This window comes from Alligator mississippiensis, chromosome 1 (genome assembly GCF_030867095.1).
Source record: "Alligator mississippiensis isolate rAllMis1 chromosome 1, rAllMis1, whole genome shotgun sequence".
Taxonomy (NCBI): Eukaryota; Metazoa; Chordata; order Crocodylia; family Alligatoridae; genus Alligator; species Alligator mississippiensis.
This window is the reverse complement of record NC_081824.1, coordinates 56558342-56630430: the sequence shown is the minus strand read 5'-3', so window position 1 is coordinate 56630430 and position 72089 is coordinate 56558342. Positions and strand designations below refer to the sequence as shown.

Here is a 72089-nt window from a genome sequence, read left to right as displayed (position 1 = left end):
ATTTTATGCAGAGGAGGAGGAAATAAATCTAGGCTTCAGTGAAGTAATTCCTGGATGGCAGAAGATAGGTGTTAAAAAGAGACTATTTAGATGTTTTAATCTGGGGAGATTATCATCAGGGATACTGGTTTTATGTTAAAAAACATTTCTGATTAAAAATCCACATTTTTTCTGTGATTACAATGAAATGCCACTATATATATATATAGATATATATATATATATCTATATATATATGTAGGTATCAGTTGAAAACAATGTTTTATTGATATTTTTACAATTTTACAATTTTAAAGCAATTTGGAAGCCTACCAGTGCGTCAAGCATTATAATAAAATGCATTCTAAATATCTATATATTTTGGCATTTCATATTGGGATTTTCATCATGGAAAATCAGAGCTCCTTCTGCTCCTTTCAATCACCAGGATGAGAGTCCTGCTGTGGCTGACTCCCCAGTGCTTTGTGGCACTCATTATTTCTATTAATCTATACAGTACTGAAGCAGTGGGAAAAGACTGTTCATATTATTTCCCTGATGTCTTTGTCTCTTGCATCATTTCTTTTTTTATTAGTTTTTGAAAGATATTCTTTTATGGTAGCTCAATCTGTAAGAGACACCTTATCTTGTATTATTTAGGCATTTTCTTACATATTCTGAACATCCCAAAGAAAACCAAAATTCTGTCAAAAAAAGAAATCTGATTTCATCTATCCCTGTTGTGAATATAGACTTTGTTTAGGGTCTTTTTACTTTCATTTACCTGTAAACTAGCACAGTGTTAAATGGCCTTGTGGAAATCACCATAATTTAATGTTTACAGCTGGCCCTTTAAGTAAAGCAAAACAACAACGATAATAATAAAAAAAAAACCTTTTAGTTCAAATCTCACTAAAATATATTGGAAAAAATTGTGCTGATTTTATTGGAAATTTCTTTGAGTGTAGAGAGTCCACATAAGATATTTGATGATCTTAAATGCCTTTAAAATTCTTTTCATATTTCTGCAAAAAATTGACTAGCCTTAATGGCAGCCACACATCTTTCAACAAGTGCCCTTTTCAAATGGATTGCTATTGTTTGTAGTTTTATGAGAAAGCTATTCTTTGTTGTCTATGTGGTTGCTATTCATGTTAAAAATTATTGTAGGCCTAGCTCTATTAAAGAAAATCAATCATATAATAAATTTTAGTTCTCTCTATTACTGATACATGGCTGGTTTATGTCAGTGCCACAGTCAGTAAGAGAATTACTAGCTGAAATGTGGAGCTTTTTTTTAGCATGCATAACTTAATTAAACTGGGTAAAATATATATAGTCCCATTGTATCATTTGGTTTACTGTGCAGTAGTTTTCAGTCATGGGGGGTAGTGGCGGGAGGGGTGGGGGGCATGGAAAAAAAACATTTTTGTAGAGTCCCTCTGGCAGATAACTTAGTTTGAAACATGACAGATTTAAAGCTTCTGACACTCAATTGTCTTGATACTTGCCCATACCTTTCATGAATGTGATTCACCAAAGGGAAATATGCCAACGAATGCATAAACCACATAAATTATGCAAGTTGCTTAGTTCCCAACCCCAAACTAATTATCTTTTAGTTGAAGGAACATTAGTTTTATAGAAGCAAAATCATTCCTCATGTTTTCCAGCATCCATAGAGGATTATGATGAGTGGCTCTTCTTTCACTGACTTACATTTACTAGGCAACTGTAAGCAGTACTTGAAAACTTGAGATATTGATTGCCTATTGATAAAAGCAATGGTCTCTCAAATTATAATGGGAAGTTTGTTAAAAAAAATCTAAACATTTTTAGCTAGACTATGGCAGAGTTCCTGATAAGGGTATGGGAGCAGTGTTGGATTTAGGCTTAAGCTACTTAAACTGAAGCTACAGCTTAGGGTCTCACAATATAAGGGGCCTCTAAATAAGAAAAAAAAACAAATTGGACATTTTCATTCTCATATGAACAAATATACATATATATGTCTCCACAATTATTATTTATATTGAGTTCATAAATTAGTGCAGAAATAACAATAATTCATCTTAAAATTTCATGAAAATCCATTTTCATGGATTTCATGGGTTATTTTTATTGTACGGCTCCTGTTAAACTGGACATAGTTTAGGGCCTCAGCATGTCATAATCCGGCACTGGATGGGAGTAGCAGCAGAGCATGTAAAGTACCTCCAGAGGTGTGAGTTTGAGCTTTATTCTGAATTGTACCAAAGTCTACCTCATTCAACCCAACTATAAATGCATACCTGGCCATTTGGACTGGAGAGGCAAAATAGACTGGACACAATACTAGCAATATATGCCTTCTGTGCTGTTGGCTACAGAAACTGCCATGCCTCATTATCTTAGCTCAGTCAGCCACTGGTTGGTTGGTCCTTTTTCTTAACTTAGTAAAGGCTCTCTGTAGCTTGCACTACACTGGCATTAGCTGTTGATAATACTGTAAACCTGTGCCATTTCTTTGATGTGTAGCTCTTGCCCTAGAGGGAGACAGGGACAGGGACAGATTCCCTAGGCATATAGAGTGGTAGCAGACGAGCTTATCAGGACTCAAAACTTCACCCTTTTATTCAGTCAATTTACCTGACAGGCACTTTGAGAAAGGTGTCAGAACCTCGGGTCTATACATTTGTTTATCTGAGGAATATCCGGTGCAGTCTCTGCACTCCCCTATTTATGCAATTTATGAGCTGTATTGCAGGCAGTTCTTTTTAATCCTGTACAGGTCCACAAAGCTGTGTGACAAGAGGGCGCAATCTAACCATGTCATAATCTTGACTTTGGAGTATGGAACTTTTTACAATGGGATGGTTGAAAGGATGGGGACTAATGAAGGAGGGATGAGAAGAAGAAAGGAAAAATCCCAGTAGATCTTGATAGCTTCCATGTTTAAATATGTTTAAATATACATAAATATTTGAATGTATGTCCCCATACATGCAATGCAAAGCTCTTTCTTTTGAGAAACATCCTGATTATAGCTTATACAGGAGCTGTGTGGTGCATGGTTGTCTGTACCTGTTCTTTTATCAATGTATACTCCTCAGAACTACTTTGGAATATCCATTTTTAAGCTTTCTTACTTTTAAAAATATTTCTTGAGCTGTCCAATATTTCTTAAGCTAAAAATAGCTCACTGTTGTTTCATGATAATAGTATTCAGACTTTGAATCACAACTCTCATACATCCCAATGTGATTTTTTTAAGGGGCTGGCAAATAAGGTTCATGACCTAAGGCATCTGTATAATAGTGTCAGGCATTTATGTCTACTTTACTGACAGAGATATTACATGAATTATTGGTGACAGTCTTAGGGTCTTGCAACATGTTCAATTTGTGCCATTCTGATGCTTTTGCAACATCCCAGAGTGTTAGCAGACACACTTTCAAGCTGTTTCTGATGTTACAAGGGCAAGAATTTAAAATGATGCCCTTTCATTCAAGGTTCATTGTGAGAGTGATATCTGTGATCGGAACATTGAATGTGTGCCTTCTCCACAGACATATCACTACCTCCAGTATCCCAGAAGCACTGCTCTCGGCCCCCATTCACTTCTTTAGAGGCAAAAACTAACCCTAAATTGTCCTAATAAGCCATGAACTGGCCCTTTGAACCTTCTCACAATGCATGCAAGGGCTAAGATGCTACCAGTATACCCAGGAAAAGAGCACTGTGGGGCCCTACTACCAGAATTTGGCCCTGTGAGACTGAGTTTTCCCCTCCAACCTATCCGTGCCTCAGTTTCCCTATTAGCCTCCCAGCGCCACTGCCTTAGTTTTCCCCATAAGCCCATCAGCCCCATAACCTCATTTTCCCCCATGAGCCGGGGTGAGGACAGGGGCAGTGTCATCAAATAGGCAATCAGTACTTTCCTGTGCACTGTTCACACAAATCAAATGAAGTTAGGAAGGCACGATGGAATATCTGTGCAGCATCCCTGCAATGGTAGAAATAAGCATGCTTGGACTTGTGGGAACATAAACATTTACCTGCTCTGGTTATATCTGAACTTTGCTACAGCACAAAATTCCACAAATTTAGAACAACACAAATTGAGCATAGGTCAGGGCCCATAGTCTATAATATGTACTAAGATGGTAATGGTCCAAGAAGAGATAATGTTCTTCAAAGGAAAAAAAAGGTAAAAAAAACCTGGTGAAATCCATTCCCAGTGATTATGAAATGATTATAATAACTCTGTACCAACATAAATACATTGCCATAGGTCAAACAGTCAATAAATACCTCTTGGATCTGCATGTCAGCTGGGAGTGAGTGGGTGGAGTCAAGAAGAAAGGATGTTCCCTAAACATAATTCTTCCTTTCCATCTTTCCAGCCCTGTGGGTATCTGTCATAAAACATTACCAATGGCCAAGTTGCTGAATTCAGCTTGCATCCCACCTATTCCAGGGTGTTTCACTGCAGAGAGTTGCTCTGGGTGAAGAAGTCCACAGTCAGTGTCCTTAACTGAGTTAAGTAGAAAGGGTGAGATGCAAAGACTACATATGAGTAAGATACAAAACTAGATGTCCCTAGTCCTCTGGCAGATCCTTTGAGATTTGCATGAATTTGGGGTGATTTATGAGCTTTCAGAGCCAGATAACTGTCCATCCCAAGGAAATATTCTTTGCTTCCTAAGGGTGGGTACAAGCATTCACAAAGTGTGGAGAAGAACCCGTTTTAAGTTACGTGGTTTAGTTTGAGCAATTTAAGTTTTGACTGAGAGCACCATGCAGATGTTTTCCCCATGAGGGGAGGAGGTGTGCAGGCAGCCTGTGCTAGTGAAAGCATGCAGACAGGGTGCCCTTGTGCATGTATCCCAGCATAGCCTGAGGACTCCCTGGGCTTCCAAATATTGCCAAGCACAGCTAAGCACCTAGGCCTCTCCTGATTGACTGGTCTCCAATCTTCACCCTGGGGAGTTTCCCTCATAGTGGCCCCTGACCAGAGGTTTCCTGAACAGGCCTGTAGCAAGTGTCTTCTCATGTTCATTCCACATGCAGAAATGTCTTTGTCCACAACTTGCTATGGCATCCTACCATGAATATCCACGTCCACAGGCTCAGGAGCTGCAGATAAAAGAAAACATCCCTGAAGCAAAGGTAGTTGGTCAAACCCAGAAGTATAACATTATATGACACATCCCATAGATACAAACAACTTACATGGAGATCAAATTTCCTTTTAACTTCTTCATGGATGTACCAAACACTCTAAATGGCATATCATACTTTTTAAATACTATTCCAAAATAGTAATCTTATCATAGCAATAGCAATCTTGTATCTTCCTTTTCATAAACTTGGCATGCTCTATCTTGAAGGAATTCAAGTTCCTTGATCCCATCACTTTGTTATGATTGTTAGAAACCTTTCTCTAATTTCCAATCTATATTTTTCATCATGAGTTTGTACCCATTTGATATTGTACCAGTATTTAACTTAAGTAACTCTTCTTTGCTATTAATCCCTTGAAATTATTTATAAAAATAAATCAGTTTTGCTAAACCAAATAAACCAATCTCATCTATCCTCCACTCATAAGACAGTTTCCCAATTTCCCTAAGCATCCCTAGTAGCTCTTCACTGCAGCATTTTAAAATATAAATTTCCAGAACTGTATTCAATATGCTAAATTAATTCTAACCAATGTCTGTCTCCCTACCTTAGAATTGCATCAGTCTTAAACTGTATCAGACTGACAGTTTATTATACTCTGGGTGTGTCTACACAAAATGCTATGTTGCCATAACAATGAGCTACAGTGACATAGCTTGTCACTATGGCTATGTAGTGTCAACGGGCATGAACCAAGATATTAACACTACTGCACAGTAACTGGTTGCTGCTGTGCAGTAGGGTCAGAAATGACTTGTGCACCACCAGGAGTGTGCAGTAATAGCAGTTACTGCACAGTCAGGCACACATGTAGAGACACCCTCTGATCAGTTAAAACACTGGGTCCCTCCATTCCTCCATTAGCTCCAAACATGAGCCCCAAGTGTAATACAATTTTTTTATTAGTCACTCAGGGTGAGTCTACACATACATTTGATGCAGGAACAGTTTAATAGTAAATAAACTTACCTGTATGTAAATGCTGTCAGGCAGGTGTCTACATGTGTAGGGAAGTGGGAGCAGACTTGCTGCTAACAGCAGCAAATTGTACCTGCTTCCTGGGGCTCTGCTTCCTTGGGGCTCTAGGCTCCCCCTGGGTGCTAGCCCAGGGACTAGCAGAGAGCACCAGGACAGGAGACTGTCTGGGGCTGGGACATTGCACCCTGCCACCAGGTGATGCCTGATGCTGGGGGAGGGACAATGTCCCTCTGCCTCTGCAGCAGGGAGCTCCTGACCCCGGCTCCCCAACTGGGGGGCAGAAGACTTGGAAAGAGTTGCAACGGAGGGGACTGGTGAATTGGGACAGGGGGCTGAGACCTATCCCACCTCTGTGGCTCTTTCCAAGCCCGATGCCTCAATCACCCCATCATGGAGCAGGGCAGGAACCAGACTTCCCAGCCCTTACCAAGCAGGGAGCTCTCAGCACCAGCTCTGCAGTCACACAGACAGTTCTGGGAGATTCTCATCTCCCAGCACAAGCTCCATGTCTGTGAGGCTGGTGCTGGCAAATCCTTATCTCCCAGCCCAAGGTCTGTGGTTGCTGCTCTGATAAGGATCTCAGAGCTGGGGCTTTGGAACTCCCTGTTGTCAGGGCAGGAAGACTAAATCCCCACCCAGGCTCTGGCAGCAGGCAGCTCCCAGGAGGAGGTAGTAACCTCCTGCCCCCTGGTGGCCAGCTGACCAGGAGCAGATTTGCTCCTGGTCAGGTGAGCACATGAGTAATCCCTCCTAAGGGCAAGTAAATTTGCTACTTACATTTGCAGGTTTATCTAATTCCTCTAGTATAATAAACTGATTCTCTTTCATATTGTCAATATGGTCTAACTTTTTCATTAACGAATTTCATTAATTTTTTTCTAATTCAAACTAATTAAACTATTAAGAAATTTGGATCCTATGAGAGGTTCATGAGGAACAATAGATGTATCTTTCCTCATATAAGATAAAGCATCTTTCAGTGTAACCATTTTTATCTTTTTAGCTTGCTCATTATCTCTCTTGAAATTACAGTATTATTTTTAATTTTCAACATTTAGCTAATTATTTCCTATGAGGCACAGTATCCTAGATTTATTTAAATCCAAGCAGATTAGGTCCACTGCATTGTTCTTACCAATAAAAGCAATTAGTTTGTCAGAGAAGAATAATAGATCATAGATTTATATGATCTTTCTTTCATTAAACTATATTGCATTTTTTCAGTTTCTGTTTACCTCTGTATCCTTGACTATTATTTCCTTCCTATGTGTTTCTACATAGTTTCATAGTTTCAGGAGTCAGAAGGGTCCTGAACAGATCATCAAGTCTGACCCCCTGCCCTGGGCAGGAATGAGTGCTGAGATCATAATACCCCATCCAGATATCTATCCAAACTCCTCTTGAAGACCCCCAATGTAGGGGAGAGCACCATCTCCTCTGAGAGCCCATTCCAGAGCTTGGCAGCCCTAACCGTAAAGTAATGCTTCCTGATATCAAGCCTGAACCTATTCTCAATCAATTTGTGGCCATTACACCTTGTTATCCGACATGGTGTCCAGGGGAACAGAGCCTCACCTATTTTCTGCTGGTCCCTCCTGGGGAGTTTATAGATGGCCAACAGATCCCCTCTCAGTCTTCTCTTGTGAAGGCAGAATAGATTCAGGCCCTTTAGTCTATCTTCATAGGGCCTGGCCTGTTGCCCCCTGACCAAGCGAGTGGTCCTCCTCTGGATCCACTCAAGTTTAGCCACATCCCTCTTGAAGTGTGGCACCCAGAACTGGATGCAGTACTGCAACTGCAGCCTGACCAGCACCACATAGAGGGAAGGATCACCTCCCTGGACCTGCTAGTGATGTATCTGTAGATGCACAACAAGGTGCATTTGGCCTTACTGACCACTTCCTCACATTGGTGGCTCATGTCCATCCTGGGGTCAGCAATGACCCCAAGATCCCTTTCTGCCACTGTGTTGTTGAGAAGGGTATTCCCTAGCCTAGAGGTATGTTGCAGATTCCTTCTCCCTAGATGTAGTACCTTGCACTTGTTGCTTTGAACTCCATTCTATTCCCATCTGGCCATCTCTGTAACCTGTCTAGATCTAGTTGGATTCTGTCCCTCCCCTCCAGTGTACCCACTTCTCCCCACATCTTTGTGTCATCAGCAAATTTGGACAGCGTGCTTTCCACACCCACCTCCAAGTCACTGATAAAGACGTTGAATAGCACAGGACTGAAGACCGAGCCCTGGGGAACTCCACTGCCCATATCCATCCAAGTCAAAAATGACCCATCCACCACCACTCTCTTGGTGTGACCATTGAGACAATTTGCCACCCATCTGACTGTGTAGGTATCAATGCTGCAGTCGCCTAGTTTTTTTTTTGTTTTTTTTTTTTTTATGAGAATGGGGTAAGAAACAGTGTCAAAGGCCTTCTTGAATTCCAGGTATATAACATCCACCTCAACACCCGCATGTAAGGACTTTGTGACCTAGTCATAAAAGGAAACGAGGTTAGTCAGGCAGAATCTGCCCACAATGAACCCATGTTGGTTGCCCCTGAGCATTACCTCCCATGCTGGGCCCCCACAGATGTGCTCCTTGATTATTTTCTCAAAGGTCTTCCCAAGGACCAAGGTGAGACTAACTGGTCTCTAGTTACCCGGGTCCTCCTTTCTCCCCTTCTTGTAAATAGGGACCACATTGGACCTTTTCCAGTCCTCTGAGACATGGCCAGAGCACCATGAGTGCTCATACAGCCATGCCAGGGCCCTTGCTATGACCTTTTATATTCTGATTCCAAAATTAATCAAAATCAAAGTTAAAAGGAATTGTATTTTTCATGTACCAGTTATGTCAGTGTTTCTCGATGAAGGTTCTCTATGATCCTCTGTTTTTTCACAGCAAGAAATCTAAGTTTTATTTTCAACTCTTGTATTAATTTTCATTAAATTTTTCTTCTTATTCTTATTCCTATTATTTTCCTCAATATTCCTAATACTTTCCTCATATACATCTTTAATCTTAATGAAGTGTTCATTTTGTATTGGCTACACCTAGATTTTCTTTAGTTTCTACATCAATATATAGTGTGCTTCTTTCTGTCCAGTTATCTTTTTATTTGTGTAACTGAATATTTTTGCTTTCTTCTGTTTACTATGGTTTTCTTGGCTAATGCAGCTCAACCTAACTTGTGACCAATTTCAGATTATTTCTGCACTTGAACTCTAAAAGGTTATACTCCTTCCTGATCGTTCATTGCTTTACTCATTTTTTCTAGATGTTCTGCTTACTCAGAATATTCTGTTTAAGGATGCTGTTTCTTCCAAGTATGTCCATAGTCCTTCTCTACTATTTTCCCCTTGTTTTGGATTCTAGCTATGAAATACTCCAGATAGTACCTGTATGTTAGACATAAAGTAATACGATACTCCTTCTGCATGTAAATATTTTTACCCATTTATCTAGGGGCTTTGTTACACATTCATTTTTGGTGGCTCAGGGAGCTCCTAACCCCTGGATTATCCACACATTAAAACTCGTAAACTAGTTTAAAGCACCCATTAAGTCATCTTAAAGTTATGCCACTCCTTTACCTCAGATCCATGTTACCCAATGCATGTTCCATAAATGTGTGGTCTCTCCCCAGAGATACACCACCCAGGTTTTAGTCCTCTGGTGTCCTAGTCTGCATTGTCCCGTCCCCTCATTTTCCTGTTCTGTGCGGACAACTCACACCCATAGCTCCTAGTCAGGCCCCTGCTTACCACCCCTCTAGTGGCAAGTCACAGATGTGCAGGTCTGCACAACCAAAAAAAAATGTTTTTTAGCCTGAATGTGTAATGACTCTAAGTTCAAACTAACACTGACGAACATTTGAGAAGCTTAAAGTAAAATATGAACAAGGCCCTATGTGACTTTCCTAAATGATTTATTTAATTTTTCAAAGTTTTCTGTGGGGAAGTCTGACACTGTAGAGGTATAAACCTCTTCTTCATCTATCATACAAGTTATACTATACAATAGATGAGGGAATGTATATTGCAATTTATATTGAACATAATTAGCTCATGATTTCTTGATCCAACATTTTTCTCTACAATGTGTTCTTCTATAATATCCTACTTAGGACTTAATAAAATCAGTTCTAAAATAGTATTTCCTCTCATTAGTTCCATGATTATTTGGTAGATAAATCCTTCAGTAATTCAGAAATCTCATCCAAGAATATCTGTGCCCTCCCATTACTGGTATCACTTATTATCTAGTCAAAATCTCCACAATTAACACCTCCCATAATCATACAACTTCAACTATTACTAACCCTCCCAGAACATTATAAAGAGGTTTTTTGTTTTTTTTTTGGGGGGGGGGGGAGGGGAGGGGTTATACCTGAGTTTGATCCTCAACAAACTTCAGCATAATCTCTGTGGAACCCTTTTTAATTTTCCTCCCCCCTGATGTTTCAGTCAAAGGGATTAGGTTTGTTTATTCCATTGATTTTTGATTCCTTACAATTTAGCACCTTGTTGAATATGATGCTACCATGACCCATGTATCTTTATTTCTGTCTTTATTAAACAATTTATACCTTTTAGTACCTGTGGTCTGGTGCTTAGAACGCTGGACTCTGCACAACCCCTGGGGTGGGATAAGAGCTGTATTTCCAGGGTATAACAGAATCCAAAAATATTAGAATTGGAAAGGACCTCAGGAGGTCATCTAATCTGACCCCCTGCTCAAAGGTGGGGGTAAAACCTCCAAGGATCCCACAACCTTTCTGAGTAATCTGTTCCAGTGTTTTACTATCCTCCTAGTGAGAAAGTGTTTCCTTATATCTAACCTAAATTTCCTTTGCTACCACTTAAGACCATTGCTCCTTGTTCTGCCACCACTGAGAATAGTCTAGCACTGTGGAATCACCCTTCAGGTAGGTGAAAGCTGCTATTAAATCCTCTCTCAGGTTCCTCTTCTCTAGACTGAATAAGACCAGTTCCCTCAGCCTGGCTTCATAAGTTATTTGCCTCAGCCCCCTCACCCTTTTTGTTGCCCGATGCTGGACTCTCTCTAACTTGTCCACATCCTTTGTGTAGTGGGGGGCCCAAAACTGGACACAGTACTCCAGATGTAGCTTCACTAGTGATGAATAGAGGGGAATAATCACTTCCCTGCTAGCAACACTCCTACCAATGCAGCCCAGGATGCCATTAGCCTTCTTAGTAACAAGAGCACACTGTTGGTTTATATTCAATTTATGGTCTTGTGACAGCTGTAGGTGTTGTAGAGCTTGCTACCACTGCCCTGAGTTCATTTTTCTACAGGTGGTGACAGGATGGACCTCGGCTTTAGATCACCTGGTCTTCCAGGAAATTGATCTTGTGTTTCTCTCCTGCCATGACTTTGATGAAATGATATTCCTAGGAGACAATGCCCAAGGTGATCCTACCCAGTCTCAATCCCTGTTTTTTCTTCTGTGAGGCTACAAAACCTCCCCTCTACCCCACCCTAGCCTCTCCAGATGGTACTTGAAGTCCTCTGCAGCCAGGTCTTAATACTGCCTGTTAGTCTATCATTCTGCCCTCTGCTACCAGAATGACCATTGGCTTTGGTTGGGTGCATCCTTCCAGGGCTGGTCTTGACCTGCTCTCAAATATCCAAAAAAAGAAGAAGGAAAAAAAAACCCAAAACCTGACTGCTCTCAGTCTCCTTGCCAGGCTCAGTCCATGTCCCCTTCACCTGGGATCAGGCTCTCATGTTCCAATCACACCAGAAAGAAATCAATTAGTCCAATCACTATTGTGGATAGGCTTGCCTGGCTTACTTGTGAACATTTACAGTACCAATGGGATTTCTCCCATGTGCAGCTAGACTCTAACCTGAGACAGCAATTCTTCTGTTCTCTTCCCCAGATCCTCAGCTGTCACTCCCCTCTGGAGATTATCAAAAGCTGCGTGTGTTCAGGCCTCTGCCTGCCTCCTTCTCAGGGTCACACCCATAGCGTTCCTCTGGCAAGTTTTGCAACTCTTGCCTGTTAGGATGCTTAGCTGCTCCTTTCTCTGCAGCTTGCAGGACATTGACCCCTCTCTGCCCCTCTCCGGGGCTGGAAATACCTCTGGGCAGCCTCCCTCCTTCAATCCAGAGTGAGATGCTGCTCTGGAAGTGCGGTGACTGTTTCTCTTCCCTTCTGGTTTCCAGCTGCAGCCCTGTTGGCCCTGAATGCTGTAAGTGTTTTTTTGTTTTCACTTTTCCTGTCTGTTGCTGCCAGCTGCTCTTCTTCTTCTGCCCTCCCTTGCTCAGCATGTAAGGCACCTCAGGGTGTTTGTTTGCTTTCTCTCACCCTTTCTCAAGTCCACTTTAACCCCCAGATCCTGCTGCTTAGGTAGCTGGTGTCCAGCCGGTACCAGTGCATGAGATTATTCCATCCTAAGTGCAGGACTTTGCACTTGTCCTATTGAATCTCATGAAAAGGTTTTTAGTCCAACCCTCCAATTAGTTGAGTTTTCTCTGAATCTTAGCCCTACCTCCAGTGTATCTACTACTCCCCACCAGCTTGGTATATTCTGGAAACTTGGTGAGGGTACCCTCTATCCCATAGTCTACGTCACTGATGAAAATATTAAACAAAACCAGCCACAGGACCAACTCCAGGAGCACTCTAATTGATACTGGCTGCCAACCAAACATCATGCCATTTACTTTGATCCTGATGCTCCAGTCAGTTTTCTATCCACCCATTTATCTAACCTGTACTTGTTTACCATGTGTGTCAGAATGTTGTGGGAAACCATATCAAAAACCTTGCTAAAGTCAAGGTATATCATATCCAGTGGTCTCCCCACATCCACAGAGCTAGTCATCATAGAAGGCAATCATGTTGGTCAGTCATGATTTGCCCCTGCTGACTGTTCTTAATAACTTTCTTCTCCAAGTGCTTAGAAATGGGTTTCTTGAGGACTTTCTCCATGATTTTTCCAGGGGTTGAGGTGAGGCTGACTACCCTTTCCAATCATCTGGGGCCTCTCCTGATTGCCATGAGTTTTCAAAGGTGATGACCAGAAGCTCTACAATCACATCAGCCAACTCCCTCAGCACCATCAAGTGCATCCCATCCAGCCCCATAGACTTTTACATGTTCAACTTTTCTAAATAGTGCCTAACCTGTTCTTTTGCCACTGTTGGCTGTTCACTTCCTCCCCAAACTGTGCTGCCAGGTACAGTAGTCTGGGAGTTGACCTTGTCTATGAAGGTGAAAAAGGCATTGAGTACTTCAGCCTTTTCTGCATGCTCTTTCACAAGATTGCCTCTCCCATTTAGTAAAGGACCCACACTTCCCCTGATCTTGCTCTTGTTGCTGACATACTTTTAGAAATCCTTCTTGTTATCCTTCACTTCCCTTGGTAACTGAGACTGCAGTTGCACTTTGGCCTTCCTGATTTCATTCCTGCATGTGCAAGCAATACTGTTGTACTCCTCCCTAGTTGTTTGTAGAAGTTTTCACTTTCTATAAGCTTTCTTTTTTGTGTGTTAATGCACTGAAGAATTCCTTGCTACACCAAATTGGTCTTCTTTCATACTTGCTAGTCTTCCTGCACATCGGGATGATTGGTTCCTGCACCTTCAGTAAGTTTTCTTTGAAATCAGCTTTCCTGAACCCCTGTCCCCCTTGGACTGGCCTACCATGGGATCCTGCTCATGAGTTCCCTGAGTGACTAAAAGTCTGCTTTTCTGAAGTCCAAGCTCCTTACTCTGGTGTTCTCCTTCCTTCCTTCCTTTCCTCAGGATCCTGAACTCAATCATGTCATTTTCACTGATGCCTAAGTTGCCATCCTCTACTACAGTCTCCACCAATTCTTCCCTTCATGTTCTTAATATAGCCCAGTTGCTTATATCTCCTGTTCCAAGAGTCCTGCTCTATCCCAGTACTGTGGGTTTATGGTTTATATTCCCAGGGGAAAAACAACCTGAGTCACACATTCCACTTAACACATACTAAGTGAAGTTAAAATAGAAGCAGATGCATGTTTAAACAGTTTAGCATGTAAGTGCCCTCATGATATTACTAAAGTTATTGTTCCACATTACAATTATGACCTGCTCAAGCTAAGTTTTATTAAAGTCAGAACATTGTTTGACTATTTGCACATTAAGGGTTTATGATCTGCAAGGCTTTGACTTGCTGCTAGAGGGCTGGCTAGTAGGACCATAGCTAGGAGATACCAAGCTCTCTAGCACCTCCCTACCCCATCTCCTCTAATCCCTTGAAGCTCCCTCCTGTTCCCTCAATATCTCTCTAGGTCCCTGGGGTTAATACTGTACCCCACCCCAGGGCTCCCCAGGGCTCTTCCCTGGCTTCCAACTCCCAGCTCATCTGCTGCTGCCAACACTGCCCTGGAGGTAAGGCCAGGAGTTGTACATGGGCTGGGATCAACCTGAAGAGTGGCAGCAGGAATGGTGGTGGTCAGAGGGCCAGTCCCTCTCCCTGCCTCCTTCACTTATGTGCTTGCCACTAACCAGGGGATAGACAGGGAGGGGGAACCTGCCTATCACTGCCACTCTATTAGGCTAAGTCAAGTCACTGGGTGTTTCCCACCAGACCAGGAGCAAGATGGGAATGATCAATCCCATCCACTCACCTTCCTGCCCCCAGGACCCAGGGAAGAACCCTGTAGGAGCAGGTTGAGAGAGGGGTGAGACCCAGGGAAGACAGTGGTGATCTCCAGAGGCAGGGATTAGCCCAGAATGGTAAAAGAAAGGAAGAGCAGGGGAGGGGATATTCCTCTTAATGTGGGTGGGGGAGGAGGAATGGATTCTTACCTTCTTTGGGACTCCCCCAGCTGCTAGCTTCCCCCAGCTGTCATTCTATGGCAGTAATTTTCCAGAGAATAGATTATCCACATGGAGTGGGCTGGGAGAAGTGCATCCTGGGATTCTGGAAGATTGTTTCCATCTCATTTTCACCCCATGAAGTATTGTAATGTTACAACAACACAAGCTGCCTAAAATGAGATAGGGAGAATCCTCACCTGAAAAAGATTATCTCTGAGATGCTCAAAGCTCACTTAGCTTGTCTTTTCCTACCTTAAAATGAGGACACTCCCATCTTAAGAGCCGGTAACATATGGGAAAGGTAGCATGTAACACGCTAAGTTGTTCCTTTTCAGGGAAGGGTTATTTCTTAACATGTGCTAACTTTAGTATAAGACAACATTCCAATGATTTGCAGCTATTGCAAATGAATTTGTGACAAAGCCCAGAGATTTATTTCAGCAGGATTCAGGATCAGCAGTTTTGGTAGCAACCTCACACTTTCACATTCTCCGGACACGAGTGATGCAATCAAAATACATTTTTGGACTCTTTTTTTCTTTCATATTCTTTCCCTGCTTTTTTGATTGACTGTTGGCTCTGCTTTTTTTTTTACCACTCTGAGCCCAAGATGCTTGAAAAAATAATCCTTTTAATTCAATGATCAATTCCATCTGCTAGATAATAGAACATTTTGTTTTGCAGCCCCTTTGCCACCAGATCCCCTCTCAGCCTTCTTTTGTGGAGGCTGAATAGGTTCAGGCCCTTTAGCCTCTCTTCATAGAGCCTGACCTGCTGCCCCTTGACCATGCCAGTAGCCCGCCTCTGGCCCCTCTCAGTGCTAACCACATCCCTCTTGAAGTGAGGCATCCAAAACTGGATGCAGTACTCCAGCTGTGGCCTGACCAATGCTGAATAGAGAGGAAGGATCACCTCCCTGGACCTGCCTGTGATGCATCTGTAGATGCACCACAAGGTACGGTTAGCCTTACTGTTTCCTCGCATTGGCATCTCATCTTCATCCTGGAGTCAACAAGGACTCCAGGATCCCTTTCTGCCACTCTGTTGACTAGAAGGGTATTCCTCAGCCTATAGGTGTGTTGTTGGTTCCTTCTTCCTAGATACAGTACCTTGCACTTGTCTGCATTGAATTCCACCCTATTCACATCTGCCCACCTCTGTAACCTGTCTAAATCTAGCTGGATTCTGTCCCTCTCCTCCAGCATGCCCACCTTGCCCCATATCTTAGTGTCATAAGCAAATTTGGACAGCATGCTTTCCACACCCACATCCAGATCACTGATAAACTATGTTGAACAGTACAGGCCCCAGGGCTGAGCCCTGGGGAACTCTACTACCCACATCCCTACAGGTTGAACATCCCTCTGAGTCTGGACAATGCTTTTGATACTACTGTAGGAATAAATGATTTATACCCATGGGTTCTTAAATAATTGTAATTATACTCCTATAATGTGAATATGCTTATATCAATAAAGGATATAGTGTTGATCATTAAAGGAGCAGAAAAATCATTTTAATTTTGGAAAATACTTTATGAATTAAACAATACCATTAAGTGCTGTAAAATCTTTGAGTCCTGCTGATAGAAATGTCAACATAGATTAGTTTTCATATATGAGACAATGGGTTTTGTTGTATTTTCAAAATAGATATTTGCCATCTTTTTGTAGAGAAACTCTTCTTAAATTCAACATTTGTTCATATGTATGCTGTCTCTTCTGTCAAATTCCAACTACTTAGAAGCATTTATGTCAAGTGGAAACAGTTCCTACTTTCTGTAACTTGTACTATCACTTTGAGTGTCTGTTCTTTCAGATATTAGGAAATAAGTAATCAAATCAGGTATGTCATATGTTGTTCTCTCTAGACTTAGAACTTTGTCAGAACTTCATGTTCAGAAATTGAACCATCCAGAGCTAGAGGTGACAGAAATTGCATTGTAGGATACAATTTTCTCTGAAACATATCAATGCAACTTTCAATACGGAACTCTCTATCAGTACTCAAAAATGGTAGGGAACAAAAAGTCATACACTGAACACACAGACACATCAAATCAAAATCCCAAAAGGACACTACTTATCCAATAATCTTACTGACATCAGTGGTATAAAAATACCATTATGTATATTAAACTAAGATTATCTGTATTTATAGACTTTTCATGGTAGAAAATACTAACCTTCATTATATATCCATTAGAGCCCTGCTTCAATCAGCATTTCCATGTGAAAGAACATCCAGATTGCACAAAAATGCGATATACTCTAAACATTTATTCCAAGTAGCCAATCTTCCAACTGAATAAATAGGAAGATTTACTAAATTACTAAATGCAATTCACAAGGAAATAGTTCAGTACATCTTATTTCCATTGTTGATTTTACAGTCAATTTGTAATGTCTAAATTATTTCTATATAGAAATGGAAAATCATAACAGACAATGGTGTCTATGTTTACAAATTCCAGAAACATCTACCATCCAATTATCACACTTAATTAGTTCAACTCTCTTTAATGATGACTGCAAATCTGTACAATAAACTAGTGGAATACTAAAACAGAATGGGCAGTTTGTACTTCCTTTAAATATATTTACCAAAGACCTAAGAAAGCTTGATGTGCAAGTCACAGACTTTATATCTTACATTGTGATAAATAATAAACATAATTTCACTTCAAACATGCCTATTTTTCCCAAAGGAAACTGGATTTAGCAGTTAGAAAAGTTACAATCAACTATTACCACTATCCTTGATTTTCAATCCATATTATATAATTATAGTTAATACCCATATTAAAGTAGATGTGTGACCCTTTGAAAGTGCATTAACATTTTCAAGGGAATTGTGTTTATTACCTACAACATTGTAAGATGATATGATAAGTGGGGTGTGAATAAAAAAATATTGCCTCTTTCTAGTAGTAAAGCTTCATTTCTCACTTCTTTTGTTGTGCCTTGCTTCCTTTTACTGTCATGTTTTCTAAATATCATAAGTGCTCTACATTATCCTTTCAGCTAATTGCCAAATTAATAATCTCAGTAACAAAATTCAAGTGGATATACCACTTTTCTTTGGTGTATTTTTTTCTTCTCATTTTGTCCATTTCCCCTAGTTATGAATTCTACATTAATGTCTCAAAAAGGGGCAAAGTTGGAACCATTAAACTAGCCCAACAGAGCCAAAGATCCATTTTTACTGGGAAAAATCCATGGGTAGCTGTTTTAGTTTTCTTCAAGTCTGTTTTGAGCAACTGGGCAGTGTTGACAGGGTTGCCTCCCCTATAGGTCAGCTGGGGGAATAGTAAGCAGTTGCTTAAATTTAATTATATAAAATGTCTCACTAATTTGAATGGTATTAAATTATTCTTAACACTAACCTTATGCCTATGAACTTTGTTATTGTTAATGAACTGGTATATCTGATTCCATTATACCAATTAGCAATGACATTCAGAAAATAATGAATCTATGTCATATTTTTGAACCTGTGCAAAATGAGGTAACCGTGAGTTTTCAGTTTGTCAAGTTTTATTCAGCAAATTTCAGATTATTTGATCAATTCTGATAGTTTTCTCTGCCATTCCATCCTAGTTCTTCATGAAACAAATGATATAGTCAAATACATTCTGAGAAAAGTAAAGAACAACTATACGAGACTGGTTAAGACTTTTAAAGATCTCTAGATCTAGTTTAATTTTTGTCCTAAGAGAAGAATCACAGGGACAAGATTGAAAATATTAATGGAAGGCTTAGAGACAAGTGCTGTCTTAAAGGTTTTGAGATGTTAACCATTATGGAAAAAGGGCTTTTCTTCAGGGCTCCATTTGAATGAAAATCACATTAAGAACTGATACTAAAAATGAATTGAAAGAGTTTGTATTTAAAGAAAATAATGAAAAATAATATGGGATCAAACAATCATAGCTTGATTTCATTTAATTTAAAAAGGAGGCTGGACAAAAATAGAACATTAACAAGGATCATTGATTTCAAAAGAGCTATGTATGAGAAAAACAGGCAATTATTTAAGGAGGTTCCCTAGACTAAAGAACTATATTCTTTAGATATAGCAGCATCAAGGAACTATTTTAAGGTAAAAGTACAAATAGTATCAGGACTTGTCATCTCTAGTGATGGGGGAAAAAAAGATAAAGAAAAACTATAGCGCTGCAAATCTGAACAAGCACCTCAAACTCGCCATTGAGAATAGAGAATCTACAAACAATGGAAAAGGGGACTTATTGGTAAAAAGAGACATCTCTCTGTAGTGAAAGAAATTAGGAGAAAGTGAGAAGGGCCAATGGACAAGATTATTCTAAAACTCTATAAAGTAAAGCTAGTGAGTCTGTAAGGCTACCTATAGCCATTTGATGAAGGTAAGGGGAGGTTATATTGGATTAAAGATGGCCACTCAGTCTAAATGACTTCATCCAGCTGTTGACCTTAAACTAGTACAGAAGTTCAGGACAGTTAGATCAGTCTGAAAATGGCTGACCTGCTCTAATTTAACTCTACCTCTGAGGTACACCTAACTTAGATGAGGTTTTTAGACCAATCTAACTATACTGAACTTCTGTACAGTTCCCAATGCAGTCCCATGGCTGGGAAACACCAGATGCTGGTCTCAGCCCCAGGGCTGTGCTTTCCATACCCCATCCCTGGGACCAGGCTATTTTTAACCCCTGCCCCCCCAACCTCCAGAGAGACACTCCTCACACCAGCCTGCCAACCCACCATCCTGGTTTTATTTGCATTTGCCAATACTGGAAACTGAATAAGATGAGGGGGAGGGGCAGGGGAGACATGGGCATTGTTCACCTGGGAATTGGGGGACTAGAAGTAGCCCCTGCTCCTGCAGGTGGGGAAGAGAGACTTCCCATCCCCCCAGGTCCACTGCAGACCCCATGAGCCCCCTTAATCCTGTCAGACCCTCCTGGACCCCACTGAGTTCCTAGAAGACCCCACTTGGCCTCCCAACACCTTTTGCAGACCGCACTTGCCTTCCCAATCCCCCCCAAGCTAGAGCCTGCCCCTCCAATCCCCCTGATCCCTTCTGTGGACCTTGCCTAATCCCTTGATCTTTGTGCAGACCTCCCCTATCTCCATTGAGCCTACTTGCCACACCATCTCTCCCAAAATCCCCCCACTAATCCCTCCATGCCAACTTACCTTAGAGCAGGTGGCCATTTTTAACTCCATTTGACATCCACTTAACCTCCCCAAATGTCTGTATGCAGCTTAAGTGTCCTGGTCATTGAGGGCACCTAAACATATGCTCTGGGGTGGAGGGGTGTTTTAATTAGAGTGCCTCCTGAAAGCCACTTTAATTAAAATGACACAGTGTTTTCTGTATTCAGCATCCCACATTACAAAATGGCTATGGGGGTGTTTTAAGTAAAGCTTGTTTGATGAGCTTGAAAGTGCCCCCACCACCATTTTGAAATGTGGGACACTAACACATGAGATGCTGAAAGAGTCCAAAAGACTCAATTAATTCATAAATCAAATCTGCTCCAAGTTCTCTAAACAGAATGTGTCAGAGCATTTGTATAGGCATCCTGAGTTACATGAGTTTAGACCGTGCAAAGAATAGGAAACTGGAAAAGCTTCTTTCATCCTAGAAATCAAAAGAACGAGGAGGAAAGATGTAGGACCACTACTGGATCAATACAGTGAGTAGCAAGGGCAGTCCATGCATGGTCCAATAATTGAAATAATACTTTGCCTTAGACATCAGTAAGGATGAAGGTTTGGTTTCTGAGCCAGCCCAGAGACATGGGCGGCTAGCATGGGGGCAGGGCTAAAGTTATTCCAGCCTGGCTTGCTGGGGTGGGGGGGAGGGATGATAAACTCCCACTATGAGGCATTTTCCCTTCCCTTGCACTGTGTAGATGGGGCCAGGGGAGTCTGGGGATCTATTCCCCTGCTTCCCCATCCCATTGAGCCAACAAGCACAGGCAGGAAGCAAGCTAGGGAGCAGAGGCTTTACTGCCTCCACTTTGTGACAAATGGGGGCAGGGCTGGCCCTACTCCACCAGATCAGACAACATAGCCCAGTGCTGCAAATAATCCTGGGATGCTGGGTGACAGTGAGGTAACCTGAGTCAGGAGATCTAGGACAGAACTTCATAAACCAGTTTAATCTAAATCAGGTAAGTCTGATATTACATCCATCCAGGTTTATCTTAAACTGGGCTTGGCCATTCTAAATCTGGTTTGTGTGTTAAACTTCTCTTCTGTTACAGGTTTAAACTAGTTTACGATCACTTAAACTGGTTTATGTGTAACTTCTGTGTCTAGCAACAGAGAGTAACCCTTACAGTGTTGTAGGTTTTAGGCAGTCTCATGCTTTAGGGCCTTGAGGGTTGCCTTTGAGGTCCAAGACAGATAATTTTCCCACTTGATAACTGCTACTGGGCACATCTACAAGTGCATTAATGTGCCATAATCACAGCGTATTAAGATTAGTTCCTGTAAAAACAGGTACTAACTTAATGCACTGTAATTAGCACTATTGCACAGAATAAAAGGTGCGTGTCTTTTATGTGACACTAACGCTCAGTAGAGAAATTCTACTGTGTATTAGCATGTCTTTCATAGTGGTGCACTAATGCACAGTAAAGTTAGTGCTTTTAGCATCTCATATAGGTTCACCAACTGACTTCTAATTTTTTTTTGCATTTCCTTTCTGCTGAAGCATTTGGCATAGGAGCTTTTGTCTGGAGTCTGCTTAGAGATTCTTTGCTAGAGGGTCTAACTCTTCTATTCATGGTATTACTAGTTTAGGAGAAAGGGGAAAAAAATCCTTTAAGCCATAATAACAAGGACTATGGGTTGTTTACCTTCCTCTGTAAGATGTGGTGTGGTCTTTTTCCTAGGAATTCCTGGGCGTGTGTATACATGCATTTACTGCACATTAAAGTTACTGTGCAGTAACTTACTCTGCAGTAAGTGAGAATGGGACTGGCATCTACATGTGCAACTGACCTGGGACTAGATTTAGTCCAAAGTCAGAGGAGCATGCCATGTGCTCCTGTGGCCACACGGAGCTGCTCCTGCCTCTAGTCACGTGGCTGCCAGCACTTGGTGGCCATCTTAAAAGCACACCCTTGCCCTCTGATCCCTGCCCAGTCCCTCCTCAGCCTGTGAGCTACATGCCCAGCAGCACACAGCAGCTCCACCCTCCCTTCCCACACCACTTTTGCCCCTGCCCCTGCCCCTGCTAGTGGTGTCCAGTGCCCCACTGCTCCAGCCCAGACCCTGCCAGCAGTGACCAGCACCCTGCACTACTGCTGGCCATGGTGCTGTCCCTGCTGACCCCACCAGGCACCCCTGTTCAGGCCCTAGGGAAGCCATGCACCCACAGGGCACTGACTGTGGGAGGCTTTGACTGCCCCCCTCTTCCTTCATTCCCCATGCCAGCCCACCTGCCCTGCTGCCCACATCCCCCCAACCCCCTGTTTACTCCTAGCACCACTTCAGGACACACATGTAGGTCAAACAGTTCAAACTTTATTAAAACAACAACCCTCCATCTCTCCACCCCTCAACAAACACCCCCCTCCTCCCCCCACACACATTGCCTCTCCAACACACCCCCACCCACCAACAATAAAAAACCCTGCTCTCCAAACTTAAAAGACACTTCACATGTCTGACCCCATCTCTGAGTCCATGTGTGTGGGGCTGAGGAGCACAGCTACCCAGGGCACAGAGCCCAGCATCAGGCAGGCAGCACCCCAGCCACAGCCAGTTCTTGATGGGTCCGGGGGGCCAAAGTGAAGACCAGGGAAGCCTGTGGCTGGCACACACTGCAGCACCTGCTCCAGAGTAATGCTGGAGGCATGCTGTGGAGGGGAAGGCAGGACCCAGAGCCCTGTGGAGCCTGGCTGATGGTCAGACACAGTGGGAAGCATGAGTGAAGCCTCTGCTGGACAGCCCTGAGTGGCCAGCTACTCTTCCAGCAGCTCTATGTGCCACCATTCTAGGGCTGCCAGGTCTGCCCAGTGGCAGTGCCCAGTGGCAAGCCCACAGCTGTGCGGACTGCCAGGTGAGGTCCACTGCTTTCCACTCCCACTGGTCTGCCACCCACCCCTCTACTGTAACCACCAGCCACTGCAGCAGGAGGGTCCCATCAAGGCTAAACCACTCAGGCAGGTGCCTTTGGGTGGCTTCAGTGACAGGTGGTGGTGAGACTGTGGTGTTGGTCATGTGGGCCTTTGTGTTCTCTCCCCATATCCAGATATTGACCCTGCAGAGGCAAGAGACAGAAGGTTTTTGTGAGACTTTGCAACATTTGAAAGATAAGAAGCTCTGCTACAGGGGCCCTGTGCTGCCTAGCCTAAGATTGGAGATCAGCTGTGTGTGGGTGGCCAGGGACCAACCCAAGTTGGCCAGACAGGCCTGGGCTCAGGTGGGTGTTTCCTGAGCTCTTCCATCCCTACATTCTCCCTGGGGGCTGGCCACAGGTCACCTGACTCTCCTGCCCACTTCCCAGGGTGGGCCAGGCTAAGCTGCTGGCAGCACCTGCTTCCAAGGCTCCAAGTCCCACTGACCCCACCTCTGCCTCTGCGGACCCACAGCTCTGGTGTCCAGCCTCCAGTACCTGGGCTTGGGGCATGTGGAGTTCTCAGACATCTTGTTTGAGGGACTGGCTGCACCCCCACCCTCCCCATGGGGGCCTGTCCAGGGAGGTGCTCTGGGGCCACCACCCCCCATCACACCGCCACTGCATGCCGAGTGTTCCCCTGCTGTGCATGCTATGGGCAGTGCACAATGGGCTGTTTGTACAAGTGGAGGGCTTTCCAGGCCACTATGCCCTGTTGCTGCTGATCCTGCTGGTACCCCAGGCACACCTGTGCTACTGGATTGGGACCCTGAGCTATAACAGTGAAGGGGGGCAAACCCAGCCTGCCCCACAATGTCTGCTGATGCCTGGAGGGATATCTGTCACAGTGCTACACTTTTCTGCCCCCAGATGCCAAGGAGGAGATCACCAGGATCTACACCTTCCTCAGTGTATGAGTATGAAAGGCCTGTGACTAGACAGCTGTGGGGACACAGGTTTCTCAATAAAGGTCTGTCTTGTGTTTTGCCTCTCTGCATGCTCTGGGGGAAAGTATGGAGCCAGGGGAGTGTGGGCAGGCCAGGCAAGGAGAGGGGCTGGAGCCAGGGGGCAAGGGCAGAGGCAGGGGTGGGGTTGAGGACTGGGGCTGAAAGGACCTGCCCTCCATTGAGAGACTTAACATGGGTCCAGAGCCAGTGAGGCTGACAATTTGGCATGGGGCTTCCCATGCCAGGTGGTGTCCAGTTTTGCCCAGCGTCTATGGCCTCTACTGACTTGGGGGTCAGTGCTGGATCCACAAGGAGGAGCTGGTGCTTCTGGTGGCTGACAGTCACATGGCCAGCCACTCCTTGTGGGCACCTGCAGGGTGGGGCCAAAGCTGAGGCAGCCACTGGCCAAGGCTCCCTAGGCTGCCAGTGGATGCAGCAGCCAGGGAGGAGTGCTGGGCAGGGTACTGAAGGCCCAAGGTCCCCTCCTCTGGTGATATGTCAGGGTGGCACATAGGCACAGGCTTCCAGGGTGCCAAAATGTGGGTCAGCTCCCACATGAAAGCCATGGTCCTGGGGCCCCACTGAACTGACAATTGTGGCTGGTCACAGCCACCCACTGATCCTGCAGTCCCTTGACCTTAATGCAGCACTGCTGTGCCAACCAGGAGTGACCCCACACATGCATCTCAGCTGCCAGGGCCTCGTAAATGTGGGCATTCATGTGTTTACCCTGGGCGAACTGCCTCAGGATATACACCTTGGTGCACAGTGCCACAAGGGCATGCACCTCCTCCTAGATCCAGTTTGGGCCATTGGGGCTCTGGATGGGCAGGCACACATGAATGGGGATGGGGTTGGACATGGGAGAGAAGGAGGATATCATGCCCCCTGCAGGCTGACTGGGCCCCCACACAACTGGCCTTGTGATGCCAGCATCCTTGCATTTCAAAATGGAGGGCTGGCAGCAGTACCCCCAACAGGGGCACAGCCAGGGAGTCACAGCTGCATAGCTGAGGTGCTTCACAGTGGTCCTTCAAATAGAGGAAGGTGAGGGGTTAGCAGCAGTGGGGAGCAGTTGCTGCCCCTGGTGGCACAGCCAGCAAAGCCAGCACACCTGGGGGAGTTCTCAGGGCTGGGAAAGAGATGCAGCCACCTGCAGCCTTTTGCTGCACTCACCTTTGGCTAGAGAGCAGCTTGGGTGGGGAACAACCTAGGCACACCCAGCCTGCAGGCTGTTCAGGGGGCACACAGGGCCTGCTGGGCTCCTGAACAGAAGGCAACTCCTTCAGGCTCCCTGTGGTGTGTGCCCCAATGCACAGAATGGCTGCAGGCATTTATACCCTGCAGCTAAGCACTGCCAGACAGCAGCTGAGCTCAGCAGCAGGAGAAGGGGCCAGGAAAGAACCCTGGGGTGGGCACCGACTGGCCCCCAAGTGGCTGGGCAGACCCAGCCAGGAAGCTCGCATGTTACTGTGCAGTACTGCATTTACACATGTGTTACTGCTCATTAACTAATTCAGCATAAGTTGCCAAAGTTACTGTTCAGTACGGGAATGCACGTGTAGATGTGCACCCATACTGCACAATAATTTTTGGTTACTGCACAGTAACTTAAGTTACTGCACAGTAAATGTGCACATGTAGATGTGCCCCCTGAGTATATTACTGCTTCATCATTTCTTAGGCAGGGCATTGGTAGTGCATTCATCTCCCCTACCTTTAGCTAGTCAAAGTAGAAAATTGTTCCTGGTCTTTCTAATTTTTGGCCTTCTTGTTGTGCATGAGAGTTAGAAGTGGCTATTTTGGGGAATCCTTTGGTAAATGAGTTACTGGAAATTTAGGAGACTAGACTGATGACACAGAAGGCCCCTTTCAGTCTTTTAGTTCTTGTGCTCCTGGTCTCCAAGATAGATGGGGGGATCAAATCATAAAACTTACAGTGGAATTTTCTTTACTAGTATGCAATTGCTCACTTAAAGTTTAGAAAAGAAAAGTTTATTAAAATTCTAATTTGGACAAAATTCTAGGAAACAAGAGAACAATACAGCATTTTTTGATAATTCAAGTGTAGCTTCATTTTCAAATTAATTTTATTTATAATTTGAAGCATTTACAGTTCTATTTTAAATTCATTTTAATCATAACCCTATAAATTGCTCCATTACAATGATAAACTTATCCAGGTATACAGTAACAGTAGAAGTTCCTGTGTATTTGGATCCTACATAGGGGCGCATCTACACATCACTGTACAGTGACTTTGCTATGGTGCCGTGCTTTAATACTTCCTTTTGGAAGTACTAAGGTACAGTACAGTAGGTCCAGTACAGGTGGCGGACACTTAGATTTCCCTGCTACATCACCATAGCGGAGCACTATAAACAGGCAGCGCCCCACTATAGCGACATAGCAGGTGATCACATGTAGACCCGTGTGATTGCTACATTGCTGTAGCACACCATACAGCAACATAGCACGTTGCTATGTTGCTATAGGGCAACATGTAGATGTGTGCAGGATGTTTCTAATTCTGCATATTAATCAAGTCTTTCATTTTTATTGACAAAACCATGCAATATATACAGAGATGCTTAAATATTTGATCTTGTCAGAATACCGTGGGTTTTTTTTAAATGTTATATATATATATATATATAAAACACTGTTCACAAGACATTGATGGAAAAAACAAAACAAAACATTTTACCTTAAAAGATACTCAACTGATGTTTGATCCTGAAACATTTAAGCAAGAGGGAAGTTTACCACAGGACAGAGTCCCACCTAAAATACCTGTTACTGACTCATGCAACTGGATGACAAATTAGGAGAGTTGTTTTTATCTCGTAGATCAAAAATATAATCTATCAATATTTTGTAAGAATTTTGGTTTGTTTCAGTGTCCCTGACATTAATTGTAAGCCTGAGACTTTTTTAAGGGAGGCTAGCATATAAAGCAAATAAAATAAATTGTCCTCTCTTTCCCTGCTTTTTAATGGGCTGTTGCTTCCTTTAACCAGAGGTGGAATTAAGAATTTTGGTGCCCTGGGCAGAGGGGCCTGATAATGTAGAGGTGGGGGGAAGGAGGGGAGGATGAGTGCTGAACATTGGAGTCTTTTCACAAATAGACTGTTGGTGTCATTACTGCCACTAAACCATTGGCTCTCCTTGCTGCTGCTGCTAGGTATGGGCTGCTGCAGTCATGGTGGAAACTCCAAGGCAGTTTTAGTCACTTTAGCTGCTTGTATGCTTTCATTCAAAACAAATATATCTGTATTTTTTCTTTTAAAATAATAACTGGCAGTAATCTAACAAACAGGGCAACACTATATCGCAATGCATGCACTTGAGAAAAAATAAAAAGAGGAAATGTATTACAATAGCAAATTTCTAAGCAATTATAAGGAAGAGTGACTTTTTTAAAAAGTCTGAAATACATTAAAATTATTAAAAGAATGTTGTCATTTTTGAAAATTCAAGAAAAGTTAGGCTAGCTGCCTGTACAAGAGTTCCATTCCCCTCTTGCTTATTGATTATAATTTAGACTTTCATTTCACATTTGCATGATATTTTTTTCTACTCAAAACTCTGATCCCACTAACATTTTTGCATATGTTTATTTGTCTACCATTCAGCCATTCAGTTTCATTGGGTGTCTATACACGTGCCCCAGTGTAACATGTACTCAGCATCCCCTACTTCAGAATGGTGGTGGGGGTGCTTTAACAAATGTTCATTCAACAAGCTTTTGTTAAAGCACCCCTGCCACCATTTTGAAATGCAGGGATGCTGAATAGACATAATGCAGAATCTGCTGGGATTCTGCTGGGATCTGGTGGGATTCTGATGGAATCTGCTGAATACACATGATGCAGAATTAATCAAGTCTGCTCTGATGTGTGTTAAATAGCACATCAGAGAGAAGTCCCTTACCTATATAGGTGCCCATAGATTTAACAACTATGCATCACTGTTTGCAGAACTAAGGTTTTGGTACACAGAATGAACAATACTCAGAAAATAAGACAGCTGTCCAATACTTCCTTCTAGCCCCATCACTCACTGAGTGGCCCACAGTGTATCTGCTGCACAGTGTTCAAATACCGTTACCAAGTATTTATGGCTGGAATCATATATTTTCTTTTTGATTGCATTACCTTAACAGCCTATCCTTAAATCTTTGAAATAGTCCTTTTTTTGTGGGCAGGTATGATTATTACCATTTCATGAACAGGACAATGAAGCACAAAAAAGGTTAAGTATCCAGAGTTATCATTCATTATTGGTGGTAAATTGGAATATTGTTGAGTTTGAGAGACTTGTTTTAGATGAATCAATGGGTAATTTAGATGATTACACAGTCTTGTGGTTGGCAAATTGGCTTGGGGGTCTCACCCAGAGAATGGTGGTGGATGGGTTGGTATCAACCTAGAGGGAAGTGGGCAGTGGGGTCCTGCCTGGCTCGGTCCTTGGACCCGTACTCTTCAATGTCTTCATCAGTGACTTGGATGTGTGTGTGAAGTGTACTCTGTCCAAGTTTGTGGATGATACTAAATTGTGGGGTGAAGTGAACAAACTGGAGGCTAGGGAGCAATTGCAGGTGGACCTGGACAGGTTGGAAAAGTGGACAGACCACAATAGGGTGCAGTACAACAAGGACAAGTGCAGAGTGCTGCACCTAAGGTGTAAAAATATTCAGCACACCTACTGGCTGGGAAATGATCCTCTCAGCAGCACAGAAGCAGAAAGGGATCTTGGAGTCATAGTGGACTCCAAGATGAACCTGAGTAATCAGCATGACAAAATTATCAGCAAAGTTTTAATACATTTTATCATGCATTAGCAGATGCATGACAAATAGAACCAAGGAAGTGATACTTCCCCTCTATGCGGCACTGGTCAGACTGCAATTGGAGTGTTGCATCCAGTTTTGGGTGCTGTACTTTAAGGGTGTGGATAAACTTGAGAGGGTCCAGAGGAGGCCATTCGTATGGTTAAGTGTTTGCAGGCCAAGCCCTATGAGGAGAGACTAAGGGACCAGGATCTCTTCAGCTTCCACAAGAGAAGGCTGAGAGGTGATCTTGTGGGATCTTTAAGAGATGGCTGGATAGGCATCTGGCTGGTGTCATATGACCCTAGCACTCTTTCCTGCCCAGGGCAGGGGGTTGGACTTAATGGTCTGTTGGGGTCTCTTCCGACCTTAGCATCTATGAATCTATGTACCTCTTGGGCCAGCCTATGACAAAACACATAATTCCTTAAACAGATACTAAATAATATATGTGGAGTGGTCTCTATTACAAACACATTTAGACCCAGAAATGGCTGGAATAAAGCTGAAATTCTCATCTGAACAACAGCAATAGAAACCTACAGCAATACAAACCTAGAGCAACTCCAAAGATGCAACTGAGATCAGGATTTGGTCTGTTGTGTTTTATGGAAATAGCTTACATTTATTCGGAGAATAGAGGAAAGATTTCAACATGCACCCTGGAGCTTTATTAAATTTTGCCTTAAAATATTATTCTAAATCTTTTTTATTAAAGAAGCATACATACAATATTTTAGGGGAAAAGGCTAAAAGCAATAACAGTTACTATAATTCTTTATTTTTATTAAAAAACGCATAGACTCAAAATTCAAAACTAATATACAAAATTACTTTGTTATTGAGACCAATTCCTGAAATCATTTTGGAAACTCAATATGCTGTTTGGGTATTTTTCTTCCTTTTTTCTATTTCATCAAATTGACTTTTTGGTTTAGTGCACAGATTGTTAACTGATCAGGAGTCTACTAAAACTCCAGACTTCCAGATTTGTATGCATATTTAAATTTGAGTTATTCTTTGATGCTATGGTTGCTGTTGGTTCTGTGAGAGGGTTTTTGGGACTGAGAATGTAACCCCCTCTACAATGTACCCACCCTGAAAAAAATATGGCCAAATTTTGTCAGATGTTCTGGCTCCCCAGCCCAGCCTCTGGCTTCTTTATTTTGCATTCCATCCAGGAAGAGCACACACCAACTGCTGAAACTTCCTTAGCCTGACAAAGAGTTTTTGAACCCGAAAGCTTGCTTAATAACTATTCTCCAACTATTTGGGTTGGTCTAATAAAAGATATCAAATTCACCCAAGGAACCTTGTCTGCCCTGATCCCATTTACACACCTAAATGAAATTATTAGATTTTCAAAGGCATTCCCTTCCTAATGGTTCCATTTTTTCTATCTAACCATCTCATTTAGATGCTTGCATTTTATCAGGGGGAAATATTGGGGCATGTGTAGATGAAACAGGGGCCCTAAATTGAAGCGGTGGGTTTTAAAAAACACCATTTCCATTTAGGGCTGATTAAGCCCCCATGTCATACATGCACCCTGCTGACCTAACTGTCTGGTGGGGAGGGCAAGATGCTGGCAAGCAAAGCGGTCCCTGGGCTGCAGATGGGCAGGGAGCTGGTGCCTCAGGAAGCCCCTGCACACAGGCACCTGGCTCAGGTGGTCCTGGGGAGGCACTGCAGCCATGGAGGGAAGCACTGGGCCCCCATGCAGCTCAGGCAGGCAGGCTGGCTCCAGGCAGGGGGGGAAAGATCAGAACTGCCACTTTTCTTGGGCAGAGCTGTTTTCCTAGGCTGCTGTCAGACAGCCTACAGGACTTCCTGCAGAGCTGTGGAGCTGCACAGAACTCATTGCTTTGCTCCACAGCTGTAGAGACAGCTGTAGGCTGCGCCCCAAGTCATTTAAGGTGCATTATGTTGCCGACTTTCCTACAGCGGCTGGAATTAATGTGCAATATGCCACCAAGCCATGCAAACACTGACACCATTAAAGTGGTGCAAAAGCATTTAGCCCACTTTAAAGTGTTGTGCACACATGCCTCTCATTTCATCTACACACGGCCTTGAGTGCTACTTGTTTTTTTTTTTCAGATCTGGACACCTTAATTGAATTCTGCTTTCCTTTGTGCATTTAAATATCATTTTTTTTAGTAATATAAGTGCCAAGAATGTCACTTACATGCAAGTAAAATTTTCTCTGCCACTGTTGATGCATGTGTACAAATACACTTAGCATACTGCATAGACTATTGTAGTGCACAGGTTTGTTATTACCCTGAAATAGAATAGTTTTCTGAAAGCATATTGTTAGGTTTACAATAATTTGGATTATTAAGAAGTATTAGCTTTACAGCTGAATACAAGGCATGACCTGTGGCCTAGCAATGCAGCTGGCCACAAGGCAGAATGATAGCTAGGCCTTTGCTTGTGTCAAGTAATCATTTTAACTGCACCAAGCATTTTCTGAGTTAAAAAGTGAATCTGTGTCTGTGTGCTAAAAAAAAATCAGCTACAGCAAGAAGTAAGATAAGACAGAGAAACCATTGTTTGAGCTTACTGGTTGTGTCCTTGAGAAGTATCTTCTACTGTGTAAGGTTTTGCTAACATAATGTTACTGTTACTTAACTTTTAGCTTTTAAAAGTGCTAGTTCAGCTTAATAGAAATATGCTGTTACAAAGGTTTGTAGAGCACCGTCCCAAGTATTGCTTTTTGTTAACCATATAGTCTTGCTTTGTTGTAAGAAGTATAAAAGATCGCCTCACCCTTAAGGGGGGGCCATTTTGCCTTTTGCTGGCTTTATGGTCTTTGCTCGAGCAAATAAACAGCTGTCTTTCTTTACCCGCGTTGTCTGTCAATCAAATTACAGCTAGACAACGGACCTTTGGGAGGTTTCTCCCACCACACTATGCACTGGCTAGGTTAGTTTGTGACTATAATATATGCACACCTTTTGTGGACATATGCCAGTATATAAGGCACAATAGCATAAGCCATAATTCATGACAAGTGAGTGTTAGATTAAGGAGAAGGGCCCAAACAGCCTCAATAGCTAAGTGGTTAGCGCACATGTAAAAAAAAAACCTAACACTTCAGGTTCCAGGGAGTACTCATAGAGAGGGAGCTTGAACCGGTATTGCTGTAAGTTTGGTCCCTGGCTCCAGTAAGAGATGCACAGGCAGAAGCCTGTTGCACCTCCGTTGAGGCCAGGGACCCCCAGAACCCCCAAGTGAGACCCCAACCTGGACCTTCAGCACAACCAGAGGTAGATGGGCACCACAGCAGAGAGGGAGGGACCTCAACCCCAGACAGCTGTGGGGCAGCTGAGTCCGAGCTGCGGAGGGACGCACCCCACCGGCTCCTACTTCGCCCAGGCCTCAGTGAGTCATGTGACTGGTCCCGGCCGGCACATGACATAGGGAAAGGGAGGGGCACTCACCTGTCCCTTTCTTCCATGGGGCAGGGACCCCGCTGCCCCTAGAGTAGCACTGCCCCATTGGCGAGCCCTTCTGTGCATGTACACAGCTTAAAAAGGGCCTGCCAATGGCTTAGCCACAGTTTGGTCCCTGGCTCTGGTGAGAGAGACACAGGCAGAAGCCTGTTGCACCCCCATTGAGCCCAAGGACCCCCAGGACCTCCCAGTGGGACCCAGACCTGGACCTCCAGCACAGCCAGAGGTAGGTGGGGCCCAAGGCAGACAGGGAGGGACCCCAACCCCAGACAGCTGCAGGGCAGCTGAGTCCAGAGGGACATGCCCCACCCCGGCTCCTACTTTGCCCAGCCCCCAGGGAGCCACTTGACTGGAGCCTCGCAAACAGGCCATGCAAACAGGTGTGCTTGTCTGCCAGGCATGTGAGTTAGTGTGGGGTTTGTGCAGGAGGGTGAGCAGGGAGGCCCAAGGCCCTGCCAGAGCACCCCACTAGGGAAGCCAGTCCCAGCCGTAGCTAGCCTCACAGCAGCATGATGTGGATAGGCATGCACCACAACCCAAGGGTCCCCTTGGGGTCTGTGCCTCCCCCCGCCAGTGCCTTAAAGGCCTCCACCCAGATGGAGCCCATGGTTCTGGGCTCCACACAGACAGAGAGAGCCTCTGGTTCTCGGCTGTGGAGGCTGCCTGTCACTTTTTCAGGCTCTGGGGTCCAGGAGCATGGCCACCTCCCCTTGTGAGGTCTGCTCCCTTTTGGGGACCCTGGTACAACAGCTGGAGGAGCTCAAGGCTGCAGTTCAAAGACTGCATGCCATCAGAGACTGTGAGCAGGAGATTAACTCCTACTGCCAGGCCCTTCTCCCTCAGGAGGGAGAGGGTAGATCACGGATGCCTTCCAGGACAGGGTAGGACTTGAGGACCTCCCATGCTTTCCAGCCCAAGGGTTGGACCAAGGTGGCCAAGGGCCCAAAGGCCCACTGCACCAAGGTCCATGCCCCACTGGAGCTCTGCAACAGGTATGAACCTCTTGCAGTCCCAATAGATCCTGCTAAGTTGCCAGCTCTGGTAGACAGCACAGTCTCAACCATAGCTACTCTCCCCACTCTCCCCAAGACAAAACGCAAAGTGTTTGTCATGGGAGACTCCATCCTGAGGGGGTCTGAGGAGATATTTCTGCCACCTAGACCCCTTAGCTTGGGAAGTCTGTTGCTTCCTGGGAGCCTGAATCCGAGACATTGTAGAAAAGATCCCTGGACTACTCCGGCCCACTGACCACTACCTTGTGTGCTCCTTATCCATGTGGGCACAAATGACATGGCTCAGAATGCTCCCAATCTGGCTCATGAAGCACTACAGGGATTTAAGAATGGGGCTAAAGGGTTTAGGGGCACAGGTGGTGTTTTCTTTGATCCTCCCAGTCTCGGGCTAGGGGTGGAGGAGGAAGAGGAGGATAGAGGTAGTGAACCAAAGACTGTGGTGCTGGTGTCATTGGGAAGTCTTTGGCTTCCATGAACAAAGTCCGCTCATTGGTGAGAGAGGCAGTGAACTGCTGGGAAGGGACGGCCTCCACCTCTCTCTGCTGGGGAGGAGGTTCATCTCAGCCAGACTGGCTGACCTGCTCCACCAGGCTTTAAACTGAGGCTGCCAGGGGATGGGGGCACTACTGCCACTGCCGGCCTACTGAGCAACCCATGCAAAGCCAGCAGGTCAAGGAACTTAAGCAAGCCCACCCCTGCCCCAGCCCTGGAATGAGCAAGGCAAGGGCCCCAGCCCTGGTGGGCAAGGCAAGGACCTCTAGAGGGACACTTGCCTGCCTGTATACAAATGCCAGGAGCTTGGGGAATAAATAGGAGGAACTTGTCCTCATGTTTAACACAAATAATAACAATGTCATAGGGATAACGGAGACTGGGTGGGACTTCACCCATGACTGGGCCACAGGTATAGATGGCTACCCCCTGTACAGGAGAGATCAAGTGGACAAAAGGGGCAGGGGTGTAGCTGTCTATGTCAAGGAAAGCTACGCATCCCTGCAAGCCAACATTGGCACCCAGGGTGGACAACTGGAGAACCTCTGGGTTAAAATCTGTGGGGAGCACTTTATAGGAGACACAATGGTGGGAGTCGATTACAGACCTCCTACCCAAAATCAAGAGCTTGACCAGGAGTTCACGAGGGAATTGGCTGAGGCCACATGCTCCTGGTCCATGGTTGCCATGGGAGACTTCAACTACCCAGGCATATCATGGGAAGAATGCTTGGCCAAATCTGAGCAGTCACAAAGCTTCCTCTCATGCATGGATGAGCTTTATCTGACACAAGAAGTCTATGGGCCAACGAGAGTTAAAGCACTGCTCGACCTGGTACTGGCAACTGGGGATGACCTAATCAGTGACCTAACAATCGAAGGGAACCTGGATGACAGCAACCATGAGCTGATCACCTTCACCATCTGGTAAAGCTGGCAAGCCAGTCAGCAATACAGAAGTCCTTGACTTCAGGAAATCTGACTTTGACAATCTCAGGAGGCTTGTCGGTGAGGCCCTAAGGGACCATGACACCAAGGAGAGGGGAATTCAGGAAGAGTGGTTGCTCCTTAAGGGAGTGATCCTAGATGCACAAACTAAGGCTATTCCATCTCAGAGGAAAGTCAGCAAAAGGGCACAGCAGCCCCCTTGGCTCAGCAAGGAACTAGCAAACCTCCTACACCTAAAAAGAAAGACCTACATAGGATGGAGGATGGGATCCACCTCCAAGGAGGAATATTCTGCACTGGTCCAGACCTGCAGGGAGTGAACCAGGAAAGCCAAGGCTGTGACAGAACTCCAACTAGCTACTAGTATCAAGGATAATAAAAAGTCCTTTTTTAGATATGTGGGGAGCCAGAGGAAAAGCAAGGGCAACATTGGACTCCTGCTAAACCAGATGGGACAACTGAAAACCAATGCCCAGGAAAAAGCCAACCTACTAAATGGGTACTTTGCATTGGTCTTTCGTCAGCCTCATGGGACGCCCCCACATTATGGGACAGAGAGGCCCAGGTGAGGGAGATTCCTTGCCCTCCATTAATGCTGACCCCATGAAGGAACACCTTGAGAGTCCGGATAACTTCAAGTCAGGTGACCCTGATAGGCTACACTCAAGGCTCCTCAAGGAGCTGGCTACCATCATAGCTCAGCACCTGGCATGGATCTTCAAGAACTCCTGGAGCTCTGCTGAAATACCCAAAGATTGGAAGAAGGCCAATGTGGTGCCTATCTTCAAGAAAGGGAGGAAAGTGGATCCAGCAAACTACAGGCCTATCAGCCTTACCTCTATCCTGGGGAAGGTTTTAGAAAAGATTATCAAAGAGGCCATTCTTAACAGACTGGCTGATGGCAACATTTTGAGGGATAGCCAGCATGGGTTTGTTGCGGGTAGGTCTTGCTTGACCAATCTTATTTCCTTTTATAACCAGGTGACCGATCACCAGGACAAGGGGGAAGAGATTGATGTCACATATCTGACTTCAAAAAAAGCCTTCAATCTGGTATCCCATAATCACCTCTTGGCAAAACTGGCTAACTGTGGTCTCGGGTCCTGCATGATCTGCTGGCTTGGGAATTGGCTCTGTGCTCAGACCCAGAGGGTGGTGGTTGATGGAAGTAAATTATCGTGGTGCCCTGTTACCAGTGGGTCCCTCAAGGCTCTGTCCTTGGACCTATTTTGTTTAATATCTTTATTAATGATGTAGACATTGGTATCAGAAGTGGACTGGCCAAGTTAACCAATGATACCAAACTTTGGGGTAAAGCATCCACACCTGAGGACAGGAGGGCAATCCAGGCTGATCTCGGCAGGCTCAGGAAATAGGCGGATGAGAACCTGATGGTGTTTAACACTGAAAAATGCCAGGTTCCCCACCTTGGGAGGAAAAACCTGCAGCATGCTTACAGGCTTATCAGTGCTACGCTGGCTAGCACTATGGAAGAAAAAGATTTGGGGGTCATGATTGACCACAAGATGAACATGAGCCTGCAATGCGATGCTGTGGCTAGTAAGGTGAGCAAAACTCTGGCTTGCAGCCATAGATGCTTCTCAAGCAAATCCCAGGATGTCATTCTCCTGTTGTACTCAGCTTGGTGAGGCTGCAGCTGGAGTATTAAATTTTATCCAGTGTATCCAGTTTTGGGCTTCACAATTCAAAAAGGATGTGGAGAAGCTTAAGAGAGTCCAAAGAAGATCCATGGACATGATCAGAGGTCAGGAAAACAGACCTTATGACGACAGGCTGAGAGCTATGGGACTCTTCGGCCTGGAAAAGCACAGGCTCAGGGAAGATCTGATGACCACCTGTAAGTTTATAAGGGGTGCTCACCTGGATCTGGGGGAACATTTGATTACCAGAATACCCCAAGGGATGACAAGGTTGAATGGTTATAAATGCCTCCAAGACTGTTTCAGGCTAGACATAAGGATGGACTTCTTTGCTGTCTGAGCCCCCAAGGTCTGGAATAGACTGCCATTGCAGGTGGTTCAAGCACCTACTTTGTACACCTTCAAGAGAAATCTGGATGTTTACCTTGCTGGGATCCTATGACCCCAGCTGACTTCCTGCCCCTGGAACTGGGGGCAGGCTCAATTTGAAATTTATGAAACTCCCCAACAAAGTGCACTAACTACCAGGCCACAAATCAGGCATTTTTCAGACCCCCTTTTCCCTCCCTGTCATTTTTTTTCCAAGACTTGCACTTGGAAGTAACCCATACATATGCATGCAGACTTGCATGTCCAAACCATAAAATAAGGGCCAAAAATGGATATGGAGGCCATGTACAGACATTTCCAGGACCTGATCTACATGATGGCAGATTAGGTCTTGCTTTTGTACACATTCATCAGTGCTGTGAGCTATACCAGGAATGCAGTCTAAGTAAGACAGGGTGGAAGGGGGGTTGCAAGTTGCGGGGCTGGGGCTTGGTGGGATTGAGGGGGCTAGTAAATCTGAAAGGGAGAGTTTGTGGGTCCATGTTGGGGTTTCCATTTGAGGGTAGGGGTGTTGGGGGACTAAAAATAACATAGTCTTGGGGAGGAGGAAAGGAGGGGACAAGAAGTGGGTAGGAAAACTGCAGTCACAGGGCTGAAGCAAATGGCTGCACTTTCTCAACTCTGGGGCTGTTCTCTGAATGTGTACTCGCATTCAGTAGATCAGGCTAACCCATGCCTGATCTAACGTAATATACCTCTCAGGTGAACTAAGTTAAATTGAGCTAGTCATTTTTTTGCTCAATCTAACTCTGCTTAGGTCAATCTAAATGTAATGTCTACATATATCTGTAGACAGCTAGGAAACTGACAATTTAAATTCACAAAGGAAAATGAAAGTCCATGTGTAGGTGTTTAAATGAGGTCAAGAACATATTTTTTAAATCTGTCTCCTTTTAGTCATTGTAGTGAAAAGAAAATACTAGAATGAATAATTAGTGCACATGCACACTTAGGCACACATGCTACCTGTCATTCTTGAGACCTCAGTCATGGATTAGGGAGCTTTCTGACTAAACTTCGATGACTTCACTTCTTTCACTATTATTCATATTTTCCTCACATGCTGTTACTTCATCTTTCCTAGACTCTGGAATATTTAAGTGCCTATATAAAATTTCAAATGAGTTAAATATTTTTATGGATGGTTTTATCATCTACACTGTCAAACCCCAGGGAACTAGCAGGAAATACTTACAGGGGATGGATACGAGCAATGAACCTTTTGGTCTTGAACTTCAAAGAACTACAACAACAAATATCAGCAAGTTTGCATTATTGAATCACAAAGTCACATCAAAGACAAACAGTCGCATCATCTGATTAAACTCTCTTCCAGCCATAGTTTTGATTTGTGCACAACAATTAATAATAAATAAAGAAAAATTCTTACTACAAACAAATCCCACCAATTTAGAAATATAAAGCACTGCCACCTCTCAGTTCAGCAAGCAACACTAGCTCATGAAGAAAAAGCAAATGTAATAGATTAATAGAGGAAATAGAAATTTTGAATTCAGGGATGCAGAAGCTTTTTTCCTTTCCTTCTTTAATTCTCCAAAAGGGGTATTTTGTTCTTATATAACTACCATGCTATCTCTGCATGAGAGTATAAATGGAAAATGAATTCTGGATTTCAATGAATTTTGAAACAAACAGTTTCAATATTATTGTTTATACAAGATATAAAAATCTTATCTACCTTAATTTTACATATCTATCTACCTATGTATACATTTCAACTATATGTATTTCTATAGTAGCCAGGATATGCAAGTATGAGTTACAAAACAATTACGTTTTCACAAAACAATCAGAACTCTTCTTTACTCTATCATTTTATGTAGTGTGCTGATCTGAAGACATTTCATTTCTAGTTCTAGGCAGAATAGTACTTAACTCAAATAATTATGCTGTTTCCAAATCCATCCCAAGCATGAAGTCACTTTAGGATTCTCTTCAGTTATTTGTGTATAACTATCTTAGATAACACAATTCCTGTTTTGGGGAGTTTTGGTTTGTTTGTTTTTTTCAAACTGCAACTGAACCTGTTCACAACTGGGAAAAGACCAAGTAACGTTGATACTTTGTATTGTTTCTTGACAGTCCCAGGGCCAGCCCTTCTGTTAAGGTCAGTTGTTTTTGCTGTTAGTGCTGTAAATTGGGTAGTGTATTCAAGTGAAGTCTTTCAACTGTAAGAAATAATTGAATTTTTATTCTCTGTGGAAGCATATGGCCTGTAGCTACTTTACTTATTCTGGGTTTATAAATATAGCTGCTGTTGGTTAGAAAAATTGCAATACTGGAGGTGTTACTTTTAGCTCATTTCCTCAAAATGACTGTACACACAGTTAGAGTCACTGTCACTTTCACTGTACTCTTTTGTTCATATCTCTCCTGTCATTTCCATGTTTGCTGAGCACCACTTCCAAGTATTACTAAAGGATTTGCAATCACTAAAGGTTCAATTCTGCACTAACTTACACAGTAAAACTCCTTTTGATTTCTGTGAAAATTGCATAAACAAATGGCTCTTGCTTCAATATACTTCTGTGGTCAAAAGTGCCATTGAAAATACCTTTTGTTTTGGGGTTTTGTTTTGTTTTGGGGTTTTTTTGGGGGGGGGGTGCCACCGAGATCAGCAGCCCACTCTGTTTGCATTATGATAATTGTCTGTTGCATTTACTTGGGATTGGTAAATATTCCAGCATTGATTTTTCTTTGCAAAAATGATAAAAATAGTTTAAATATTCTGTTTGACAGAGGAATACTGAAAACTGAAAAGATTACTATATCTTTGCAAAAAGAATATTGAATTTGTAATTTATAAACTGTTCTTGTGATTGGTTAAGTCTTATTTTGATTTGCTGCATGGAAACACAACTGTCTATATGGAAACTAAACATTCACAGTAGCTTTTTCTCTACCTGGGCAGGTAGGCAGTTTCATATGCATGTACCTGAGCAAACAAGTTTCAGAATTGTAGCCAGGCAAAAAAACCCATGACAGAGGAGGCAGTTTGGGGAGAGGAAGCAGCTTTAGTAAAGTAGCTCAATGGGTGACAGCCTTCATCCAGGAAGTAAGAGGTTTTAGCCAGGTTTTAGCCACCACACCTCATGAAAAGAGGGTTTGAACTATAAACTTCTGCTTCTAAGCACAATGCTATAAGACTCTAACAAAACTTTTGCATCCTATCCCCTCTGAACAATCCTCATTCAATATATGAGGTTAACTTTTTTTTTTTCTGTTAAATCCCATGATGCCAAGTTTTAACAGCCACTTGGTAACTGTCAAACAAACATATGTTCATGTTTGTTCCTACCCAGGGGAGGCACTGCCATGCCTAGGGTCAGGGATGACCTAGCTAAGGAACTTTTGGAGGGGATGGACATATTTAAATCAGTAGGTCCAGATGCTCTCCACTTGAGGGTGCTGAGGGAATTGCCAGGGGTCATAGCAGGGCCCCTAGCACAGCTTTATGAGCACTCCTGGGGCTCTGGCCAGGTACCAGAGGATTGGAAAAGGGCCAATGTGGTCCCCATTTACAAGAAGGGGAGAAAGGAAGACCCAGGTAACTACAGCCCAGTTAGTCTCACCTCGGTCCTTGGGAAGACCTTTGAGAAAATTATCAAGAAGCACATCTGCAAGGGCGCTGCAGGGGAAGTAATGCTAAAGGGCAACCAATATGGTTCACTGAAGGCAGATTCTGCCTGACTAACCTGGTTTCCTTTTATGATCACATCACAAAGTCCCTGGATGAGGGCATCGAGGTGGATGTCATCTTCCTGGACTTTAAGAAGGCTTTTAACACAGTTTCCCACTACATTCTCTTAAAAAAAACTAGGTGACTGTGGCATTGATACCTACACAGTCAGATGGGTGGCAAATTGGCTAGATGGTTGCACCCAGGGAGTGGTGTTGGATGGGTCATTTTCAACCCGGAGGGGTGTAGGCAGTGGAGTCCTCCAGGGCTCGGTCCTGGGGCCTGTACTGTTCAACATCTTTATCAGTGATCTGGATGTGGCTGTGGAAAGCACGCTGTCCAAATTCAGTGACGACACCAAAATGTGGGGTGAGGTGGGCACGCTGGATGGGAGGGACAGAATCCAGCTAGATCTAGACAGGTTACAGAGGTGGGCAGATGAGAATAGGATGGAATGCAATGCAGACAAGTGCAGGGTGCTGTATCTAGGGAGAAGGAACCAACAACACACCTATAGGCTGGGGAATACCCTTCTAGTCAACAGAGTGGCAGAAAGGGATCCTGGAGTCCTCGTTGACTCCAGGATGAAGATGAGCTGCCAATGTGAGGAAACAGTCAGTAAGGCTAACCTCACCTTGTCGTGCATCTACGGATGCATCACAAGCAGGTTCAGGGAGGTGATCCTTCCCCTCTATGTGGCATTGGTCAGGCCACAGTTGGAATACTGCATTCAGTTTTGGATGCCGCACTTCAAGATGGATGTGGCTAACATTGAGAGGATGCAGAGGAGGGACACCTGCATGGTCAAGGAGCAGAGGGTCAGGCGCAATGAAGAGAGGCTAAAGGGCCTGAAACTAATCAGTCTCCACAAGAGAAGGATGAGAGGAGATCTGGTGGTCATTTACAAACTCACCTGTGGGGACCAGTGGAAATTGCATGAGGTTCTGGTCCCCCAGGCACCGTTGGGGTTTCTAAGAATAATGGCCACAAATTGTTAGTGAGAAGGTTCAAGCTGGACATCAGGAGATATTACATTACAGTTAGGGCTTCCAGGCTCTGAAATGGACTCCAGAGGGAGGTAGTGATCTCTCCTACCTTGTGGGTCTTCAAAAGGAGGCTGGACAAATATTTGGCTGGGGTGTTATGACACTGGCACTCGTTCCTACCTGGGCCAGGGGATCAGACCTGATTATCTGTTTAGGTCCCTTCCAACCCTAAGCACTATGAAACTATAAGAGGACTACAGCTCCTGGAAACAATGATTATTTATTGATTTGATATATATGCCATTCTTCCTATGAGAGGTCCAGGACAGCTAACCATAGGAGAACACAATAACTTATAGGAAAAATAATTATAGAACGGGGGAAGCATGAAACCAAAACCAACTAAACATTATTGCAGCTAGCTTTGTTTGCTAAACACTTGCCTGAATAGGAAGGTTTTACAACACTTCTTAAAGAAGACCAGGCTTGGACTCCTGTAGGTCCCAAGTGGGAGGGAGTTCTGGATGCAAAGATTTTAAATCTCTGTACAACGTTATCCAGTGGTCTAATATATCCATTGAACAGCAGAGGAGACAGCAGAAGATGGAGCCCTGGAGAACCCCAAAGGAAAGGTTCTGAGCACTTGCCCATCTCTACTCCCTGGGACTTCTTTGCTAGGAAGAGCAGGACCAATTTAAATTGAACCCATGGATACTCCCAGAAGGTCATGTAAATGCTTTATCAGCATCTCCTGGTCAACTTTACTACAGGTCACTGAAAGATTTAGTAAGATTTGGAGAGCACAGGTTCCATTATTCTCTTCAGTTGAGGATCATTGACCAAGGCTACAAGGGCAGCCTGTGCTATATCTAGGATGAAAGTCAGACTGATGTGAGTCCAGGAATCCAATGGAATTCAGATTAAACTAGTCTCTTATGATACTTTTGCACATGCTCCCAGGGTTGGGGGGAGGTTGGGTGCTTTAATTAGAGTGACTCCAAGAGCTGCCCTAATTAAAATACTGCAGCATCCTGAGCTTTAGCTCAAGTGCCACCACCACCATTTTGCAGTTCAGGGACACTGATACACAAGATGTGGGAGGCTGCTTGAACATGGTAATTACCACAGTTCAGCAAACTCAATTAATTGAGTCTGCTCCAACATGCTGTAATTACAACACATGGGACTAGCCTCCCAGCATGTCTATAGGCGCCCTTAGATATGAAGGGCCCACCCATTCAATGAACTTCCCCAAAAAAGGAGATTGGACACAGGATAGTACAGGCAGTCCTCAGACTTATGACACAATTGGTTCCTGAAAACCACATGTTAAGTCTAAATGTTGTAACTCAGAACAATTTTTCCCACAGGAACAATGTTATAAATTGGTGATTGGTTCCTTTATGACACTTGATACAGCTACCTCCAGATGGTAAGTCTGGAAGGGGAAGGGGGAGGGAAGGCATGGGGGGGAAGATCAACACCCCCACAATGAAGGAGGGATGTTTGCTGGGGATGGGGGCGGGGATGGGGCTGGGACAGGGGCTGGGGCAAGCACTGCCCAGCCAGTGTGTGGTGTGGGATGAAGGTGAGACTCATCCGAGGGGTTCAGGGATGGAGGGGCAGCTCCCACCACTGTGCAGCACTGGTCTGGGAACTGCTTGTCTGGTGGCTCCTGCTGCTGCTCCTGCTGCTTGTCTGGGAGGGCATGGCAGGGAGAAGGCTGCACTTTCAGCCTTTGCCCCCCACTCCAGCTGAGCAGAGCTTGCCCCAGCTTCTGTTCCAGCCCCAGCCCCAGCCCCAATCTCTCCTTCACTGTGGGGGCTGTCGATCTATCCCTCCCCCCTCCCCCCCCATGCCCCTTCCCTCTCCCCTCCTCTTCCAGACTTACCAGCTGGAAGCAGCTGTATCCTGTGTTATAAAGTCGAAACCCGCATCAAAACCTTGACACATGGTGTCAATTTAAAAAAGTTGTAAGTTCCATTCATCGTACCTTGAAAAGTTGTAAGTCAAGGACTGCCTGTAACTAACTGGGGAGTCAGTATGAAGTGGTGTTTTCTTGAGTGGGGGCTAAACAACTGAGATTTAAGAATATCCAGCACTCCCTGCCTTTCTCTGCCATCTAGTTTTATGACCCAGGATGGGTATTAGTCTGAAGCACATCTTCTACATTAGCATGTGGCAGCAATTTAAAATGATACATATAAACAGTACAAAGCCCCCAAACTCTGATTATGCAGCTAAACTGGTTGTGTTTGCTATTCCTTATTGTCTGTGTTTAAATTGAGGCAGCCTGAATGGAACTTCTCACGTTAGTGTTGAGTGAAAGAAATGTCTTTTGTTTTTAAACTCAGTGAGAGGGGCCCATTTCTTTTCCAATATGTAAAATTCCATTAGTATTGTCTGCTCTATACATGCAGAAATACTAGCCAAGCTAGTTCTCTATTTACTAATTGCATGTTTAAGTTCCTAATTTCATACTGTCAGTGATGCTTTGATTGGTTGTTTTTCCTTTGTAGGTTTAATAAAGTTGACATAGGTGGCATTGTGGATAGTACTCAATTCTGAAATAAGTCAAGAAACTTATATATATATATATATATATATATATATATATATATATATATATATCCCCCCCCCCCCCCCATTTTCCATTGTTTTACCATACTGGAACTTTAAATATATATTTGATATGTAGGGGTTTTTTTTTCTGTTTTAGTCCTCTTTACATGGGTATTTTGAGTCATCCATTACACTGTATCTAGGTGTACACAATCTTGTAACTTAACATCAGAAGCAAAAAGCCCCATATTTTGTTTGACTTGTTCAGTGGTATACACATAACTTGGACAAGATTGGCCCATCAATATTCTAAAATATTATTATTTATTGCTATTAATTATTACCTTTCAGCAGTATTTAGATCCAGCCACAATACACTTGGCACTGAACAGCATATAAAGAGATAACCCGTGCTCAAATGACTTACAATGCCAACAACTGGTGGAAAGAGAAACAGTGTATGATGAAATGATTTACTCAAGACCACTTAGCAGGTCAATGGCAAAAACAGAAACCATGAGAAGAATCCAGATGTTCTTATCCACATGGTTTTGTTCTCTCTATTATATCTGGCTGCCCATGGTTTATGTTTTGCTTTGTTCAATTCTATTTCTTAGTAATCCAGAGACAAAATGAGTTGATTGACAGAAATGTATTGGAAATCAGTGGTGCAAGATATTAAATCCCAAATCAGCTTTTTGGAACAAAGTTCTTTATCTTTGTTTATATCACTTGTATCATTCATTGTCTATCATTTTAAAAGATAGTCTGCTTGTTTCTTTACATTTGACCATTGTAAGGTGAATTGATTATAAATATATTCACTCTTAATACTGCTCTTCTAAATATGGAAAAAAATCAGCATTTTTGGAATGCAATTTGGCTAGTTTCCTCCATATACTTCTAGGTAGCATTCTGTCTCCTTTAAGCCTTGAGGATATCATTTTAAACAACTTTGATCCATTTTTCAGTGAGCTTACTGTTTGGAAAGACCTAGAATTTCATTCATAGGATGGAGGTTTTATGTGATTAAGAAAATAAAACTGTTTGATAGCATCTGTTCTATTTTATACCTGGAATAAACTCTAGCTTGGTGCAGAAGCATTTGAAAAGAATCTGAAAGTTACTGTAGCATAGGTCTAACTTCTATTCAGACTATTATAATGCTCACATACAAAAGATTTATTTACACTTCCAAAGACTGGGTCAAATCCTCTGAGGTACAGAGCAAGTCAACTTGGAAATGTAGGAGTTCAGCAGTCAGATTTAGAAAAAATACCTTCCGACCCTTCCATCTTCCAAACCTTGATGGAATGAGTGGTTTGGGGAAAGAATGGGGGAGGGCCATCGAACATGTTACCGTCCATCTATAGTGAAAACATGTGTGTGCTGGTCCACATACCTATTGTCAATGGGAAAGGTCTTTTGAATTCATTTTAAGTTTGTTTCTTCCATAACTTCTGAAACTACTTACTTACGTTTTATAAGTACATAAGTTCACATTTCAGTCAGATTTCAAAAAGTACAGAGAATATTATCAAAATTGCAATCACTTAATAATAAAAAACAGTACATGTGTAGGGGTGTGGAAAACAAGCCGCATTAAATTTGGATTTGGATTTGGTCCAAATCAGGGACAGTGATTCCATTCATTGATTTGGCTCTCTGTCCCTGATTCAATTCAGCCGAATCTGCATCTGAAGATTCAATGTTGATTGGGAGAATCAGCGATTTGGCCATAGACACAGCTTTAAATGTTTTTTCTACATACCTCAATGTACCAGGCATGACTTGTGAACACTCTGATGGTTGGGTGGATACAGCGTCTGACAGGGGCATGGGGGTGCCCCCCAGTCTGGTTGGGAGCAAACCTGGAAGTGGACCGGAAGTACTTTCAGCCCACTTCTGGGTCCACCAGGGAGCATTCTGCCCCCCTCCCGCCAGTTCAGCAATCAGCCATGTGGAATCCTGGGTGCCCCCCAGACCCAGGAGGTACCAGTCACTGAGCCAGGGAGTGCAGGGGGGCCCAGCACCTCCCCAGCAGACCCAGAAGTGGACTGGAAATGCTTCTGGTCCACTTCTGGGTCTGTTGCTGAGCACACTGGGGAGCCCCCCGCACTCCTGTGGGACTCTCCATTTGCCCCACCATTGCAGCATTGATGGGCCACCTGGTACCTTGAGGTATGTAGAAAACAACATTTAAAGCTGTGTCTATGCCTGAATCTGCAAATCTTTCTGAATCTGAATTGATTTGGAGGGTTCTGATTGGATTCAGAGAGATTAAAGGGTTCAATTTGGATTTGGAGATTTGACTGCCAAGTTGGGCTGAATCTCCACCAAATCGAATCAGGGACTAAAGCTTTGCATAGCCCTAATATACAGTTTATGAAACACCACAACAGGAAAATAATTTTCTTCTTTTTTCTGGTTTTCTTTTATGTATATTTACAAAAAAAGAAGCTCCCTCCATGTAGGTTCTTGTGTAATTTATATGATTTCTGCTGCTGTTGATCTTGTATTGAAAACAACATTTTTCACAAGCATGTTAAAAAAAATCTTCTGATGGCATAAGAGGATGGTATTTCAGCAACAGGATAGAGAATCAGGGAAAGGTGGAAGTTCTATCTCATCTTTTCCAACTCTAAAACTTTCTGCTTTCTGAACTCAGAAGTGATTAGAGAGTTACAACAACATAAGAATATAAGTACCTCCAAATTGGCCCAGACCAATGGCTAATAGCCCATCCTGTCTCTGACAGTAGCAATAGTAGATGTTTTAGAGGGAGAGCATCTGAACAGGATATATCTAAAGTCATGTTTTCAAGGATAGATCTATGTTTACTTTAATATCTATTCATAAACCTATCATCCATCAATTTGTCTAATTTCTTTTTGAACCTTGCTATACTATCTGCCTATACAACCTTCTGTGGAAATTAGGTCCACAAGTTACCTACATACTGCATAATAAAATACTTTCTCTTGTCTATTTTAATTCTATCTCCTACTAATTCTAGTAAGTGCCCCCTAGTTCTAGTATCCTGGGACCTGACAAAGAATGTTTTCCTATTTTCTTTGTCCACACTATTTGTAATGTTATAGACCTTCATCATATCTCCTTTAACCTTCTTTCCAGACTGAAAGGTCATAGACTTCTTAGTCTTTCCTGCTACACCAGCTATTCCCCTGTACCTTCTCCTATATCCTTTTTGACTATTTTACCCTGCTCTGACCAGGTGTTCAGCCCCTCAAGGGCTTGGAATCCATCTACAGAAAGCCAGTGGATAATAGCCTGCCTGGATGGGGGCCATCTGGAAAAAATGATTGACTAATGAGGATGGAGTCCCAAAGAGAGTTAAGAATTCCATGAGAGTGTGCTGAGAGGAGAGAGCACAGGTAACTGTGCTGGGGACATATTGGAGCTAAGTTGCCACTTCCTAACATCTGGACAGGACAGAAGATTCAGGAGGGGTGGGGGAGTGTTGTGAATTCAAAGTTGTATTGGCACAGAATAAATTGGTGGCAGAAAAAATAAGTGGAAGAAGCATGTCTAAATTAGAAGTGAATATAACAACCAAAAAATGGTAAAAAAATTAAGTATCATTAAGTGAATAAGAAAATATGTCCAAACCATGAAAAAGTCTCACAAAGAAAATTAATTGCAGGCCACTGACATGTCATACAATTATGGTTAATCAAAATGTCCAGACTTTCAGATAAAAGCTCTCTACAACTACACCATAGGTAAACATGGTCCTACTCTAACCATTTCTTCCAGATTAGAAATGTACACAGAAATAATTAACACTGAGTGTCTCTACATGAGATGTTTTATTGTACAGCAGAGCAAATTACTGTGCAGTAAGTATCACTGTCTACACATGCAGATGATTACTAAGGAGTAAATCACTCTACTCAGGAGTTAATCTGCTACCTATAAATACAAGTAGGAAATTAATTCCTGAGTACTTACTGTGCAGTAATACAAGTGTAAATACAGACCAGAAGCAAATTTCCACTGACGACCAGGGGGCCACCTGCAGCCTAGCCCCAGGGCTGGGGCAGCTCTTTGCCTGCCATAACCCATGGCCCTTAAAAACCTGTGGGGATGCTGGGGCCCTGGGCCACTTGCAGCCGTCCTCTGGCTACTGTGTCTCCTAGCAGAGGTCCCAGGCCAGGTGCAGCAACCTGCCCAGACCCTCACACTGATCCTAGGTACACCATCACTGCACAGATGCTGTCCTGAACTGTAATGCTGTGATGGATGCTGCAGGCAGCTGCCAGGTCTGGCAGCTCCCTGAGCCATCTGCAGCCAGTCTCTGGCCATCAGGTTCCACTCTATCTGGCCCCAGGCCATCCACAGCAGCCTCTCTGGACTCCACCACTGGTGCCTAGCACCATAGCCTCATGCCTACCTGTCCAGCACTGTGCCTCTGTGCCGGGCACTGCACACATCTGTCCAGGCCTGCCAGCACTAGAACCAAGCCATCAAGGGAACTTTGCTGGCATCCTCCCTGATTCCACATGCTACTTTCTAGAGCCAAAACTGGTCCCAGGAGGAGACCATGGACCTTGTGGCACTGTGGAGTGATGCCAAGGTCTGCAGGCAGTTTGCGGTGAGTGGCCGTTCCAATGTGTGCTGTACGAGGGCCTGTCAGGCCACATGCAGGAGTGTGGGCACAACCAGTCAGTGCACAAATACTGCATAAAAGTCAAGGCCTTGTGGGCACAGTGAGTCACTGTTATTGACCACCACTGCTGATTGGCAACTGCCTGCAAGTCCATGCCCATTATGCTGCAGATGGATGACACCCTTGCACCCTGGGACACTGGCCAGAACCATGCCATCTACTCAAGCGTGGGTGGCCTGCCCAAACCTCCACTGCAGCCTGGCACTGATGGTGATGCATCATTTGGGGAGGGCCCCTCAAGCCACCAGGAGTCCATCGCACTGTGCTTCTAGTTCCTGGCCTCCTCCAGCAGCTCCAGAAGCCTACTCCAGCAACTGCCCCACCAGCTCCAGGTGTGCAGCCCCACCCAAGTGACCAGACTGGCCATGGAACCATAATACCTCAGCAGCTTGAGCTCCTCCCTAGAGGAAGCCTTTTCCTGGGCACTGAGGCACTGAGCCCCTGTGCCCCAGTCCTCTGCAAGCAGCTGCACATCCTCACTGCTAACAGGGATTGACTTGGGCTACTGGGGACACCTGCCATGCCCACCTAGTAAGTCCCACACTAGAGGGAGGGCCCTTACCCTTCCCTTGCTCCTCTTTCCCAGCTACGTTCCACCTGACCCCAGGAATCCTGCCCTCACAGCACACAGGGAAGTGAGAGACAATGGACAACTTTACTGAGCAGCAGCTAAATGGGCATGGGCCTCTCACATGCAAAAGAATGGGTTGATGCTGGTGCCGATGTCACCCTCAGCTGTAGGGTCAGGGACATATAGCATAGTCACAGGTAATCCTCCAGGCAGTGGTGGAGGTAGTGAGGTAGGCTTGCCCTCCACACTGTTAAAGCTCAGGGTCACATGCCATATCCACAGATACACCTGGGCATCAGGCACCATAGGCACCTCTCAGGGCTGGCCCACGGTGCCTCTCTGGAGAGGCCTACTGGGGGAAAGGGTGGGGGCACCACCAGCTCTGCATCCCAGTGAGCTGGGAGTCCCTGGTGCCCAACCCCAGGTGCTGTGGGCTTGGCAGTAGCATAGAAAACAGGTTGGCTTGCAGGAGTAGGAGGTGAGGGAGTAGCTTTGGAGCCACACAAGCAGATGGTGCCAGGAGACAGGCCTCTTCCAGTCTGGGAAGAGGGTCAGAGAGGCACACTGCCTGGAGCCAGAACCCAGCGGCCCAACTGCCTCTGCAGAGCAATTGCTACTGGCTGCCTGTGCTGTGGCCTGCCTGGCTCACTTCCCATGGTCATGGGCACCTGTGCACTCACAAACCCCTGTCTGAGACTGGACAGCACACAGCCCTCTGGTATTGACCATCTTATCTCAGAAAGTTGCAAACACTCATAAATAACTCTTTCTTCTGTCTCTGTAGGAGCTGCAGCCTCACACAGGGGAGAGGCACCAGTTGGCAGCCAGGATGCACTTCCAGGGTCATCGCCAGTCTCAGCTGGGGCCCTGTGTATGCACCAACTCTGACAGTGCAGGACCCAGGACCACACCCAACTGCTGGACCACCTGGTCACAGTGGCCAAGGAGTTCCTGGTGAACTTGCAGGCCTGCCAAGTGGAGGAAATCACCAAGAGTGGGAATGGGATCCATACAAGGAGGAGAGGCTCATGTGTGAGGAGGAGAGAGGCTCACAGGCAAGGAGGAGAGGGACTGGTGGAGGGACCAGGTGGACCAAGAATTCAGGGACATGATCCTGGCCCTGGGGGACAGGTGGCAGGCTGCCCTAGTGGCCAAGGCAGTGGAGGCCATGGAAGAAGACTGCCAAGTGCTGTACACCATCCTGGCCTTGGCAGTTGCCTTCATGCCACCTGCTGCCCAGTCACTGGCTGCAGCCCTGCCTGGCCACAAGCCCTCTTGTGGTCCTGGGCTGAGATGCAGCAGCACCTCCACCAGCCAGGAGACCCTGCCCTGAGCCCACCCCAAGTCTCCCACCACACAATCCCTCTGCCTGGGTCCAGCCCCACCTCTCACCCCAGCTCCATGTGTCCTGGAGCATGACCTGCCTGCAGGACGGATAGGAATATGCATGGGCCTTGCTGGCCTAGCCTGCTGGCTTCAGGAGTGGGAGCCACCTGAGCCAGCAGAGCAGTGCCCACCATTGCCCCTGGGTGAGCCCTCCACCCACCAGACTCACCACAACATGTACACCTACAGGGTTATGACCAGAGGCCATGGTTCTGCTTGTCTGTCCCTAGGCTCCACCCCCTAGGCACCCTCACCCCACTGCCCCTCACCCCAGGGCAGCACACACAACATGCACTAGACAGGGTCTTCACAGGGAAGAAGATGTTTTATTGGTAGTGGATGGGGTGAGTGGGGTGGAAAGTGGAGGAGAAAAGGACAGGATCTGTTGTGGGGAAGGGAGGGGGATCAGGCTATATCAATGTGGAGAGAGGGTGGAGGGGGGTCCATATTTGTGGAGGAGAATAAAGTACTTTGCTGAGAACTGTCTGCAGTGAGCATGGTGGTGGGGTAGACAGTGGGGGGGGGGGAGAGTCTGGGGCCAGGCATCCAGGTGGCCTACATGAAGCCACCAGTTCTGGCTGGCTGGCTGAGTAGGCACACAGGTGGTGGGCCTGGAGGTCCAGGAGCATGTGGACAGCCCTGCTGGTGGCGTCCAGGTGCACATCATCAGCATCCCTGCCAGGTTCTGAGTCGCAACATGGGGTCTGAGTGGCAGCAGGATGATGGCAGGGCAGCTGGGACAGCATGGTGAGCAAAGCCAGGTGGCTGCACTGCACAGGGGGACAGGGAGGGGTGGGGCTGTCAGAGCCAAGACTGACCTGAGTCAGGCAGCAGTCACTGTGGTGGTGGAGCAAGCAATCGGGGTGTCCAGAAGGAGCCTGTGGCAGTGAAGTGGCAGGGACCAGGGGGTGGTGCAGTGGGCACAGGCTGCAACAACAAAGCCATAGCAGGCTTACACAGAGGTCTGCATGCTGCTCTGGGACAAGAAAACAGGTGGCCAGTGTGTGGGGCCACAGGCAGGTGCAGCCAGAGCCTCCAGCTTCCCTGGCTGCTGCAGGGGGGCAGTGTAGGGCTACAGGGGGACGAAGCAAATTGTTGCCAAGAGCAGTAAATCTGCTCCCAAATCTCTACATGTGTCGACACCCACCTAGGGTGGTTTTACCACTCAGCAACACTTGCATGTGTAGACATACCCACTATATGCAAATAATTGGCAAGAAGAGCTAAAAGAACATCCAGGCAGAAAACTATCTGGATGGAAACAAAAGCTAAACAAGGGTTTCAAATACAAGGACAAATAATAAAGGGAAAAATAAGTTTCCTTGGCAGGTAACCAAATGGAAAAAATGGAAGAGTCAACACCTTTAGTGCTAATCATTGTTCTCTGGCTTAAATTTAAGTAGTGAATCCACTTAAGAAATTTAGTTTCAATGCTGACTAGACAGTGACAAAAATAATTTTCTATTAAATGTCATTCTGCATATTCAAGTAAGATGATGATCCCTGAAAGCTGAACAAATAAAAAAGGACAATAACCAAGTCATATTGGCTTATTTCTGTCCTTGCAGGAATTCTGGATATACTTTTTAATAGGGGATACCACAGTCTTCCAAGTTTCAGATGAAGGACTTTTGTGGGGAAAGGGTTATTTTTGGCATTAATCATATAAAAATCTGGATGAGTCATAATCTTGTTCTTTCCCTCCTGTTATTTTTATTTTAAAGATGTCAGACTGATTGCCATATAAAGAAAAGTCCTCTGTAGATTCAGACTGTTTTGACCTTGCCCTGATTCCCCCATAATGTGTTTTAGGTTTGACTGAGATTAAATCACCCACTTTTTCAAAAAAAAAAAAAAAAGCAAAAAACCTGGGACATTTCAGTAGCAATATTTTAAGATGATATATTTCTCATAAAAGAGCACTTACTGTTCTATACCCTTCCCCACCCCTCTGTCAGTTCCTGGCTTTTTATTTTTCTTTGACAAAAGACAACAGTAATATTTTTTTGTAGTATCAGCTGCTAACTACTGCTTGCTACACTGATTATGGATAAAATTCTATAAGAGTATTAATAAATGTTTATGTATTGAAAACATACTTTAGATTTTGACTACTGAAACCTAATGTTTATTAATTTACTATATACTTAATGTATATTCATTTATATATCTTTCACAAGATCAACAATATGGTATCAAAAGTGCACTTTACATCACAAGTTGTATATGGTTCAAAGCATAATTGTAAATCCAATCCTGAAATTAAATTTAATCCAATTGAAAATATGAAAGTCATCAATATAGTTTTATCCCTGGTAGAGAATTTTCACATTTCTGTGTACATGTATTTATTTTATATTTTCCCTAAATTCATGAAAAACAGTATAAAATATAGTTTTCAAATTTCACAAGGTATATCATCAAAATCATTTTTAAAATATGTTGCTCTATGGCATCTCAGAATTATAGATAGTATTACAATATTATCTTGCATACCTACAAATACCTTTTTTTGGAGTGCACAATGTAGAAAAAAGATTGTTTTTAATGTCATGGCTAACTGTGTGACACAGAGTAAGTTGGCCTGGAAACATACAGTGTCCAAGAAATATGGTATACCAGGAGCCAGTACGGGTGAGGCAGCAGGAACTTCAGTGTGTCAGGTGAGTAATAAGGCTAAGCACCAGTCCTTTGCAAAGGCAATAGCTAGACTTTGACTTTTTACTGTAAATAAAATGTTGTTTCATAGAAATCATAGAAAATTAGGGAAGGAAGGGACCTCAGGAATTCTTCCAGTCCAACCCCCTGATTAAAGCAGGACCATCTCCAAGTAGATCACCCTAGCTAAAGCTTTGTCTAGCCGGGTCTTGAAAACCTCCAAGGATGGAGAATCCACTCCCCCTCTGGGTAAGCCCATCACCTCTCTGTTGTGTTTCCACAACACAAGCCTCATCAACATCTTGCACAAGCGTCATGGACATCTAGATATATAGGGAGTAAAAGGAAGGCCCAGGGTGGAATAGGACCCCTACTAAATGGGCAGAAGCAATTGAGGACAGACAGGGGGGACAAGGCTGAACTCCTCAATGAGTTCTTTGCCTCAGTGTTCCTAAGTGAGGGGCAAGACAAGTCTCTCACTGGGATTGTAGAGAGGCAGCAGCAGGGTGCCAGATTACCATGCGTAGACCCTGAGATGGTGCAGAGTCACTTGGAGGAACTGGATGTGTTTAAGCCGGCAGGCCCAGATGAGCTCCATCCAAAGGTACTGTAGGCACTGGCTGACATCATTGCACAGCCACTTGCAGGAATATTTAAACACTCGTGGCACACGGGCCAGGTCCCAGAGGACTGGGAAAGGGCCAATGTGGTCCCCATTTTCAAGAAGGGGAGGAAGGAGGACCCAGGCAAATATAGGCCAGTCAGTGTCACCTCCATCCTTGGCAAAGTCTTTGAAAAAATTATCAAGGCTCACATTTGCGAGAGCCCGGCAGGAAAAATTATGCTGAGTGGAAACCAGCACGGATTCATAGCCGATAGATCATGTCTGACTAACCTAGTCTCTTTTTATGACCAGGTTACAAAACACCTGGACGCAGGAGTAGGGGTTGATGTCATATACTTAGACTTCAGGAAGGCCTTCGATACGGTATCCCACCCCATACTGGTGAACAAGTTAAGAGGCTGTGACTTGGATGACTACACAGTCTGGTGGGTGGTGAATTGACTAGAGGCTCGTACCCAGAGAGTCGTAGTGGATGGGTTGGTATCGACCTGGAAGGGTGTGGGCAGTGGAGTTCCGCAGGCTCGGTCCTAGGACTGATACTCTTCAATGTCTTCATCAGCGACTTGGACGAGGGACTGAAGTGTACTCTGTCCAAGTTTGTGGATGACACAAAAATGTGGGGAGAAGTAGACACACCGGAAGGCAGGGAACAACTATAAGCAGACCTGGACAGGTTGGACAAATGGGCTGAAAATAACAGAATGCAATTCAACAAGGAGAAATGCAAAGTACTGCACCTAGGGAGGAAAAATGTCCAGCACACCTACAGCCTAGGGAATGACCTGCTTGGTGGAACGGAAGCGGAAAGGGATCTTGGAGTCCTAGTGGACTCCAAGATGAACATGAGTCGGCAGTGTGATGAAGCCATCAGAAAAGCTAATGGCACTTTATCGTGCATCAGCAGATGCATGACAAACAGATCCAAGGAGGTGATACTTCCCCTCCATCGGGCGCTGGTCAGACCGCAGTTGGAATACTGCGTTCAATTTTGGGCGCCACACTTCAAGAGAGATGTGGATAACCTGGAAAGGGTCCAGAGAAGGGCCACTCATATGGTTAAGGGCTTGCAGGCCAAGCCCTATGAGGAGAGACTGGGGCACCTAGACCTCTTCAGCCTCCGCAAGAGAAGGTTGAGAGGTGACCTTGTGGCTGCCTATAAGTTCATCACGGGGGCACAGAAGGGAATTGGTGAGGTTTTATTCACCAAGGCGCCCCCAAGGGTTACAAGAAATAATGGCCACAAGCTAGCAGAGAGCAGATTTAGATTGGACATTAGGAAGAACGTCTTCACAGTTAGAGTGGCCAAGGTCTGGAATGGGCTCCCAAGGGAGGTGGTGCTCTCCCCTACCCTGGGGGTCTTCAAGAGGAGGTTAGATAGGCATCTGGCTGGGGTCATCTGAACCCAGCACTCTTTCCTGCCTATGCAGGGGGTCGGACTCGATGATCTATTGAGGTCCCTTCCGAACCTAGCATCTATGAATCTTGTCCTAGCCTCCTGGGAAGCCAGGCCACTCACAGTTGCTCACAGTCTGTCTTGGCCCACTCCCACTCCCTGGTATCCCTGACCAGGCAAATCTAGGTTTCATTCAGTCTGCGGTTCCCCCTGCCTCCACCCCCTGCAACACATACACACGCATGGTAGTCTTGCTTTTGTCCAGACTCTCTGGTATCCCTGACCCAGGACGAGGCTGCTACTGGTTCACCTCAGGTCCCTCACCTCCCCAGTATCCCTCACCCAGGGCAAGGCTGTATGTGGGGTGTCTCTGCAGCATCCCTATGGCTTCTGTTTCACCCCTTATAGCCACATCCATTCCACTAGTCTAAAGTTTAAATTACAACATACACAATACAATACACTGTTTTCCAACTAAAATCCTACCCACCTGTGGGTTCTTGCTCCACTCAGGCTATCAGCTCACCTTAATTCCCTATGGGCAGCTCCAGGAAACAGCTCAGGTGCCTGCTAGTCCACCTGGTGCAGGCATTTCCCTACTTTCAGCATGCAGGGCCAGACTAGAAGCCATGACACCCTTTTTATCACATGCTTTCCCCCAGCTCTGCACAGGGTTTTCCTGTTAATCAAGAGATAACTTGCCCTCCTAAAGCTGTGGCCCCACACAGCCAGCTGAGTCTGAAGCATTCCTGTTAGTGGCAGGAGCCTAACGGCTCCCTGCCACAGTTTCCTCCATCCTGTTCCCTTACACCCAGGTAACAGTGTCAGGGTCCCCTGTTACACATGAGAAATAGTTTTAGAAGATAATAGATTTAAATAGTCCTAAATCATCCCTTACCAACATTTGTTGAACACCAGTGATGATGTTCCTCCAATAGACCTCCAGTAAACTTCTACAGGCAGTCAATTCCATTGTCTTATTGTTCTAACACTGAAGAAATTATTCTGATATCCACTCTAAATCTAGTGTGCTGGAATTTCATGCCATCAGTGCATGTTCTACTCTCTGCAGAAAGAGGTAAAAAGTGCTTTCTCTCTTCTTCGTGGAAGTCCTTCTGATGTTTGAAAATTGGTATCTTGTCTCCTCTTCTGCATCTTTTCTGGAAGCTTACCATGACCTTTTCCTTCAACCTCTCCTTGTATGTTTTGCTTTCAAAGCCCTTTATCATTTTGATCATGCACCTCTGGACCCTGGGTCCAAAGGTGGCTAACTTCTCCATATCTTTTTTTCAAATGTGGAGCTCAGAACTTCACATAATATTCCAGATGAGGATTAACCAGTGCTGAGTAGAGAAACACTATCACCTCCCATGTCTTGCATCTAATGTTTCTATTAATGCAAACCTACATTCACCTTTTGTGTAGCTATGTCACAGACTCATATTGAGTTTGTAATCCACTAAGATGCTTAGATGCTTCTCTGTCATGTTGCTATCCAACCAGATATTACGTATTTCATATCTGTGTTTCTGATCATTCTTCCTGAGGTTTTGCATTAGCATTTTGCATTTGCCAGTGTTGAACTTCATTCTGTTCGCTCAAGCTGAGCTTTCCAAGTAATCAAGAACCTTCTGAATTTCACTCCTCTACTCCAGTGTGTTCCTCATATTTCCCAGTTTCATTTTTTTTCTGTAAAGTTGCTCAAGAAGCCCTTGATTCCAGCATTCAAACTATTGATAAACATCTTGAACAGCACTGGGCCATTCTGACATGGATCCATTTATAACCAGTGCCATAGCAAGGAAGTTTGGTGCCTGGGGCAAGCCTGAAGTGGGAGCCCACCTTTGCCCTGCACCCAGATCTGGGGGGCACATGTCCCCCCCCCCATGAAAGCCCGAGGGTGCACACTGTGGTGGGAGACACCCCCCCCCCCCCCATGTCCTCTCTGGATGAGCTGCTCATGGCTCCATCCCACATCTTGCCCTGGCTGGGCAGCACATGCCCCAGTCCCAGCCCCCCTCCTCCCTCACTTGGGGGACTCAATCTCCCCCAATGCCCTTTCCCTTCCCCCTTCCCTTCCCTTCCCCCCACAACAGGCTCACCAGCCAGATACTGCTCTCCAAACTGCTGGGTTGGCTGCATGCATGCTGCAGCTGTATACGTGTACACAGCATATATCATCGACATTATCAGCCACATCAGCTAAAATTATTTGAAATATTTATAACAAAAGAAAAATATTGACTCACAAAATGCCTGTTGGCACCCCTTTGCTTCAGCACCTGGAGCAGTTGCCCCACTCACCCCTCCCTTGCTATGGTACTGTTTATAATTACCCTTTTATAGTTTTTTGTACCTTTGTCTAGCCTACATTTTTCCAATATTTTGATGACAAGGTTGTGTGGATAATTTAAAAAGCCTCCCCTTCTCTTCTCCCCACCAACCTGTCTCTCACACTCTGAGTCCTCAGTTTACATCTTCACTGACTGGCTTTCTTGCATGTATACCTGCCCCTGGCTTCTTTACTATTCATTCCATTCAGGAAGAGCACAGGCCAACTGCAGATGCTTCTTCAGCCTGATGAAGGGTATTTATATCCAAAAGCTTGCAAAAAAGATTTTTTTCCAACTACTTGAGTTGGTCTAATAAAAGATATCACATTTACCCAAAGAACTTTGTCTGCCTCTTGATGAAATCCAGATATGTTATATGCACTACTCATTAGTTATCCTGTTGAAGGAGATCAAGTTTGTTTGGCATGATCTGTTCATAGTAATTCTATGCAGGCTGCTTGTGATCAGCTTTTCCTCCTCCACATGCTTGCAAATGGATTTCCTTGTTACATACTCCAGTAACTTCCTGGGTATCTAGTGAGGGTAACAGGTCTGTGGCTCCCTAGGTCCTCCTTTTTGCCTTTTTAAAAGTGGCACTATGTTGGTGCTTTCCCTGTCTTCTGGTAGCTTGCCTGCCTCCCACAGCTTCATAAATATTATTGCCAAGGGCTTAATGACTAGCAGAAGTACTGATGCAGAGCATGCTGTTCAAGTTTAATTTTTTGTTTAGTCCTTAACTAATGTAAGGGGTATAGCAATGGGGACCCCACCCACCTTCCCTTAACCATCATGACAGCTAAATATTATTCTGTCCTCGTAATTTTTTTTTTGATGTCCTGAAAGTGTTGCATGATGTTCATATCTCTTAGTAGATGCTATTGCCAACAGACGCTGATATACAGCACTGTGTGCATGTATGCATCATTCCTAAGAGGCATTCAGAGACTACAAACTTTCATACACAAATGATCTCTAAGCTTAAGACCTATGAAAAAAAATGCAGATTTTTAAAACTAACAGAGAGATCCATTTGAAATGACAGTTATGGTGGTAATCTCTAGTCTGTTGCAAACTGTAGGAATTAAATGGATCATTTATAAAACTATAAACTGTTTTATAGTGTTTTCAATATGCATGCAGCTAAATATACCCTAATCCCCTAAGGATTCAGTTTCAATTTTGTTTTGAAGAATAAAATATGTTTTTTATTTCTGTGTTTTAAAGAAAAATATTGAAAAATAAAATGTTATAAAATGGTCATTAAAATGATAAAATTTATGTTACATATATATCATATATATCTTTACTCAATAAAGCTTGTGACAAGTCAGTCACAAATGTTTAAGACCTGATCCTCAGCAGCTGTAACTTTGCATAACACCACTGGAATCAGTGAGGCCAGATACCTCATTCTGATTTTTGTGGGTAAAACAATAGATGAAGCATGTCATGGGACCAATATGAGACTGCTGATGTACGGGCAGAATCAATGGAGGAAATCCAAGTCTTTGCAAGTGTTGGGAAATAGGGCTATTAAGATAATTAAACCTGAAATTGAATGGCCAAAGGAGGTAGGATGTCCTGCTCTGGAAAAGTTAAATATGGAGATGAGGTGGCAAACAGGTGGGCCAGAGGCATGGTGTTAGAAATACAGGTGAGTGAAAGGTGTAAAAAAAAAAAAAAAAAAAACAAGGATGAAGAAAAAGCTGGGACTGGGCTGAATGTCAATATGCATAGGAGAGAATGATGTAGTATGTAGCATTGTGGGATATGATGGGAAGGCAAGAAAAGCAAGAAAAGAGAAACCAAAAAATGGTAAAAAACTGTGGGGATACTCTCTTCCCCCATTGTTGCCGTACCGGTCTTGGGAGGTCCCTCCGTCATTGTACTCTTTTCTTGCTGCTCTATTCCCTTCTCCTTGGAGCTTCCTAGCCCAGTATTCTTGTGGGTTTCTGGGTCTACCTGCTCCTTTAGATGTAGGGGTTACACCCCCACCCCCACAGGAGGAACAGTCCCCACCAAGGGTAAAAGCCCCTGTACAGGGGCTACAGCACCCCACCAGATGTTACAGCACCCCGACAAGGATAACAGCCCCCCATAGAGGCTACAACTCCCCCAGCAGGAGCTAAACAGCCCCTGCAGGGGCTACTATCCCCCTTTGCAGGGCCCAAATGCCCCTCCCCAGCCCCCCCAATTGCTTCCCCTCCTGGCCGCATCCCCCACTTGCAACCCATTCCCCCTGATGGCTGCCTCCCCAACCCCAGGCACTGGCACTTAAAAAAAAAAAAAAAAGAAACAAAAAAAAAAGTGTGGGGGGAAAAAGCCTCTACTCATCAAGCAGTGGCTGGAGCGGGGGCTTCAGGGGCTCCTGGCAGAGTCCCTCCAGGCAGCATAGGGCAGCATAGCCTGGACTGGGGTCACTGGGATTGTCATCGGTCCTGCACTGTGCGGGTGGGGCTCCAGTGACCCAGATGGCAGCTGGAACTGCTGGTAAGTGCCGGGTTTTTTTTGTTTATTTATTTTTAAATTGTGGGGATGCTGGGGTGGGGGGGGCAGGAATTGGGGGGCTGGGGGCTGGGGCCAGGCAGGACAGGGACTGGGGGGGCTAGGTGGCCAGGTGAGGAGGTGGGGCCGGACAGGGCAGGGCTAGGGGGCCTGGGAGAGTGGGCGGGGCCAGTGGGGGGTCCCCACTGGCCCCAGGCAGCATGCTTCAGCACCAGGGTGAGGGCCGACCACAGAGACGCTCTGGCAGCCAGAGAATCTCTGTGGAGGACCCAGCCTTTGGTTGTCTGCTCCACTTTTTTGGCTCCATTTGTTTTTTTTTTACTCCTGGATATCTAGGGGTCTAATTTTGCCCCTGCACTAGAAACTTGCAGTGGGGAGAACCTTTTCCCATTCCTGCACATTCCTCTTCCAGCATCTCAAAGGGGTTTGAGACGCTGCAAGAGGCACGTTTGGGCTTGTCTGGACACGCCCGTAATATGCAGATACAAGGATGTATAAGGTAATAGAGTAAAAATTATTCATAAAACATACCCTCTAATCCTGCTAGGTGTTGCACATAGCTAACTCCCTACCATTACCTGGAGTACCTTTGAAATCTCTGGGGTTTTATGTGGGCATAGGATTTGCTGATAGCTGATTTGTTGAACAGCTTTCATATTCAGGGCACTCCAAGGTATTATCATGGCCATAATATTTTTTTGTCTCAGCCTTCCTCTTCCCAATTTTTATCTCCATCATCTCTTATGTCAGGTCAAAATTATTCTGTATGCCCTTCAAGTCAGAAGCTGTGTTTTTTCATGTTCCTTGAGGTACCTACATTTTGGGGTGTTTGAAAACAAAAAAAAAAAATGATTAATGATTATGTATCTCCTAGGAACTCAAGTTTTACTTCCACATGAACTTGTAAAAATATAATCTTATAAATTCTGGTTCTGTAAGAATGTTTTTCCACCCCTATTTTTTAAATGAATGTCTCTCCTAGAATATCAGATGTGACACATTTCATGAAGCTCTAATATTGGATGGTACAATTGTGTTTGAATGATATTGTCACAGAATTTGTCAGTCAAAAATTGTGAATAAATCAATGGCATTCAAAACAAAGTGATGGCTCTGATAACTGAGCCAATAAAAAGCAAATTGGATATATTCAAATTCCTTATACCTAACACAATAACTGACTATCAAGGTCTTATTGTGCGCACACACTCTTAGTGGCCTACTGCTAGTGTCAAAATTTTGCTATTTTTAATAGAAAACTGGAATAGCTTTATTCCTACACCATATGCATAATGCAGTAAAGAGAGAGCATCTCTGTGAGAGCAAAAGCCCTAATGGACTGGTGACAGTTTATGTGTATAAAAAATTGATTATTCCATTTTAATGGGTGAAAGCAGAGAAGATGATTGCAATAGCACAGAAAAGTTAAAGAAACACCCCAGGGTGCTCTCACATACCTTGAAACTCATTGTGTAATTCATTCATTATGTGCCTGGAATATAAAAATGTTTTCTGTTAAGAACCTTTTGAAAGCAGTGGAGTGAGACAGTTGACAATTATTTTTAGAGAGTCATTATAAATATGAAATCACACTTTTCACTTCAGAAGCAATTTAGTTGTCTTTTAAAAGAAATATATCCCAGATAACTTTATAGTATAACAGATTATAATGACACATTAAAAATAATTAGTGTAACAAACTATGTACTTTTAATTGTTGATGACCAAATTATCTTAAAGAAGGGTCATTAAGCTTGATGGAAATTTGAGAATTCACTTGAATGGAAACAGTGATGCTTGCAGTTTCTATTCTATTCCTGTTCACTTTAATATATAGTTGTTGAATTGTTAAGTGACATATTCATTTTTTTATATATTAGAGATGGAGATAAATCCAAAAACAGAGAGAAAGATGAAAAGCCCTTTAAGAGAAAAATATACTGGCTCAAATGGATAACACTTAATACATGGAACATCTTGTAAATTGTCTTTTTTGTACTTCAAATGAAGAGGCTGCAAGGAGCTGGTTGGGGTCAGCAGTGGGTCCTTCACTAAGTTTTAAATAAGCTATTATAGTGAACTGGTGATTTTTTCAACACTGTCTGAAAGAACAAACTGATCATCTAAGTTACACCTTACCTATAAAGGGCTGGTAATCAAAGTTAGAGGATTAAGTCACAGTAGATAACTAACAACATGGTCATTTACTTATTCATATGTACTTGTGATACATTGCTCTCTTGCTGTTTTAATAAGAACTTGTTTTGCCAGGATGGGTGACAGTAAACACGGCAAAATTTATTTTGTTTTTAATGGCTTCCTGAATCGATGTTGACATGGAGTTTTAAGCATGATTTAAATTTATAATATTCAACACCCAAGTCCTACAGAAAACTAATGGGACTGGAGCACCTAAATCCACATTTTGTGCAAATTCTCCTTTTCAAGCCTTAGTCAAAGAAATTACATCCACAGTTATAACCATGTGAGCTCTAACTTCTGCTAACTACTAACTTCAGTGCACTTCAGTAAGCTAATCACAAATGGATTTCCATGGGACTCTGCAGTTTACATGACATCTTGTTTCATCATGATAACATCTGACCTATGTTGAATAAGGGGTAACTTTGCACAAAAAAGAAATTTCTGTGGCTCTGTAGTAGAAGAACCAATCCTGCCCCTGGTATTTTGTTATGAGAATTGTGTATCAAGAGCTAAAACAAACCATTTGGACAAACAGGGAATTTGATAATTTTGCATATAGTTTCTTTTATACTGAATTTTTAAATAAGACTATAGAAACATAATAATGTCTTTTAGTGGCATGTTGCTTATGATCTCAAAGTCATTACACTTTTGACATTATGTGTAATGTATTAATCAAATAATAGTACTTTACATTTCTGTAACCACTTTCATTTGAAGAATTTGTAGTCCTTTAAGGGGCATGATAAGTAATATGATATAGTTTTAGACCTGGGTGACCTGAAACACAGAGAATGATTTGATGGGCAAGGAAAACAACAAGGAATAAGAACCAGAAGTCCTGGGTATCAGCATCCCATATTGCTGATCTTCAGTGAGGAACTTAAAGATAAATATACAAGGAAATTATTCAGTTTCAGTGTTGTGCATAAAAAATTTATTTGTTTTTGGGTTTTTTTAATTTCCATTTCGTTTTACCAAGCACATTCGTTCTGGAATAACTTTGCTGAAATCAATTATAATCTATTGGTGCAAGCTGGCACCATTGAAAGGACACTGACTCTGACATGTCTGTAAACAAGTAATTTAGCTCTTAGAGAACAAGAATTCCAAGGCATAAACTTGACTTGGGCTCCCTATTCCCATTGAAATCAGGTGCCCAACAGCAATTTATTCCTCTCCAGTATTCTTTGCATCCTTAGCATTATTTGTCATTTGTGATAGCAAGTTCTTAAAGAGGTACTTTGAGGCTTCATGATTCTTGTTATTACTGTATTACATCTGCATTCCTTTCTAGGTATATAGTGAAGGGACTGTGTCACATAGTCCCATTATGCACCAAATCTTTGGCAAGAGTCCTAAATTTGCTTATCTCTTTGAAAACTTCCACTGGTCAGTGCTGGTGATTGCATTTGGAAATATCCAGAACATCTTATACACATTCTTTTTTCATTATATTCTGTGCCAAGTGGAAAGAGAAATACCAAGAAGTATGAGCCACAAAAATGTGTATTATTATTTATCACCTTTTATAATGAGGGCACAGGCTTTTTCTGCTTTCCCTTTATTTTTTTCAATTCCTTGAGAATATTGAAAGGGAAGAAAAGACTCTTTAAAATAGTAAATTACTCTGAAATTTATAATATTTTATATGTTGTAATACTGTATCATACTTTACATAGAACATATCAATTCTATTTCAGAGGGTTATGAGAAAAATTGGTGTCTTGTAAATCCTTCCCTCATCATTAACTACCCTCAGTACCCCATCAAACATACTTTATGTCTGCCAGACAGCTGCAGTAAAATTTAGAAACAATTCAGATGTGTAATTATTGGTGCCCTTTGAACTGAACTTGACTTCTGTAATTTCAGAATTCATAGACATTGGTATTCTGGATGCTGGCTGGAAAAATAGTTAGTCTAGATTTCTTTTCCAAAAAGAAACTCCCATCAATTTTAGCAATTTGTGTATTTCACTCCAGGTCCCTATGTATAAGGCTCAAACAGGAGGAATACAAAGTGGAAAAAAAACAAACCCAAAACAACAACCACAACAAAAACCCTTTAGGTTTCGACACACATACATTTGGAGCCTTTTCAAAAATGGGAATGCTTCAAAAGGGCAGCAAAACTACTCCAACTTTAACACTGCTTCATCCAGGGCTCCTCTTTTGAAAGGCCTCCAAATGTACGTGTCCACCCTGTTGTGCTCTGAAAATTTCAAATTTATGTACACAACTTTTTTTCAATGTTAACACCCAAAATAGAACAAAACTTGACTGACCCCACCCAACTCACAGTATCCAGAATGGGATATTTAGCTTATTTATTTAAAATTAAGATTTTAACTAGAGATACTACTTCAACATGTAACTTTAGCTTTATTAAATTTAATTTCCAGAAGCCTACTGAAACTTAATTTGTCACCATTGGAGTTATAATCCATTTAATCTAGCATGAATCATATAAACATAAGGAATACATGGTGTTTTGATTTAGCTTCAGTAGAAAGGCACTTACAAAACACAAAAAACAAACAAACAAAAAACCCTTTCAATAGCACAGAAACACCTTAAGGCAAATTAATGTTATCTTTACACCAGGTAATACTGGTATTTGCCAGTGGTTTTAATATGGATGCACACAAGTTGTGTTCCCCATGCTAGGAGCATGGGGAACAAGTAAGATGAACTAGCACTCCTGCTTGCAGAAAACACATATGACTTAGTAGGGCTAATGGAAACCTGGTGGGATTCGTCCCATGACTGGGCGGTACATATTGAGGGTTATTGGCTGTATAGAAAGGACAGGGTGGGGAAGAAAGGGGGAGGGGTTGCACTCTATGTCAATGAGCAATATACATCAACCCTCGTCAAGACGGAATCGAAGGATGAGGAAGTAGAAGGATTGTGGGTTAGGCTACATGGGGGGCAAGGAGAAAGGGCTTGGTGGTAGGGGTCTGCTACAGACCCCCACACCAAGGGGAAGAAATAGATTCGGGGCTCCTGAGGCAGCTCTTGGAGACCATAAAAGCTAAAGAGGCAGTAGTCATGGGGGACCTAAACTACCCAGACATCTGCTGGGAGACACAGACGGCAAAGTCCCACCATTCACGCAGGTTTCTAACTTGTGTACAGGACCTCCACCTGACAGAGGAGGTACAGGGTCCCACTAGGGGGAATGCCTTACTGGATCTGGTATTGGCAACGGGGGATGACATGGTAGGGGACCTACAGATCGGTAGCCATCTGGGGGACAATGATCACCTAATAATAGAATTCTTCATAAGACATCGAGTGGGTAAGGTAACTAGTAGGGTGAAAGTGCTAGACTTTAGGAAAGCTGATTTCAATGAACTCAAGCGATTAGTCAAGGACGCACTGCAGAGTAGGAGTTTTGAAGTGATGGCAGCCCAAGAAGGGTGGCTGTGCCTTAAGGAAATGATCCTTCGGGCACAAAGTGAGATGATCCTGATGTGAGGAAAAAGAGGGAAAGGGGCCAGGAGGCTTCCTTGGCTGACCAGAGAAATCCAGGGCAGCCTAAGGGCCAAAAGGGGAGCACATAAAAAGTGGAAACAGGGAGAGATCACCAAAGATGAATATATCTCCTCTGCTCGTGCTTGTAGGGAAGTAGTTAGACGGGCCAAAGCTACCATGGAGCTGAGGATGGCATCCCAAGTAAAGGACAACAAGAAATTGTTTTTTAGATATATAGGCAGTAAAAGGAAGGCCCAGGGAGGAATAGGACCCCTGCTAAATGGGCAGAAGCAATTGGTGACGGACAGGGGGGACAAGGCTGAAACCCTCAACGAGTTCTTTGCCTCAGTGTTCCTAAGCAAGGGGCACGACAAGGCTCTCACTGGGGTTGTAGAGAGGCAGTAGCAAGGCGCCAGACTACCATGCGTAGACCCTGAGATGGTGCACAGTCACTTGGAAGAACTGGATGCCTTTAAGTCAGCAGGCCCGGACGAGCTCCATCCAAGGGTGCTGAAGGCACTGGCCAACATCATTGCACAGCCACTGGTGGGAATATTTGAACGCTCGTGGCTCATGGGCCAAGTCCCGGAGGACTGGAAAAGGGCCAATGTGGTCCCCATTTTCAAGAAGGGAAGGAAGGAGGACCCGGGCAACTATAGGCCAGTCAGTCTCATCTCCATCCTTGGCAAAATCTTTGAAAAAATTATCAAGGCTCACATTTGTGACAGCCCGGCAGGACAAATTATGCCGAGGGGAAACCAGCACGAGTTCGTAGCAGGCAGTACATGCCTGACTAATCTAGTTTCTTTTTATGACCAGGTTACAAAACACCTGGACACAGGAGGAGGGGTGGATGTCGTATACTTAGACTTCAGGAAGGCCTTCGATACGGTATCCTACCCCATACTGGTGAACAAGTTAAGAGGCTGTGACTTGGATGACTACACAGTCCGGTGGGTGGCGAATTGGCTAGAGGGTCGCACCCTCTAGCCAAGTCATGGTGGATAGGTCGGTTTCGACCTGGAAGGGTGTGGGCAGTGGGGTCCCGCAGGGCTCAATCCTTGGACCGATACTCTTTAATGTCTTCATTAGCGACTTGGACAGAGTGAAATGCACTCTGTCCAAGTTTGCAGATGACACAAAGCTATGGGGAGAAGTGGACATGCCGGAGGGCAGGGAACAGCTGCAAGCAGACCTGGAGAGGTTTGACAAGTGGGCAGAAAACAACAGAATGCAGTTCAACAAGGAGAAATGCAAAGTGCTGCACCTAGGAAGGAAAAATGTCCAGCACACCTACTGCCTAGGAAATGACCTGCTGGGTGGCACGGAAGTGGAAAGCGATCTTGCAGTCCTAGTGGACTCCAAGATGAACATGAGTTGGCAGTGTGACGAAGCAATCAGAAAAGCCAATGGCACTTTATTGTGCATCAGCAGATGCATGACGAATAGATCCAAAAAAACGTCCTCTATAGGGCGTTGGTCAGACCGCAGTTGGAGTACTGCGTGCAATTCTGGGCGCCACACTTCAAGAAGGATGTGGATAACCTGGAGAGGGTACAGAGAAGGGCAACTCGTATGGTCAAGGGCCTGCAGACCAAGCCCTACGAGGAGAGACTAGAGAAACTGGACCTTTTCAGCCTCCGCAAGAGAAGGTTGAGAGATGACCTTGTGGCTGCCTATAAGTTCATCATGGGGGCACAGAAGGGAATTGGTGAGGTTTTATTCACCAAGGCGCCCCCGGAGGTTACAAGAAATAATAGCCACAAGGTAGCAGAGAGCAGATTTAGATTGGACATTAGGAAGAACTTCTTCACAGTTCGAGTGGCCAAGGTCTGGAATGGGCTCCCAAGGGAGGTGGTGTTCTCCCCTACCCTGGGGGTCTTCAAAAGGAGGTTGGATATGCATCTAGCTGGGGTCATCTAGACCCAGCACTCTTTCCTGCCTATGCAGAGGGTCAGACTCGATGATCTTTTGAGGTCCCTTCCGACCCTAACATGTATGAATCTATGAATAAGTTCACCTACCATAAGAGAAGACTTCATGTAAAAATTCACATGCAGACTCTTATTACTTAGAACAGGGATTGTCCTCAAGGGAATACGTGGGCGGACGGGGAGGGAGCACCGCCATGAATTGTCCCACGCTGCCGCGCAGGCACTGCCTGCCTGGCTGGATGTGGGGGTGGGGGAAACTCACACACGGTGGTTGCTGCCACTCCACATTTGGCCACGTGCCACCCCCACCCTCCCACTTTGCGTCCAGCCACTGTCGTACACTGCTCTGCATCCAGCCACTGAGGGAACACTGATCCAAAAATGTTGAAAACCCTTGTATTAGAATAACACATAAACATTATCTCAAACTCCCAGTTTCAGTTAACTGGTTAGTTCAGTGCCATTAACAAGTATCATTTACTATGGCATTTCCATTTTTCATCCATCTATTACTATGAAGTAAAATCCCTTAAATTATGGCAAGTCAGAATGGTTATGTCATGGCTCCATATGTTGCTATACCGATGGCATTTTAATGGCTGAATGAAAAACAGGGAAAATATTTTGAGAGCAAATTGAATAAGACATTGCAAAAATGGTATTTGGAGTGCTTTTTGCCTTATTTTGTAGTAGGAATTTACAATAAGTACATTAAATATGTTGTGCTTTTTCTTTGTTTTTGTTTTATTTATTGACCCACCTCTGATATTTCCAGCTGTATATGACCTAACACTTTCTAGTGCAAATTATTTGAAATTAAAAAAGCTGGAATTGCATATGATTTTGGCTAACAAAGGCCCCTGGCACAAATTCATTTAATACAATGATAGGATCTGATCTCATCCCAACAATCATGTCTCCTGCCATGCCACACATGCATCATAGGACATGCAATGTTGGGATCAGGGATCAGATTCAAATTGCACCATTGCAGGGCAAGCCTTGGATCATGAGGCTGGGTTCCCCTTGCATTGGCAAATTGAAAGCCAGGTATTCACAGACCAGTATGAACTGATGTGGTCCCATAGATGGAACCAACAATCAGCTGATTATCAATCTAAGCCCTGAAACTGCATTGGAATCTCAAAATAACTTCAATGCAGTCCCATGGCTGCGACCGATAGTCAAGTGATTGTCAGTCTCAGTCCCATACACCAGGGCATGAGACTACTTAGTCTGTAGCCTAGGGACGTGTAGTTTTTAAGGTTCTTGTAATGGAGCACCTTTCATGCCTGTCACTTTAAGGGCTAGACCTGGGAGAGGGCAGGTGCCTGATTAGGGAGGCCATTTAGTGCTCATCTCTCTGGGATGAGGGGGAGCATTTTGAGACCTGCCAGCAGGGAAAGAACATCTTCCTGCTGACCTCCTTGCACCAGGAAAAATATGGAGGTAAAGGGGAGGTTATGGAGGAGGAGAAGGAGGAGGAGGAGGCCTCAATGGTCCTGGGTGTAAGCTAAAACTGCAGCCTGCTGGGGAAGGATGGCCTGGTGGCACAGCAGTCTGTCATGGGACAGGGTCCCTAAGGATGGCCGTGATCTCCTAAGGCCCCTTAACCATGCCAATTCAGCCCGATGGGCACCCTCTTTTCTTGCCCACTACATCTTGATGTAAAATATAATATAAGGAGGCTGCCTTCACATCTGGTTGGACACAGCCCTGAGGGACTTCCTTGAACCCTGTGGGTCCTGGAACCCTTGTGGGTCCCATTTCAAAATGTGTGTCCTGGGACATCCCAGCCTTATGGGCTATATGCATGGATCCAACCGCCCCTTTACCACACCCCACACCTTGCAGATAGGTTTGACATTGTCTGGTCTGGGTCTTGCTATGAATTGGCCCCCTTGTCCTCTCTGGGCTCTCCGCAGACTTGTCTCTGTGCCTGACCGACACCTGCATTCTCTGCAGCCCTGTCTGTGCACCCCAAATGCTGTGCCCTCTCTGGCGCTGGAATCTATCCGACCCAAATGCCATGCCCTCTCTGGTTCAGAGGTCTATGTACCCCCAATTGCCATGCCCTCTCTGGCACTGGGGTCTATCTGACCCAAATGCCACTCTCTCTCTGGCGCCAGGGTCTATGCAGCCCAAGATGCCACGCCTTCTCTGGTGCTGGGGTCCCCACACTGCAGTGGGCCCCCAGTAAGGCCTCCTCCTTCCCTAACTAGCCTCACCCAAACCACGAATGTTATGGGACCACAAACAAAACACAAGCCCCTGGGCTATAACATAATACAAAAGACAAGTGTGTGCTGTGCCCCTTTAAAAGCATCAAACTTCATCCCTGGCACTAAGTATCTAGTGGGCAAGGGTACCTGCAGATCTCATGGAGCTCTATTAGCCCTGGGTGCAGCATATTAGGTCATTGCTGCATCACTAGGCACTTCCTTCCTTGAGGCTCCTTCCCCTCTGGCTGCCAGCAAGGAACTGAACTCCCTAGGCCCCATCCTGGGGTTTATATGGGCCCAGGGCCCTGCCTCTTCTGGTCATCTGACCATGTGCAGGTGCAGGCTAATTTGCCTTCTGGCTTGTTGCCTTGGTAACCTGCACATGGGCTTCTGTGTCTCTCTCTTTGGGCTCTCTCCCCAAGCAGTTTCTTCCCTTCTAGGAGGAGCAGGGCACCTTAGTGCCCTGCGACACATCTCCCCTCCTTAAGACCCCAAAACTCACTGGGGGTGGTCTTCACTCTGTGTCACCCTGTACTCTTTGTCTTATGCTCCTGATGCCCTTGCTCTTGCTCCCCGACAACTCTGGAACATGGAGATGGAGGTTTTCAGGTGCCCCTGCTCACCTTTTTCCCCAGGAAGCACCGTGTGGGATTTGATGGGAGTTACCCCACCACGGGTAGTCCCCCCACATTAGCCAACCTTGGTAAAGGATTATTTTCCATTGGTGAGGCCTCCTGCCTTCTAGAGTCCAAGGGGTCTTCCAGCATGATGCTTTCTTTCTCTTTCACTCTGAGCCCTGCAGTGTGGTGGCCAGAACTTTCTCCCTTCTCCTGGGAGAGTTTCCCTCTCTCAGTTGGGGTGTCTTCTCCCCCTCAGCTTGGGCTCAGTTCTGCTTTGTTCTTCCTCTTGGGACTAGTCGTGGGACTTCTTGTTTTCCTATGGCTCCTTGCAAATCTATGAGCATTCCCTAAATCTCCTACTGCATCCTGAAGGCTTTCCGGGCATATTCTTTAGCCTCAAATTATATTTTCTTCTGGCCGGTGTGTCTTCCCTTAAGTCCCCTATACATTTTCACATAGGCCACACCCCCGACCTTTGCCTCAACCAGTTTCCTCAGGGTCCACCAACTAACCTGCCCTGGGATATTACTAACATATACCTGAGGTCTTCTTCCAGGCCTTTGCCCCACCTTTGGGTGGTTGTCCCCTCTTCCTTATCTCTGGCCCCTTGGCCTGATTTCCCTTCCTGGGCTCTCCTTGTCTCTCTTTTCTGGGGCCTGTCTCTGACCCATGGCACCCTGGGCCTTGGGTCACTTGTGCACAGCCTTGGCAAAGTAGATGACAGGTATCACTCCTTGAGCTAGCCTGCTTACACTTCCCTGGCGTCACAATGTCTGCCATGTCTACTCCAGTTGGCCGGACCTGACTTGGTACCGTCCTTTGCCTTGCTGTATAATGAGTTCTTTCAGCTGTTGTCTTACCCAGCTGATCTCATCTGCATAGTTACTCATCCATTGGTCCCATTTCTGGTTCAGGTATTCTATGAGTGCCAGCAGCCTCCCTCCTGGTAGGGTAGTAGGACTTACCCCTCCAGATCCCAGTCCAGCCCCTTCTCTAGGTGTCTGGGTAGCTGCACCTGTTCCAGAGGCTTCAGAACTCCTAGTCATGTGGTCGCTGGCTGTGTCTCCTCTTCACTTAAGGACTCTGTCAACACCTCAAGCTCACAGAAATGCTCTTGGTGCTCAGCTTTTGCTGCAGCTATGCATTCTGCTAATTGGGCTCCCAGCACCAACAACCTCCCTCTAATTGTGCCCATGGTCATTAGCATTAGAAGGTTCTGCCCTGCTTCTGCAAGTGTTGCATTCCTTGATGCATCTGGCATCTCAATCTCACCAGGATGCTTGATTTTTATAATGGCTTGTGCCCCTGCCTCTCGTAGTATTTGGTTCTCCTGCTCCAGCACTTGGACTTATTCCCTTGTAGTTTGTGCCTGAAGCTGCAACTTCTCTCTTCCTGCATTTATCACTGTCTCTCTAGCTAT

General features: G+C 44.5%; 1 long non-coding RNA gene across 1 annotated transcript; it reads left to right on the top strand.

The window, feature by feature from the left end:
• Window positions 1-12087: 12087 nt before the first annotated feature.
• LOC132249962 (uncharacterized) lies at window positions 12088-51138 on the top strand. Its single transcript, XR_009461510.1, has 4 exons — window positions 12088-12341; window positions 23197-23367; window positions 23932-24031; window positions 50094-51138. It is a non-coding gene; the product is annotated as an uncharacterized LOC132249962 (long non-coding RNA).
• The last annotated feature ends 20951 nt before the right edge of the window (window positions 51139-72089 follow it).